General features: G+C 33.4%; 5 protein-coding genes and 1 non-coding gene across 9 annotated transcripts; 4 read left to right on the top strand and 2 right to left on the bottom strand.

Annotated features, from left to right (window-relative positions):
• The first annotated feature begins 1,909 nt into the window (after positions 1–1,909).
• Positions 1,910–8,390, top strand: LOC112775632 (uncharacterized hydrolase YNR064C). 3 transcript variants are annotated; one of them, XM_025819401.3, is made up of 14 exons: positions 1,939–2,254; positions 2,642–2,704; positions 2,865–2,919; positions 3,058–3,113; positions 3,641–3,741; positions 4,179–4,248; positions 5,277–5,346; positions 5,461–5,517; positions 5,682–5,749; positions 5,877–5,957; positions 6,168–6,245; positions 6,651–6,806; positions 7,254–7,406; positions 8,153–8,390. In XM_025819401.3, the coding sequence occupies exons 1-14, from the start codon at positions 2,066–2,068 to the stop codon at positions 8,234–8,236; spliced, it is 1,281 nt and encodes a 426-aa protein (XP_025675186.1). In that variant the 5' UTR covers positions 1,939–2,065; the 3' UTR covers positions 8,237–8,390. The 3 variants fall into 3 exon arrangements, with proteins under 3 accessions (XP_025675187.1, XP_025675189.1, XP_025675186.1); XM_025819402.3 differs by lacking the exon at positions 2,642–2,704 and having other exon boundaries at positions 1,910–2,254; XM_025819404.2 differs by lacking the exon at positions 2,642–2,704 and having other exon boundaries at positions 1,912–2,254; positions 2,860–2,919.
• Positions 8,391–14,609: 6,219 nt separating this feature from the next.
• On the top strand, positions 14,610–16,957 carry LOC112777905 (putative F-box protein At5g55150). 2 transcript variants are annotated; one of them, XR_011877657.1, is made up of 2 exons: positions 14,610–15,377; positions 15,683–16,957. XR_011877657.1 is itself a non-coding variant. In XM_072227774.1 (2 exons), the coding sequence occupies exons 1-2, from the start codon at positions 15,108–15,110 to the stop codon at positions 16,429–16,431; spliced, it is 1,038 nt and encodes a 345-aa protein (XP_072083875.1). In that variant the 5' UTR covers positions 14,619–15,107; the 3' UTR covers positions 16,432–16,957. The 2 variants fall into 2 exon arrangements, 1 of the variants encoding a protein (XP_072083875.1); XM_072227774.1 differs by having other exon boundaries at positions 14,619–15,377; positions 15,664–16,957.
• A 3,519-nt stretch (positions 16,958–20,476) lies between these two features.
• LOC112776720 (2-alkenal reductase (NADP(+)-dependent)) lies at positions 20,477–23,812 on the top strand. Its single transcript, XM_025820954.2, has 5 exons — positions 20,477–20,910; positions 21,509–21,689; positions 22,393–22,559; positions 22,812–22,894; positions 23,188–23,812. The coding sequence occupies exons 1-5, from the start codon at positions 20,677–20,679 to the stop codon at positions 23,564–23,566; spliced, it is 1,044 nt and encodes a 347-aa protein (XP_025676739.1). The 5' UTR covers positions 20,477–20,676; the 3' UTR covers positions 23,567–23,812.
• Positions 23,813–24,987: 1,175 nt separating this feature from the next.
• LOC112777906 (F-box/kelch-repeat protein At1g30090-like) lies at positions 24,988–25,954 on the bottom strand. The gene is made up of 2 exons (XM_025822287.1): positions 25,413–25,954; positions 24,988–25,060 (listed from the first exon to the last, which is right to left on the bottom strand). Exons 1-2 carry the CDS (start codon positions 25,952–25,954, stop codon positions 24,988–24,990), a joined length of 615 nt encoding a protein of 204 aa, XP_025678072.1.
• A 1,294-nt stretch (positions 25,955–27,248) lies between these two features.
• Positions 27,249–30,675, top strand: LOC112776695 (uncharacterized). Its single transcript, XM_025820920.3, has 4 exons — positions 27,249–27,686; positions 28,324–28,509; positions 29,444–29,614; positions 30,352–30,675. Exons 1-4 carry the CDS (start codon positions 27,408–27,410, stop codon positions 30,466–30,468), a joined length of 753 nt encoding a protein of 250 aa, XP_025676705.1. The 5' UTR covers positions 27,249–27,407; the 3' UTR covers positions 30,469–30,675.
• Positions 30,676–50,478: 19,803 nt separating this feature from the next.
• Positions 50,479–50,586, bottom strand: LOC112781624 (small nucleolar RNA R71). The gene has a single exon (XR_003192389.1). It is a non-coding gene; the product is annotated as a small nucleolar RNA R71 (small nucleolar RNA).
• Positions 50,587–72,089: the final 21,503 nt, after the last annotated feature.

Consider the following 72,089-nt stretch of genomic DNA (forward strand, 5'->3'; position numbering starts at 1 on the left):
GAATTATTTTCTTTAGTAATGTCATCAAGATTAAATTCAACTTAAACAAAATATACATCATACTAAAAATTGTCTAAAAATTAATAACGAAAATATAACAGACCTTTAAACAAATAAATAATGAGCAATATTATATAATAAAACACTAATAAATTTTTTTATGTCTGTTATGTTAAGCATTTCAAATATTATATTTGTCTTATTTTAATTTTCTCTCAAATTATTTCACCATGCTAATTACTCATATCATTTCAATTTTGCTGATTCACTTCATTTATCCCACCTTCGTTGTCATGCACTTATGACTTATATTTATGTAATTCACTTCACCTAATAATTATTATTTGTTACTGCCACATTTTCTCTTTCTTTTCTTGTCTTAAAATCTTCAGTATTCTTATATTTTATCCCAATATCTTTGTATCAAATGTTTTATTTTATGAGTTTTATTTCTTAAGTTCCATTACTCCTAAAACATATTTTCTTCAGCATTTAGCCACTTTATTATACTCTTATTGTCAATAAAGATCACAATATCTTTTTTTTGGCCTATAATTTGTTTAATAAAAATTAAATCACTAATTCCATACTTATAATAATAATTTCACCATCAATTTTTTAATAATATTCTATTTCATAAAACATTTGATCATATATCATGAAAATCTTTAAAGTAACCACCAATAATAAATTTGATCATATATCATGAAAATCTTTAAAGTAACCACCAATAATAAAATTATTACAGATAAAAATATATATTTTACATATCCATCAAATTAAAATGACACTCCATTAACTTCCTCCATCTTTTCATAAAATTTAATAATTTATATTTATACTATTGCTTTCACATAACTCATACGTTATAAAACGATCTCAAGATTATTTTTAAATATCCGAGAGTTCTAAACTATATAAAATTAAAAAATAGCCACAAAAATACCATAGGACCAAACTCACTTAAAGGATTTTTTTGCTTCTTATGCTCCACTAGATCACAATCACACAAATAATAATATAGCACTCCTTAATTTTAGTCTTTCATCCTAAGCTTACTATAATATAGTTAAAAAACCAACCTCTTTTATATTATAATAGTACAACACCAATCATTTATTCAAATGGCAGTTGCATAAAAAAATTAAATTACTTTCATACAAAAAAAAAAAAAAAATCACACGCATGCATTATTTCTGGAGACGAGAGAAATGTTTCATGGAAGTATTGTAATAAGAGAGTCCCATCAAGATTTATTATTTTTTTTATTAGTTAGTTATTAATATTTAAAAGTGTGAGATAAAATATATTGTTAGATTATTAGACTAAAAAAATTAAATTAAAAACTTATTTAAAAAGCTAATAATTAGAATTCATTCAAGAATTGAATTTTTTTTCATGTTTTTTTTTTCATGTTGTGAAATATAAAAGTTAATCATTTTAATTCTAACAAAAATTCTAATTCCCATATTTACTCTATTTATAAATCAGATTATTTTTAGTCTGATTTTCAATTCCATTCTCATGATTATAGTTTTAAAAATTGAAAAACTCAGAATATCTTTATAGAAGTATTCAATTTTTTTTAGTTAAAGATAAATTAGTAAAAATCAAAATCAATAAGAATTCAATTCTATTAAAGTTATGTATCATTTTAAATTATGGATTTAAATTAAAAATAGAATTGAATTTTTTTTAACAGAATTAGAATTTTTATTTTAAATTTTCTAAATACACTTTAAAAGAATTGAGTTAATCATGTCCAAAAAAAAAAAAAAAATTGAGTTAATGATTAAATGACAGTAAAAAAAAAATTTTAATGATATTTTAATTGTAATACCGTAATGTTGGCTTAAAAAAAAAGAAAGAAAAAAAAACTATATAATTAAGGCCATAATAACTAATAAGTGTAGAGTAGTGAGAATAACAACCAGAGAATCCCTATCCCCTTATGAAGTGAACTCAACAAAAAAAAAAAAAAAAAAAAGAGTAACTGTCCTTAATTCATTCCGTTAAAGCTGTTTTGTTTCAGTCTCCAACACCAACCACTCCTTCACTTAACGCCATGATCATTCAAACACTTCATTCCAGCCCAACCTTCCATGGCTTTTCTAGCTTCCACTCACACCTTTCTTGCTCTTCATCATCATCCTCACCATTCCTTGCTAAACGCTTTCTCTCCTTCGTTCCATTCCCTTCAAGAAATCCCCTTCTCAAGTTCAATTCCACTTCAAACGACAGCACTCCGGACCAAGTAACGTTCTTACTTTTCAACTTTTGCGGTATCTGTAGTAGCTTCACAAGATATTTTCTTTGTTCAATATATCTGTTCATTCTGATATTTATTACTCTTTATGTTCTCAAATAAATGTTCAATTTTGAATTAGGTTGAAATGTGTTAGGAATCATAAAAGGTTAAAAAATTGCTGTTGTAAAATTACCTTTGACAAAAGAAAAAATATATAATAATAATGTTATAATTATTAGATGGACTCTTATTTGATAACTAGTAAGTATTTTCTGCTTTAATCTCCACTCTCCATGCAATGTCAATGTTAAAGCATAATCATCAATGAGACATTTATAACCAACTTGGATTGGCTGAGTAGTTAGCTCTCTCGTTCGCTTAAGCAAATGTCAGGGTTCGGATTCAGCCTTATGCATGCAGCAATCCGGTCCTTCATCTGTTAGATTGGGAGATACGGTGCGCAACAAAAAAAATCAATGAGACATTTATGTTTTATACTATAGTAGTTATCGTCAAATAAGGATATTTTGGTAAATAATTTCGTGATCAGTTCTTGATTAATTTGTGCACAGATATTAAAATGATTTCCCAATCGTGTGGTTTGGTTGTAGTGCAGGATTATCTCCTTGATGCTCCAGAATCTGTTGGAGATGGCTTCTCTTTTAGTGGAGGTACGTCTGTATATGTTTTTTTTTTTTTTTTAATTTCAATGCATATGTTGGAAAAACAAACAATGCATTTGGGTTTTATGCAACGAAACTATTTGAGAAGTTTGTTGGTGAGTTTTTGTGGTCTCTTGTTTTTGACAGGAAAATATTCAGATGAGCCAAGTCCAAGTGATGAGTGGTTTAAACAAGGGAAAATGGTAACTAATATTTGTTTTTCATCCATTCCTTACATGGACACATAGTTTATGATAGGGGTAGATAAATTAGATTATAGGCTAGTTAGTTATATAGTCTTTAATATCATGTCATGAATCATTCGTTGTCAAATACTAAGCTTCTTGAGTTTTTCGGGTAGAGGTGGATGAATGACTATGTAATATGTATACAGCAGCATTGTTTGATCTAGAAATGAATGCCACCTGGTGAAATAAGATTGATGGCTTTGTTCTTGTTCTTGCTGCTGCTTAATTTTTCCTGTTCCTGTTATCTCTAGAATAGGCTCTTAACTGGGCAATTTTATAATATTCTATAGCAATGTTGTGCCTTTTAGAAAAATATTGTTGAAGTATAGTGCTCATTACTTTAGATATACACTTATTGAAAGAAGGAATATTGGTTGTAAAGTTAAGTACTTGATTTATTTCATTTCCTTGTGTTGCATGCAATATTGTTGTAATTTCAAGTTACATTTGTTGTGGCCTTATCAGTATTCTGATGTTATCAGGTTAAAGCCTATTCAAGTTCTGGCAGTGGCGAAAAGGCAAAAGATCCAATTTTCGGGCTCACTATGGGTGCTGGTTCTCAAGCTAGTAGCGATTTTTTCAGGTAAAAGAAGCTTTAATGTAAAGAGTTTACACTATTATGAAACCACTCATCCCAAAAGTTTAAGCTGATAGAAGAAGGCAACATTAATGGTTATATCTCTAACATAAACGAATATCCGACCAAGTGCTGCCATGTAGGCAAAAGTGGTTAAAATATCATAAAATACTTTTTTGCCGTTGCCAAGGCTTGAATCCATGGTTAAATATATAACCATTCATGTGCCTCTATCTAACAGTTTAAATTATTGGTGTAAGTGGTTTTATGACACCCGGGATCATTGGTTACGAGGACAAAATATTTACCATGTTGACCAATCCAACAGTATAGATAAAAGACTTGATAGAATTTATTGAACTTTGCTTCAAGAAAAAATGCGGAATGGTATTATTTTGAGGGTAACTGATTAAATCATATTTTTGTCAAAATGTATACAATAGATGGTTTTGTGTTGAAGTTGGAAGTGCAGATAATCCATCAGTGATACTAATCCATGGTTTCCCTTCACAGGTCAGCTTTATTTGTCAATAATTTCTAGACTGATCTTCAAAATTATGTTACTGTACAAAACTTTAATGGTTGCTCTCATAATCCTAAATCCACATTGTTGTTTATTATTAGGTAATTTTATCCATCGCAAGCCTGTATCCACAATCATGAATGATCTGATTTGAGTTCATTTGAATTTTCTTTATGCACTATTGAATAGTGGACAGAATGTTAGCATAACAATATAGCTCTTGTTTTTCTTTATAATTAGTCCTTGGTTAGCTCATGTACTCATTCGCTACTGGAATTATCATTGATAGTGGGTAGAAAATTGGGGTAAGTTTGGTTTATATTTTCATTTTCATTTTCATGTTCAGTATTTTTGTTTTTAGATTTTTGTGAAAAAAAAAAAAGCGAAAACAATTAAATACAGTTTCCTACTTTCATGTCCTGTTTTCAAAATCCTTAAAACAAAAAATGCTAAAATTGAAAACACAAGATGGAAACACAAGCCTAATACTAATAGACTATTAACTTGTTAGAGTTATTATCAGAAGGAGATGCCACTCCCAAAATTGATTGTTGATGAGGAAAGGGTGGTGCTGTCCAAGTGATTGTTAGCATAAGAAGAGAAAAGAGAGTAATGACTCACGAGGATAATGAAAGTGTCATAGTCGACTTCTAGATTTTAGGGAAAAAGATAGCAGTGTTTTTACAGGACATACTCTCATAATCTGTTAAAATTATAGGATTAAGGCAGGGAATGAGGGAAAAAGATAGAACAAAGCTAGAATGAAACTTTAGGTTGATGTAATATTGTTTTGTAACTTTGTTAAAACATACTGACTCAATGGTTCTTGAAACCAGTAGTTGGAATAAAGTAATAGTGCAACATTTGGCACATATTGAAGAGACAAGAACACTCCTAAGATTACTTCATCAATAAGATGATTAAATGATTCTGTGATTTTATTTTTAAGATAGTATAAGATATTATTATTATTAGATTCTGAACAGGAAGAACTTCTGGCAAATTTATGCTTCTGCAGGCATATTCATATCGCAAAGTTCTTCCAGTTCTCTCCAAGGACTATCATGCCATAGCTTTTGACTGGTTAGGTAAGATCACAATGTTTTTATTTATAAGTTTATAACATTTTGAATATTTTACTGATTTCACAAATAACCAATGCTGTGCTATCGAAATTCATTCCGTTTAGTCTCCTCTTTCAGGATTTGGGTTCTCTGATAAGCCTCAACCAAGATATGGATTTGACTACACACTGGATGGTAATTCCTTTCAACTTTCTAAGTAATATTAATTTCTTATCTCGATACATCGGTACATCATGCACTATGACAATCTAGGTGGTATAGGCTTCAGTATAATTTTATACTAATAAAGTTTTATTAAATTTACTCCACTAGACTTAGTATTTGCCTTCTATCTTCAGAATATGTGTCATCATTGGAATCGCTTATCGATGAACTTGCTGTTACTAAAGTCTCACTTGTTGTTCAAGTATGTTTGCCTATGCTCTTAAGAAGCTTGGATCCACCAGCTAAACTAAAAATATTTATTCTTTGACAAATGATAGGAAACTCCCTAACCTCTTTCTTCTTTTTCTTTTTCTCTTTTTTCTTTTCAGGGATATTTTGCACCAGTTGTAGTTAAGTATGCCAACTCTAATCAGGAAAAGATCAAGAACTTAATACTCCTTAATCCACCTGTACGTTTATTTCACTCGTCAATATCGAATATTTCTTTCAAAACTTATCCTATTAAGTATTAATAACATCATCAATAATATAAGAGAGCTTCCCTGAATAAGTGCCTGTGCCTTAGCATGGACACCATGTTCTGCATGTAAGTATATTCTTATTTTAATAGTCTTTTTCTTAGCAACTGCTAACTTCAGTTTCTCTTCTCACTTTATAAGCTAACAGCCCAACATGCCAAGCTTCCTCCAACATTATCCATTTTCAGCAACTTTCTGCTAGGTGAAATATTTTCACAGGTATATAGTTTTATGTTCATAATGTCCTGTTCAATCTCAAGTAAAAGATATGGTAGAAACTCAGGTACAGTTAACTTCATGTGAAGTTAATAACTGAGAGTGGTTAAATGATTTGACATATTTGACTAAATGTACATATGAAGTTAATTGCACCTGAGTTTCCACTAAATATACCTTCATCCGTTCACGGGTAGATTACACTAGTCTCCTCTGAGGTTATGATGATATTACACAGATACCCTTACAATAATCTCCATAGTTTCATGTTTACAGAGGAAGTTAGTGTCACATTTTACAAAACAATGTCTATGTAAAATCGTCTAACCTCTAGGGAAATCGGCGTAATGAAATTTATAGTTAGGTTGGTCCCAAGGGTTCTACATACTATGTTTCAATTGTGAATAGGATCCATTAAGAGCCAGTGACAAAGCTCTAACAAGCTGTGGCCCCTATAAAATGAAAGAAGAAGATGCAATGGTTTATAGAAGACCCTATCTCACATCTGGCTCCTCAGGTTTTGCACTAAATGCACTTAGCAGGACCATGAAGAAAGACCTCAAGGTGAACATTGAACAATTCTTTATACTCCCTCCGGTTCAAAATTTCAATTTGTGCATCAAATATCTGCATGTTTCTTATGAATCTCAAATTTTTATCACATATGATGATATTAGACTCTAGGAAGTAGATAAGTTGGTATAACAACCTCGTCATCCACTTTAGATTTGGTTAGAATGGTTCTATGTACACTAAAAATTAACCACTATGTATTTGCGTATATTTATACATATTGATTCACACATTTCTGCAACTAAACAATCAACTACTAGAATAATCAAACCTATCATAATCTTGTTACAGCAGAATAACAAAATTTTTTTATAAGATATCAAACACGTATTTCTATATACAGTGGCTAATTGGTAATTGATTTTTTATGTACACGTAGATTGATTTCATTTTTTGAATTGATAAGATGGTGGTTTGTATGCTTCACTTTTCCTTCAGCGGTATGTGGAGGATATGCAGAGAATACTCAAAGACCAAAGTTGGAAAGTGAAAACAACAATATGCTGGGGACAAAGGGACCGTTGGTTTCGTTATGATGGAGTGGAAAATTTCTGTAAGGATTCCAATCATACACTTATTGAAGTTCCAAAGGTAAAAATAATAAAATACTATTTTAGTTTTGAATCTGAAACTTGTTATGGAAAGCATAAATCTCAGGTTGCATTGTCTCCAAATAATTTTTTGTCATTGAAGTTTACTAAATTTTCAAAATTACCCCTAAATTTTGCTTTGTTACAATTTTGTCTCAAAAATTTTCTATTTGCATCAATATACTCCTAGCGGCTAATTTTCCAAAAAACTTAGGACAAATTCAACAACAATTTCACAAAAACAACTTCAATACAAGCAAGTCAAATATAGTTGGATGTATTATTGCTGGATTGACCCTAAACTTTTTGAAAATTTACCTATCAGGGTATATTTGATGCAAATAAAAAACTTTTAGGATAAAATTAAAACAAAATAAAACTTAAAATTTTTTTAAAAAATTTAGCAGACTTCTAGGACAAAAATTACTCTTTACCCTTTGTTATATAATATGCTCTTTTAAAATTCATCTCTTTAACCAATTATTTTTGGAATAATAATATTATGTCTTTTGCATATTGCAACAATAAAATAATTTTAGATATTCTCTCCCTAACATTAGTTTTTGCGATTCTCTAGAGTTTAGGTAAAAATCTAGAGAATCTTTGGTTGTATTTTTAAAATTTCTTCTTCAAAAAACAGTTATTTTTTTCATAACACAGGTGTTAACTTAAGAATCATAGTTTGTTAAGCACATTTTATGTCCAGAAATGGTGCAATCAAGAATTGACTTTGTTGCCACTTTGCAGGCAGGACATCATGTGCAAGAAGATTGTGGTGAAGAACTTGGACAACTTATTTATAAGACAATAAGAAGAAGGGACTACATATGAGCATATTTCCAAATTTCTAATTAAAAGAAAAAAGAAAATTTGTTTCAGGGTCGCTATTCTTCTAGTGAAACCTTTTGAATTCAATGCCAATCTATTAGCAATGTATCTTATCCAAAAGTAAATATATATACTTACCAAATTTTAATTTTTTTAACTCCGAAAAGTGGAAATTATGATATTTTGGCCTTTGCATTGTTAATGCATAATTTTTGGCCCCTTTCTTTTGCCAACAAATTTGAACATATATTTTTCGGATTCCGCTAACTTGAACCAACTAGTAAAAAAAAACAGGTATGTTATAAAAAAAAAATTCCATTAAAATAAAAAGAGATTGAATTAATTGGCTTATACTAGAGTTGGCTCCTTACTCCTTAGACTTTTTCATATTTTTCTTACGAAAACCTTTATGTGTTCTTGCGATCATGCATTTGTCCATTTATAGTTAAAAAAAATTATCAGCTATGTTCAATGGATATTTACAAATTAAAAATATATTCAAATCACATTTTGATTTGTATTAGGATCACTATTTTTTTAAGTTTTTTTTACTAATTACTAGAAAAGTCATTCTTGATTTATTATTTTATTGCTATAGAATGTAGGAGTGAGCACGAGTAGCGGGTATCCAATTACCCATCCGAATCCGAACTGAATCAATTAAATTGGTTCTGGAACCAACGGGTAATCGGGTTCAACCCGAACCAAACCGATGATCTTTGTTAGTGATTGGTTCGGGTATCGGTTCTGAGGGTGCAGAATCCGAACCAACCCGCGAACCCGATCATATATTAATTAAATAAAAAAAATAAAAAATATATATATGACTTTTCTATTAGACAAAGATTATTCACTATTAATATGTTTGGATTTTAATGAGTTTAGTTTTTTAATGTATTTGGTGTTTAACATGTTTGGATTATTGCTATTGATGTTACATGTTTATTGTACTTGTTGAATTTTTAATATAAAAGTTTGTTTTTTTTTTATAAATTTCAAAGTTATTGGGTACCTAATTACCCGAATCGAACCAATCCGTTCTTAATCGGTTTGTTTGGCTCGAATACATGTAAAAAAAATACAAATCTAAACCAAACCGAACCAATTATATTTTGATCGATTCGGTTCTAATTTTACCGTAAATCCAAACCAAACCAACCCGTGCTCATCCCTAATAGAATGAAGTGTGAATCCCAACTTAAGGGAAATCTATATTTTGAAAAGGTCATATAATAACAAGTGGATAGTAAGTTAAAAAAATGGTAGTCCATATAGCCATAGTTTCTTGGTAAATTGAGTTGACAGCTAGCATAGATTAATTAGGGAAAAAATTCTTTAAAGTGATAATATTAGTAAAGTGATAAAATGATATTTTAATCACCTCTAAATTTATAATATTTATTATTTGTGAGTCCTATTATTTTAACGAGTAATTTGACCCACTTTTAATCTTATCTCTAAAGTTACATTTGGTTCTAAAAATATGATAAGATAAGAAATTTTTTATTTTAATAAATAAATTAATTATAATAATCAATGAAATAAATAATTTAAAAAATATTTACCGAAATAAATACCTCTCTCTTATCTTGTTTACATTGTAAACGAGATAATTTACATTGAAATAAATATCTCTTATCTGGTTTACTGTGTAAACAAGGTATGTGTATTTTTTTAATTTTCATACATCTCGTTTCCAGTATAAATGAGATACATGAAAAATTATCTCATTTACAGTGTAAACGAGATATATGTATTTATAAATAATTAAATATAAATTTTAAAATAATAAAAAATATTAATAATTTAAATTGGACTAAACTATTAAAAATGGAATGTTTCAAATAATAAGAAAGATGTACGATTTTAAATAATAGGGAACAGTCCATTTTAAATAATAGAAAAGATAGACCGTCCATTTAACATGCACATAACGTGTTAAGGTGCTTATTTTGGTAATTATAAAATAAGCACCTTGCACATAACGTGTTAAGGTGCTTATTTTATAATTACCAAAATAAGCACCTTAACACGTTATGTGCATGTTAAATGGACGGTCTATCTTTTCTATTATTTAAAATTGTCAATTTTTTCTATTATTTGAAACATTCCATTTTTAATAGTTTGATACAATTTAAATTATTAATTATTTATAAATATATTTATCTCGTTTACACTGTAAACGAGATATATAAAAATTGAAAAAATACACATATCTCGTTTATATTGTAAACGAGATACATGCAAAACTGTAAACGAAATAAGAAAGGAGTATTTATTATGGTAAATATTTTTTAAATAATTTATTCCAATAATTATTATAATTAATTTATTTATTAAAATAAAAAATCCTAAGATAAAACACTGAGAATAAGACACAAAAGACAGATATACAAAAATTAATGTTCTTGTATCTTATTTGATAATAAATTAGAATAAATTGTGAAAATTTAATTTATTCTTAATAACTCCGCCTATGTTACACTTGCGGTACATAGTCGGTCCCAAGCCCGGATAAAGGAGGAGGGTTGTGTTAGGTCTTCGGCAACCAACATAAAAATATAGCCGAACCCCCATGACATGAATCAAAGACATTATTGCGCTAAAGCTAGGTCGTTGCCCGGAAGCAACGCGCCGTATGGCTCGAGTACGGTGTCGAAGCAAGAGCCGCTGCATCGGTGCCCGGATGTAGTGTTAAATGAGCAAGGGTTCTCGCGTTTTCGTGAACGGACGAGGGTAAATAAGCTAGTTCACAAAGGAAAAGGTAAAGGTCGAAGCGACAGAAGGTTGAGATTTGGGACATGGAACATAGGCACTCTAACAGGAAAGTCCATGGAGGTGGTGGACACCATGACAAGGAGGAAGATTAACATTATGTGCCTACAAGAAACGAAATGGGTTGGTGCAAAGGTTAGAGAGTTGGATACTTCTGGTTTCAAACTTTGGTATACAGGAAAGGTGAAGAATAGGAATGGGGTTGGAATAATTGTGGATAAGCAGTGGAAGAAAGACGTAGTGGATGTCAAGAGGGTGGGAGATCGGATCATCTCTATCAAACTTGTGGTGGAGGGAGGTGCTTTCCATGTGATTAGCGCCTATGCACCGCAAGTGGGTTCGGACGAACAACACAAGATAAGGTTTTGGGAGGATCTAGAGAGTTTGGTTCAAGGCATACCTTTGGGAGATAAGATTTTCTTAGGAGGAGATTTAAATGGCCATGTTGGGAGAGAAGTGACTGGATATGGGAGTATTCACGGAGGCCATGGTTTTGGGGTGATCAATGCCGAGGGTAAAACTATTTTGGACTTTTCCTCAACTTTTGATCTTCTCATCGCAAATACATGTTTTAAAAAGAGAGACGAACATCTTATAACCTATAAGAGTGGCATGACAAGCTCTCAAATCGACTTCTTCTTGTTGAGGAGAGTCGACCGGAAATTTTGCATTAACTGTAAAATTATCCCGGGAGAGAGTTTGACAACACAACATAGGGTGCTCGTCATGGATTTTCGCGTTGAGCAAAAGTTGAGGAAAAGACATCATACGAAGAACTCAATGACGAGGTGGTGGCGGATGAAAGGGGAGGAACAAAGAAGCTTCCTAAGACGGGTAGGAGAAGAGGCAAAGTGGGATGGGAATGGAAGCGCGGAAGAAATGTGGAGGGAGATGGCAGAAGTTATTAGAAGAACAGCAAAAGAAAGTTTTGGTGAATCTAAAGGAATATGACCAAGAGACAAGGAGTCCTGGTGGTGGAATGCGAGTATACAAGAAAAGATAAAGAAAAAAAGGGAATGCTTTAAAGAGTGGTCTTTATGCCGCAATGCAGATAACTGGGAAAAATATAAGGCGGCTAAGAAAGAGACAAAAGTGGCTGTAAGTGAAGCAAGAACAAGAGCATATGAGGGTCTCTACCAGTCTTTGGGCACGAAAGAAGGAGAAAAAGGTATATATAGAATCGCAAAGAGTCGGGAAAGAAGAACGAGAGATTTGGATCAGGTTAAGTGCATAAAGGATAAGGATGGAGAGGTGTTGGCTCAAGAGGAAAAGATTAATGAAAGGTGGAAGAGCTACTTCTACGAGTTATTTAATGAGGGACAGAAGACTCTTCCGAGCCTTGGTCGATTATGCACAAGGGAAGAAGATCAAAACTTTAACTACTATCGAAGGATTCGAGACTTCGAGGTAAAAGAGGCTCTAAAGCAGATGAAAAATGGCAGGGCAGTAGGACCTGATAATATCCCGATTGAGGTTTGGAAGGGTCTTGGAGAAAAAGGCATCAACTGGTTAACCAAGCTTTTTAATGAGATTTTAAGGTCAAAGAAGATGCCTGATGAGTGGAGAAAGAGCACCTTGGTACCTATCTACAAGAATAAGGGGGATATACAAAGTTGCGGAAACTATAGAGGGATTAAGCTTATGAGTCATACTATGAAGTTATGGGAAAGGGTGATAGAACGGAGGTTGAGAAAAGAGACACAAGTAACAGAGAACCAATTTGGATTTATGTCAGGCAGATCTACCACTGAAGCGATATACCTATTAAGAAGGATGATGGAGAGGTATCGTAGTAATAAAAGGGATCTACACATGGTGTTTATTGATTTGGAAAAAGCATATGATAGAGTACCAAGGGAGGTCTTATGGAAGGTTTTAGAAAAGAGGAGAGTAAGGATCGCATATATTCGGGCAATTAAAGACATGTATGATGGGGCCACAACTAGTGTGAAGACTCAAGGTGGTGTGACAGAGGAATTTCCTATTGGTATAGGATTACACCAGGGATCATCCTTAAGTCCATACCTTTTCACATTAGTCTTGGAAGTACTCACAGAGCACATCCAAGAGCCTGTGCCATGGTGCATGCTTTTTGCCGATGATATCGTCCTTATGGGAGAGTCAAGGGAAGACCTATATAAGAAGTTGGAGCTATGGAGAGAAGCTCTAGAAGTGTATGGTCTGCGCATAAGCCGTAGCAAGACGGAATATATGGAATGTAAGTTCAGTCTGAGAAGGGAAAACTCCAATATAGAGGTGAAGATTGGAGAAAACATCCTGCGAAAAGTTAAAAGTTTTAAGTATCTTGGGTGCATCATACAGGATAATGGAGAGATTGAACAGGATGTAAATCATAGGATCCAAGCAGGTTGGTCAAAATGGCGGAGTGCATCTGGTTTTATATGCGACAAAAAAGTGCCTTTAAAACTTAAAGGTAAATTCTATCGCACCGCTATAAGACCGGCTATGCTGTATGGTACGGAGTGTTGGGCGGCTAAAGGGGAGCACGAACATAAGTTGAGTGTGGCAGAGATGAAGATGTTGAGATGGATGAGTGGTCATACGCGATTGGATAAAATAAGGAATGAAGATATAAGGGAGAGAGTTGGAGTAGCACCCATTGTGGAAAAGATGGTTGAATCGCGTCTCAGGTGGTTTGGACATGTGGGAAGAAGACCGATAGAACATCCAGTCAGGAGGGTGGATGAGATGGAAGATGGACAAAGGGCGAAAGGCAGAGGAAGACCTAAGAAGACCATCCATGAGGTGGTCAAACGAGATCTACATGTAAACGGTCTCTCTGTAGACATGATACATGACAGAGCACAATGGCGTCGTTTGATTCATGTAGCCGACCCCACTTAGTGGGACAAGGCTTTGTTGTTGTTGTTGTTGTAATTTATTCTTATTTTTTTATTCAATAAATTTGAAAAAAATCTAATTATAAAAAATTTACAAGAATAATAAAAGAAAAATAAAAAATAAATTGTATCTCTTATTAATATTTTTGTGTTCGTTCTGTTATGATAAACACAAAATACTGAACACATTCATATCTCATTTATCAAAGACAATTTTATATTTCTATATTACAATTTTAGTCTCTCATCTCTATAAACAAACACGGTCTAATATATAAAATCTACAAAAAAAACATTTATTACATAAACCCCTCAAAATATATAAGTCTACCTCAAAAGATATGAAGATTTAGTGCAAACACATCACAAGCAAAAAACATATCATCATATAATTAACTTTCAAATCAACAGATGCATTTTAGCTCAAAAATTTAAGATAATAAACCATAATTTCTACCTCAATTCAAAGAATGAAGTAAAATTATAACTTATAAAATTATAAGACATAATGTAAACATGACTCGTATATTTTAAAAAAAATATTTAAAAATTTTGATAACATAAAAATTAGTTTATAAAAAATTTAGCTAATCAAAGTTACAAGTTACAAACGCAACTTCAAAAGAAAACATTAAATTAAATCCAATGATTCAAGAATAGCAAAAGCAATTAAGCAAAGATTTCATAACATAACAAAAATTAATTCAAAAATAACAAAAGCAAATGAGCAGAGATTTTAGAATATAACAAAATTCAATAATTCACCAACAATTATTATCTTGATATACATATACTCTCTAAAAACTTAGAAGAGAGTGGCAATTTGCTAGAGTTAGAAATGTTTAGTTTTTGTTCGTTTTTGGGCTTTAAGCCCCTTTTGACTATCAAAGAAAATATAAAAACTTAGAAGAAACCAACAGAAGAGGAGAGGAGGGAGGCAAGTCATGCGAAGTCGCTGGCGGTGGAGGCGCCGAGACCGATCCACGGAGAGAGCCAGAGTCAGACAGATCGCTGCGGGAGGGAGTGGAGCTTCGAGTCTGCAGCCGTAGGGAGGCAAAGCATCATTCACCAATGGAAGTCTTTGCTCAGGCGCTGGTAGGGGAGGGAAGTGCTGTTTGAATCGCAGCCTGAAGCCGGGTCAGGTGGAGCTTCTGTGTTGGTTGGGTCTGGGCCAGGTTGTTGGCCCGTTGCCCTGAAAGAAAAAAAAAAAAAAAGAAAGCTCGAAGTGTTTGAAGGCAATGGTGGATATTTACGGTCTCATCCTTGGCGTCAACCCTTTGAAGATGAAGAAATTGCAGCAGTCATGGAGGCAGCGCAGGGAGTTGAAGTGGAAGCTCGAAATACGTTTGTTATTGCCGTTTCTCCTTTTCCTTATTTCCTTGTGTCCAGCTGTTCCTCTGTGTTGTGAGTTGGGCAGGGGCCTAGCCCATGACAACGACAAAAAAAAAAAAAAAAAAAAAGAAGAAACCAACAGAAACAAGAATTGCATAATCGTACGATTTTGCGAGGTATGTTGCCATTTTGACTCCCTTGCTATAATGTTAGCATGTTAGTTAAGTGTCAGGCCGCTGAGGAGTTGAGGTTGTTAAGATTGACAATTTTTTTTTACCGGATCTTTTTTAATCTTTTTCAACAATATTTTATCTTATAATGATATTTTAATCAGATTTAAGATTTAATCTTTTTTTAAGATTTTTAATCTTTTTAATCTTTTAAGATTTAATCAGATTTTAGTTTCCTATTTTAATGTAGATATCTTAGTCTATTTAAAGTCTTAACTCTTAATCCTCAAAGTTCTCTTCCATAAAATTAGAGTGTCGAAAAAGAAGGGTGAAAAACTATACTCACACTTCAATGGCTTCTCCTTCTCTCTCGGTTCCCTACGCTCTTCTTCCAAGCCTTCAACAAACACACCTCATTGATGATGATGATGATCCTATAACTGTTGATCGAAGCATCTTCAGCTTATCAGAGAAAAAGCTTTATGAATGGAAGAACATATTGAAGGGTCATGTTGGAGCATGGTGTATCGGTTCTTCTCATGGTTGGATTGTACTTTTGGATCAGAATGGAGTTCCATTTCTTCTAAACTCTTCTTCTTCCACTACCATTAACGTACCACCTATTCCCCTTTCATTCTTGCACCCTGTCACATATTCTTACTTCACTGAATACTTAAGGAAAACCTTCATAGTCAAAGCAATCTTGATGTGTTGTGCCTCTCCTTCAAGCTACATTCTGGCTATCATATATGGTTCCAACTACAAGATTGCTTATTGCAATTCTGCAACTTGGGTTGAGCTCTCTCATGATAAGCAATCTTATTGTGACATTGTGTTCAGCAACAATTATCTTTATGCCTTGACACAAGATGGTTTTGTTGAAGTTTGGAATATTTGTGGACAAATTCCTAAAAGATTGATTCTTTTAACCCCAACTGTGGAGGCGAATTATGAGGAGGAAAAATCATATTTAGAAGATAATTTCTCAAGAAATTTATACTTAGTGGTATGCAGAAGAAATCTTACTGGTGACAAGATTTATTGGGAATTTTGTGAATGATGACGGGTTGACAATAGAAGAAGGAGATCTTTTATCATCTGAGGATACACAACCATTGATTTGTCCTTATAGAACAAAGTATTTTAGTGTTTATAAACTTGATATTGAAGACAAGAGATGGAAAAAGATGAGATCTTTACATGATAAAGTTCTGTTCTTGGGTGCTAATGAGTCTGTATCAATGGATGCTAAAGCTTGCTTGGGGTGTGAAGCAAACTCAATCTATTTCACAGATGATAGGTGGGAAGAGATGACTTTGGACTACATGTATGGTGGACATGATTGGGGTGTTTTCAATCTTCAAGACAAATGTGTTAAGAGCCTCATGCAATGTGCAAATAGGATTGACCCTCCACCAATTTGGGTAGTTCCATAGTAATTTAGGGTTTGCCATTTAGTAGAATGATATGGTTCTTTTGTAATTGATTTTTTTTTTTTGTTTCTTCTCTATTTGACAATTCAAAAAATCATGTAAAGAACTTAAGATTCACCGACTTTTTTTAAGTACATATGACACATTCCAATATATCTTTTTCTTTCCTCCTAGTAATCTATTCTGGTCTCTTTTTGGTAGAAACCTGGGTATTATGTGGTACCGTAATCACCTTTTCTTTTTTACTTATAATTTAAAGAACATCATAAGCAAATTGAATTGAACAGTGTTAAGCATTGTGTGTCTCTTATTATTCATGCTTACAATAAATGAAGAAAACATTTGGTTTCTATATATCGGAATGGGAAAGGAAAAACTATTGTTGTTTCTTGACTAAGGTCAACGTATTATTGTTGTACTTGTATATGCAGTAATGGCAGTTGCTGATATGGTGTTCTGTTTTAACTCATCACCTTATTCGGTTATTCCACTTATATTTGGTTTTGTGTTTATGTTTTGCTGCTTTACACGGTCATGGAGTTCTATTCTTGCTACTCCTGAGAGTGTAGAGGTGAAGTTATGATTGGATAACTAAAATTACTACATAAAATATTTTTGCACTTGACAGTAGTTAAAAAAGAAAAAAAAAATATTAAATCTATATTTTTTTAATTATATTTTGAATAATTTCTAGAGGTTCTTGTTATGGTGAACTGCTCTTTAGTGGATGATGTTGGATTGTGGTATCCAAAGAGTTTTTAGGGTAAAAGGAGTTTGATATTAGAAAGGAACAAAGTGTAAACCTTTTAAGTTATTGATAGCTTGGATTGGGAGCTATGTTCAAAGTAGCTTTGTTATCACATTATTGTTTGTGAAATCCCTCCAAATTGAATTGCCAATTTTGCTCTGAATCAAAGCTGCACTACATTATACCAAGCTAGGTTTGACAGGAACATTTGAGACCATATAGAACTTTGGATTTCAATGAAGTTGTAAGCCAAAAACCACTAGCATTTATGTTGATATTTACTGTATTGCTTTATTGCTGCTTTGATTTTATTTTTATTGCTTTAGTGCTGGAATTGGGGTTCTCAATGCTGCAAGAAAAACAATGGCAAGGATGTTGGGGAATAATGAGATTGCTTATGAGAGTGCAAAGAGTCAATTTTGGGTCGTTGACGCAAAGGTATTGTATTTCCTGGTACTCGTAGTTTAATTCTTGTCTTCCCTATTGGTATAAATAGTGTCGGATCTAAAAAATTTTGATAGTGAGGCAAAATATATATATATAATAATTTTTATAATAAAAAAAATTATATATACATAAAAATTAATTATCAAATTATTTATTAATTATTATGTATTTGTATATAAATATATATATTATTTAATTTATTTTTAATGTGTATTTTTTATTTTAATATATATACACAAGTAGTTATTTTTGAGGTAAATATAACATGATTAGTTTTTATAATATCTAATTTTACAAATTAAAACACTAAAATAATCATTTATAAATAGGATAAAGTATATTTTCTTATAACTATGTTGTACGGGTAAATATTTCTGTTTATCCATTGCAGATAGTAGCATGTTATCAGGGACGGATCTAGAAATATTATTAAGGGGGCTAATGATATATATAATATTAAAAAATTATGCAAAAAATTATATAATGTAACATGTATTACAAAAATATACCGATAGAGAATATATTTTAAAGTGCAAAAAATATGTGTGTACTTTTTACTAATGAATTACTCGATTCTTGGCATTATAAAATTCATCGAAAATAGAATCTGTGTCAAATTTTTCAACAATTTTTTCAATATAATTAAAAGACAATTAACAAGAAATTTATCTTTTATTTTGTTTCTGAGTCATTCTTCAAAATATTCATAACTAAAAAAGATCTTTGTAGTAGTTGAAACAGAGAGAATTAATACCAAATGAATAAAAAAAGACGATCACAAGAAAAAAAAAAGAATCTACTTTATCAGGTTTGAAAAATTTTATTTAATTAAAAAATATTAGTAATAATATATTTTTTTATATTTTTTAAATATTGTTACTTACTTTTTAGATATTAGAAATCATTAATATTTAGGTTGGACTAGACTATTATTTATAGGATAAAGTATGTTTTTTGTTCCTGAAGTTTAACAAAAATTTCAAAAATACCCCTAAGTTTTATTTTGTTTCAATGTTGAAACAGAAGTTTTCAATTTGCATCAATATATCCTCGACGGCTAAATTTTCAAAAAATTTAAGACCAATCTAACAATAATGCATGAAAATTATGTTTGATTTTTTGTGTTGATGGATTGTTCTTATAAAATTGTTGTTGAACCGGTTTTAAATTTTTTGAAAAATTAGCTGTCAGAGAGATTTTTTATACAAATCGAAAATTTTTGGGACAAAATTAAAACAAAATAAAATTTAGAGGTATTTTTAAAATTTTTGTCAAACTTCAAGAACAAAAAATATACTTTACTTTTATTTATATTAAAGTAAATATTAAATAAATTTAAAAAAAAATTAAATCATATTTAATAATTTATTACTATTAATTTTTTTTAAAAAAAATTGGCGAAACTTCCCATCGCTCTCCGTATGTCGGTTATGGTGCCTTCATATCATCGTAAGTGAAAAGTTAGAAGAATAAGTTTTGTGATTATTGGATCAAAATAAGTGGTTAAGACTTAAGATCATATGAGGAATTAAAATAGTCACACAAAAAAAAATATGAGGAATTAAAAAGAGTCACGTGACATACACAATGACGTTAACACATTAATACGCCATACCCATAACCTAAAATCACCCATGCGCCCACCCTGTTCTGTCTTCCGAAACCAAGTTGGATTGCCCCAAAAGAGATGACAAAAAACAAAAAAAGAGAGAGAAAAAACATGAAAGAGCAATTATATATATTATCAACTAGTGAAAAGGAAATTAAAAAATAAAGAAAGTTAGAGCATCAATAGAATTTATTATTTTTTATTAGTAGTTAGTTAATAATATTTAAAAATATAAATAAAAAATATATTATTATATTATTAAACTAAATTAATTAGATTAATGACTAAAAGTATTAATAAAAAATAATAAATTTTATTGATTTTTGAGTTTTTTTCATTATATATATATATATATATATATATATATATATATATTGAAATTTTAAATGTTATAAATATATTTTGGACAAATTTAATTTGTCTTTGACAAAAGTATTTAACAAATTAATTTTTTGGTCTTTTAGAATATTAGACAAATTAATTTTTAAAAAATAAATAAAAAAGTTATTCCTTTATTTTTTAAAAAAAGTTTAGAAGTATAAATTTTCAATCATGTGTTTTAGAAATCAAAGTCTAACTTGTTACTCTTTTATAAATGTTAAAGACTAATTATTGTTTTATTTTATTGAAAACTAATTTATTTATTATTTAAAAAATTAAAGACTAACGTTATCAATTTTTTGTTAAAAATTAATTTATTTCATATAAAAAGAAATGTATTAATATGTATTTTAAAAATATATTTTAAGAATATTAAAGAATATTTTATTAAAATTACTATAATTTTTAAATATTTTTAATATATTAAATATATTAAAAATTTTAAAATTTCTATTATTATATTTTTAAAATATACCTTTATGACACCATATAAATTCTTTTTCAAAAGCAATGACACAAATTGAAAGAAAGAAAATGAGGTCCCACGCATGCAACTCCATTATCAGCTTAATACATGTCATCTAATAATCTTTCTTCAAATCCTCATCGTAATCTCATCACTTCTTTCCATTTCTATAAAAATCTCTCATATTTTGAAGAACTGAACCAAACTTAACTAACATAAACATGGCTGAAGTAGTGAGGAACAAGAGGGTTGTTCTGAGGAACTATGTCACTGGTTTCCCCAAAGAATCAGACATGGAAATTGTGGAAGGAACCATAACTTTGAAGGTTCCAGAAGGTTCCAAGGAGGTGCTGCTCAAGAACCTCTACTTGTCATGTGATCCTTTCATGAGGAATCTCATGAACAAGCCCCAAGGCACTGAGACCAGCAGTGGCCTTAACTATACTTCTGGATCTGTAAGTAGAAATGAACTTCTGAAATTTTTAATGTATTAAATGGATTGAGAACTTCAAAATTTACTCATCAATAATGCTAGATGAACAATCCTTTTTGTGCAACTAAAGCTTGGGAGGTTCACATTTAATCATTTTGTGTTGCTATTGCAAATATGAAAACTTCTTTTAAGTTTTGTACAATGATTGTGCATAGAGAGTTGTTTATCCAAAATTATTCTTGATCGATTTTAAAACCTTAATAAATATGTTTAGGGAACTGGTTAATATTTTAAAAAATATGGGTTTTAATTTGCTATCAAAAGTGTGAAAGTGTATTTGCTACACACCTAACAAAAAAAAAAAAAACTCATGAATGAAGGTACTTAAGCATTGAAAATACTATATTCAGTTATGAAAATACTATATGCACACCAAATTAGTCACTATGTATTTGTGTATAAATACATGAATTGTCTAACTCATTTTCAATGTTTATTTTGTATTTCAATGTGTATTCTATAAAGGTGGCTGATTCACTGACCGATTTTTTGTGTACACGTAGTATGGTTGATTCTGCTATTACTATCAGTTGCAATGTTGATGTGTGTGCAATTTGCAGGCAATAGGTGGGTTTGGTGTGTCCAAGGTGATAGATTCTGGAAGCCCAGATTATAAGTATGGGGATTTAGTATGGGGGCTTACTAAATGGGAGGAGTACAGCTTGGTCCCTTCATCTCAAATAATCTCCAAAATTCAGCACACTGATGGTGTTCCACTTTCTTACTATACTGGAATTCTTGGTATGTATTGAAAAATTCAATCTAACTTTGATTTTGAATGAATCATATGCTTGATTACTGACATGAACTGAAGCTTGAAACTTATGAAATTTTCGTCCGTTATTAAAATAATCTATTGTCTTGGTGGCTGTTTGTAGTCCATTCATATTCCAATCACAATTTTGGTTAAGGTGAAGGCAATAACACTTTAAGTAGTTTTCCTTCTTTCTTCTTTCCTTTTTCTTTTTGGCACTTCATTTTGGAGGTGAACATATATTATATAACATTTTGAGTTGAGTTAGATTCACTCAATTATCGTATAATTGAAATCTTACTGCTTTTATATGTCTATTTAGTACTATTTATGATTTATGATAGTGTACATATATTTTAATTTTTTTGGCCAGAGATTTGGTTTCGTCAGATTGAATGTTGAGAAATCATGAATGCAATCTTCTGTGTTTGTTGTGAAGTGATTATTTCTCAACTATGAAGTTTTCACATGATTATAAATTTGCTTTTGACAATCATGTATCATTAACATTCTATTATTTATAGAAAAATTATGTTCTGCAAGAGGCTGTTACTGGTAGCTAAATTCTCTTATATGTCTATTGCTGCCACCTTTTTTCTTTTTCATTTTCTTCTTCATAAAAATCATTGCTTTGTGGTTTTAATATTAGAGTATTAGACACCTTCATTGTTTTACAATGATTTAATGCAGGCATGCCAGGAGTGACTGCTTATGCAGGTCTCTTTGAAGTAGGCTCTCTCCAAAAAGGGGAGAGAGTTTTCGTTTCGGCTGCTTCCGGCGCAGTCGGCCAACTTGTCGGACAATTCGCTAAACTTACAGATTGTTATGTTGTGGGAAGTGCTGGAAGTAAAGACAAGGTATTGCTTTAATTATTGCATTTATATCTGATTAAAGGAAAAATTGAGACTCAAAATATCAATTAAGTATGGTTTTGTCTTGATATATGTCAATTAGGAATAAGCTAAGGTTCTGTCATGATAAATGATTTGGATAACTAGCCTAAATTGTAAGGAGTTTTAGTTTTTAATGTAACACATCCTGTTTCATTTGTTTACCTAGTAAAAGTAAACTTCCCCCTCAAATTTATGTCTGTTACTAATTGATATCAGGTGGATCTGTTAAAGAATAAATTTGGATTTGATGAAGGTTTTAACTATAAAGAAGAGCCTGACCTCAATGCAGCTTTGAAGAGGTGAGTTCATAACAACTTTAGAAAGTTAAATTTTAGTTTAATTATATTTAAAACCATGGAAAGGGAGTTTTAGACCGTGTAACCTCAACATCATGGGTTCAAGCCGTGAAAAGGTAGAGAAAAGTAAATTAAGTACATAAAACATGAAATCGTAATAAGATTTAAATCGTAAAATTGTCAGACTTAGTACAAATCTTATAAAATCTATTGACTCATTTAAAATCGTAATATTAAAAGATTTTAAGAGTTAAATCGATATTCTAGTTACTAAGCTGATACAATTATGGGGTCAGGTATTTTCCGGAAGGCATTGATGTTTACTTTGAGAATGTGGGAGGAAAGACGCTTGATGCCGTGCTCCTCAACATGAGAGTCCAGGGTCGCATACCGGCTTGTGGAATGATATCGCAGTATAATCTAACTCAACCGGAAGGTGTAACGAATTTGGCTAACATTGTATATAAGAAGATTCGTATGCAGGGTTTTCATTTCTTCGATTATGTTAACCTGTATCCAAAATTCTTGGAGTTTGTCCTCTCTCATCTCAAAGAAGGGAAGATTGTTTATGTGGAAGACATAGCTGAAGGTCTTGAGAACGGCCCTGCAGCCTTGGTTGGCCTTTTTAGCGGTCGCAATTTCGGAAAACAAGTGCTTCTTGTTGCTCCTGAATAAAAACATATGCTTAACACACATGGTTTAAATATAAATGCTTTAAAGACATAGATGCTTGTTTTTAAGTATTTTTCTCTTTTTGGTGGATGATGGAGTGTAACAAAATGTGTATTGCATTTGCACTCATCCTCCTCAGCTATGTAGTAATGTACTGTGAATTGTGTGGACTACTGTACAACCGTAGTAATAATGTATATACAAAGGGGATCCTCCCATAAAGACACAAAAAATGTCTTTTTTTTTTAAGATGTTTTTTAATAATTAAAATTTAATACATATAATCGTTTAAATTATGTTATTTTTGTCAAAATTAGGTCAGACAAATTAATTTGACCGAAAAATAGTGAATCAAATTTTGAATTTGTCTAAATTAATATTATTTTTTATAAAAAATGACTACAATATCCCTATTTTATACAAAATGACTAAAATACTCTTATAATATATATTAATTTTGAGAATTTTAAATTCTAGCCATTTTCTTCTCTATCGTTATAGGGTTAGAATTTAAAGTTTTCAAAATTAATATATATATATATGATAGGGATATTTTAGTTGTATTTTATAATAGAGATATTGTAGTAATTTTTTATAAAAAATATTAATTTATATCGATTTAAAAATTTAATTTATTAATTTTTTTGTTAAACTGATTTATCCAGTCTAATTTTAATAAAAATAATACAATTTTATTGATTATATGTGTTAAATTTTAATTTTTAAAAAATATCTTTAAAAAAAATATTTTTGACATCTTTATCTAAGTGACTCCCATATAGTAATGTGCTTGTGCTATGTTATGGTTAAAAATTTTTTACTTTTGGACAGGGAGTTAACTACTTTACCAATTCAAATTAATTGTTTTGGTTATTGTATTGTGAAGAGTGGAATTATATTCTTTTTTATATTTAGTGTATACCTGCAAAATAAATTATCTATATATAATCAATATATTATTCTACTTTTTGGCTCTTATTTAAAATTTATATTTTTTAATAGAATTAATTTTATTACGTTAAAACCATGGTTCTGTATTATTTTTTTAATTTTATAGAATATAAAATTATATATTTATAATTAATATATTATCTATTAGAGTAAAGGACAAATCCGTCCCTAACTTTTTTTTTCGCGGACATTTTCGTCCCCGAGGTTTGGAAAATACTTTAATGTCCCTGACCCTCCGAAAAAGTGGACATATTTATCCCTCCATTAGAGTCGCTCCGTTTGCCCTTACGGAAAACGGTGACATGGCTTCCGTGGCGCTGACCTGGCCGTTACGAGCTGTCACGTGGGATGGACTTTTGAAAAGAGGACGTATTAGTCATTTCACACCAAAACGTGTAGCGTTTCAAAACAGGACATATTAGTCCTCTCACCCCAAAACGACGCCGTTTCTCCCCCACCCCTCCAAACACACTTTAATCCCCTTCTGCATTTCCAATCAACAATACTTCACCAAATCCAGAAGCAGCAAATTCAGCACTTCCAGTTCTGCAATTCCAGAATCATCAGCAATGCATCCAAAACACATAAACAAAGAATCAACAGAGTAACAAATCGCAGCAACATCAGCGAAATTTCAAGAAAAACGAGAGGCATGAGTCTAAGCAATTTCAGATTCAACAAACAATTCAGCGACATATTCACCAACAACAGAGCACAAATTCAATTTCACAGGCTCAGTTCACAATTTAAACAGTCCAGATTGTGCAATTTATGAAGAACATGTAAGAACTTCTTATAATTCTGGAAAAATTGCTACACTCTCAAATAGAATCAGCAACTTACCAGAAATTGCATATGGAGAAAACGGATCTGAGAGAATAAGAAAAATTATGCAAACATCACCTGAGAGCTTGAAGGAGTGAGAACAGATAAACTCTCCGGTGCATCGATTACATGCCATCGAACACTGAAGCTCCATTTTTCGTCAGAATTTTCGTCTGGAAGCAGTCTAGAGATATGACCAACAGCAACATGAAGATTTCGGCCCACGACATAAATATGGCAATCGCAAGCATTGACAGCAAAAGGCTTGCATATTTGCTCAGGCAAAGGGGGGCCATTTATGGCATCCCAGGAGTCTGTTTCCGTGTCATAGACCTTTAGCTTCAATCTTTCGAGCTCAGAGACAACAAACAAGTGGCCATAAACAACGACACTTGAACCGGTCCAGCCTTTTCTAAGTCCAACAGCCATGTTTTCCCAATTATCTGTTCTGGGATCATAGACTTGTCCCCTTGGAGAGACATAAAAGGGCCATAACCAGCCTTCCTTGACGAGAAGCTTCCCGTTGAGAACTGCTGCATCATAAGATGCCATATTGGTTCCCATGCTGGCCATAGAGCGCCAATTTCCAGTGAGAGGATCCAATACCTTTCTCATCTAAATACACACCTCACCTAAACCCTCCCTTTCACAACTAAACTTGATTTCATTCCCCCCAAAATCCAAATCCTCCTCAACAAACACAAAATTCCCTGACTTTATGAAAGCAACTTCACCACAAAGCCAGTAACTTTACCATCAACTGGAAAGAATTTAACTTTGGAGCACAGAAATACCAATTTACAAAAAGACAAAAGCTTAGAAGCAGCACATAGAAAAAATCTCAGCTTTATCTGAAATAGCAATCACTAAGGACCCCACGGCGGGCCCCACGGAGACGTCGTCGTCCTTGGCGAAAGCATCATCGTCAGTGCGTATGCACTTGTCAAGTATGAAGGGAGTGGGAGCGAGCAAGGGCTTGTGGTCGAGCGAAGACGATGCGGAGGTTGAGGAAGGAGAAGAGAGAGAGCCAGCACCGCCGTGTACAGAGACGGAAACGGAGGAGAAGCTGGCGGGAGTGGAGTGGTTCCGATTCCGGTGGCGGCGATGATTGAGGGCTCGGCCTGGCGGAGGAGCCACTCGATGGTCTAGCCGTTGGACTTGTGGCCGAGCTCCGTCGGATGCCATGGGTTGGAATGCTCCCTTTCTTCCTTCACCCGCTTCACCTTCACACTGCATTCGAAGGATTAGGGCTCAAGGATTTCATAGATTGGGGATGGGGGAGAAACGGCGACGTTTTGGTTCCTGGGAACTAATACGTCCTCTTTTCAAAAGTCCATCCTACGTGGCAGCTCGTAACGGCCAGGTCAGCGCCACGGAGCCACGTCACTGTTTTCCGTCAGGGCAAACGGAGCGACTCTAATGGAGGGGTAAATATGTCCACTTTTTCGGAGGGTCAGAGACATTAAAGTATTTTCCAAACCTCGGGGACGAAAATGTTCGCGAAAAAAAAGGTCAGGGATGGATTTGTCCTTTACTCTATCTATTATCTAGTATATATATAATGGAAATTAGAAGAAATTTAGTATAAAAAATTTATTTTCTAAAATATTTTTGCATCATATACAGTTGTTTTTTTAAAAAAATATTTTTCTATTTTTTAAATTTAAACCTAAAAATTTTTAGTTTACATTTAAATTATTTATCCTCTAAACTAACCTCATATTTATTATTATTTTATATATTCAATAAATAAAAAATAAATTAATACTACTATCTATTTCACAATTAATGCTTAAGATTAAAGTAGACAAAAATAAAATTTTATGTAAATTAAAAAAAATTAATTAAATACATAAAATATTAGAATAAGATTTAAAGTATAAAATTTTCAAACCTAATATAAATTTTTAAATGATAATATAAAAAAATTGTAAGGAATAAATAGAGAATTTAGCTACTATCTATTTCACTGTGCAATGTGCATAACATAACATTATCCCAATTCCAAGTCGCTGAAGCGGATAGAATTGATAGTGAAGAGGAGCATACGGCTTTAAGCGAGGTAAGCATGGCTCTGGTGTGTGGTTCCGCGTCGGTGACGTTCCCTTCATCTTCTTTCCCACGTCACAGCCACAGGAATACCTCTTCCTCTTCCTCTTCCTCATTGGTTGGGTTACAATTTCCATTTCACAAGCTGGTATCCTTATCATTATCTCCCTCTTCTTCTTCCAACACCAATGCAAGGACCCTCCGTATCCATTCTCAGCAGCAAGATTCTTCAATCCTTCCTCCAGAACAAGATCCACGCTTCCTCTGCGTCGAACCCGAACCCCGATTCAAAGGCCCGGTGCCACTTCTTTCTCTACTCTTTTGTTTTAGCTTCTTAGTAGGTTTCTATGGAATAAGCTTTCTCAATGTTGTGCACAAACTCCAATGAGTTGTTAGTAAAAGCACTGGTTAGTAACAGGTTTTGTGAATTAAGACTTGATTTGTCACACTGTATATTGTTTGGATAGTTTTAGTGAAATTCATTGCTGGAATCCAAAACCTGCAAAAAAGAGCCGAAAAGTTAGTGTGGAAGTTTCCAATTTTTGTGTTTTTAAAATTGTGCTTTGTGATAACCTAATCAGCTTGTAATTGAAGGACAATACCCTATAGAACTGCAGATATAATTGTAATTTAGCCTATCTTTACTTTGTCATAACCTAATCAGCTTCAAATTGTATTCGTAATTTCTTCTTCATCTCTGTCTTTAGTTGTTATACTTGTGGTTTGTGTTATATCAGCCCTATATTATCACTGAAAATTCAAAAAACTTAGTAAACTGAGTAAGTGATGATCCGGTGTCTGTTAAAAGATGCATGCATTTTCTACTCTTTTTTTTTTTTTTTTTTTTTTTTTTTCATTTGAGTAAAGCTGTTGCTGTCTGTAGAGTCTTTTCGTAATGAAGTTTAAACGGTTCTAATATGTAAAGAAAATTGCAGGACATTTGGAACAAGACCTGGTATCCAAAAGCTGCCGATCATGTTAATACGGAGAAAACATGGTATGTTGTTGATGCTACAGACAAAGTTCTTGGCAGACTGGCGTCAACGATTGCTATTCATATCCGAGGGAAAAATCTAGAAACCTATACTCCCAGCGTGGACATGGGTGCATTTGTAATTGTGGTATGTATTGCAGCATAAATTTTTTTGCTATTTGCAGTAGAAGCTCTCAGTCCAAGATTTTAATACGTATGCTAAAATAACCTTGTTGGTTTTGAAAACTTTTTATCTGTTCCTCTTTTATTTTTGGGGTTGAAGTTACAATGAGAATGAAGTAGTAGCTGAGAATGAATATTCTACTTCCCTAAACATTTCTCATGTCATTTATAAATGAACCTTGGATTACCTTGACATTTCTTTTTTCATGCCAATGTATGGTTTTAAGTCATGATTGGAAATCTCTTAATTAAGCCCTGAATATAGTTATGTATATTGTTTTGGATAGTTTTGGTTGCTGCAATATCCTCCTTGGTATGCAATATGTAAATCTGAAGATAGGAACTCTTCTACATTTTCTTTCTTCCTGTATATATATATTCTGAGAAATTTTTTGTATGCATTTTAAGTTTGACACACATTATTACTTATTAGGTATGAGGATGACTTGTGGTGCAATGATATTTTCCAATATTTCAATAATCCTTACTTATTATAAGAAAGGGAAAAAAGAGGAAACATGCTCTTCTTCATAATCATAGGGAACCCCTGTATTGTGGTTATACTCTCTTACATTGACCCTCCGTTTATATTTATTGCAAGGAAATTTTTATGCATTTGAATTTTTGCTTAAATTATAGTTACTAGTACATGATTTATGAGCCAATGGTATTTTCCAATGTTTCAATAACCTGTAATGGAAATAGCTTTTGCTTCATGGGGAATCCTTTATATTGTGGCCATACTCACTTATAATATAATTATCCATTTTACCACCCTGACCCCCCTTCTTGAAGTTTTGGTCTATGGAATTTCTACTTGAATCGTATTTTCTTTTATTTTAATTGACGTAAACAAGCTAAGGTCTGAATCTCTTCTATTTTGATTTGGGATTCAAAAGGTGAATGCTGAAAAGGTTGCTGTATCTGGGAAAAAGAGAACCCAAAAGCTTTACAGGAGGCACTCTGGTAGACCTGGTGGTATGAAAGTAGAGACATTTGCTCAACTGCAGAACAGAATTCCTGAAAGAATTATCGAACATGCTGTTCGTGGCATGCTTCCGAAGGGGAGGGTAGGTCACATACACATACTATGCTATTGTTGATATAATTCTAAAATATGTGATTAACTTTCACAACATATCTCATGCAAGATATGTCACCATAACCGAAAAGGTTCACTAATTGACTTAGGAATCTAAGTTTTGGTTTGAATTTTGAAAGCCAGGCTCAGATCTTTGAAGAAAATACCTTCATGGTCATACTTTGGGGTTGGATAATCTTTTCGGGTCCATTGAGTATTTGTTTTAGGACAAAAACACACAGATTCTGAGAAACAAAATTGTTTGGAGGACATAAATACAGAAACAGCCAAAAGTATTTTTAGTTGAATTTAATTTTCATGTCCTGTTAGTGTAAAATAATTTTACACAGACAACCAATCTTGTATTGTCACTTCAACAAAAGTAACTAATTTTCAAACCCACATCCCACTACTTAAAAGATCATCTAAATGCATGAATTTGATTGGATGATTGTAAATTTACACGGTTAGAACATCAAAATTGAACTTTTTTTAATTTGGGATAAAGTATCTTTGATTTTCTGTCCACAAAAAACTGGAGACACAACTTTTCTGTAGTGTCTCTGTTTCTATATTTTCTCTCTTAATAAACTTACTAAATGCAGCCTTGTAAGTGGTTTAGTAGGACAGGAGAACTCTTGTGTTGGAGAAATATTCAATTTTTCTTAGACAAAAGATTATTTCTCTTTAATAAAATGTACAATAATGAAGGTTTTGTGTATGCAGCTTGGGAGGAGGCTATTCACCCACCTGAAGGTTTATGAGGGTCCAGATCATCCTCATGCTGCGCAGAAGCCCATCGAACTGCCAATTCAGGATAAGAGAATATATTTACAGAGATAGAGAAACAGAAAGAAATGCATTTATAAGAGTTTATTTCGTAGATCATTGAGTTACTGGCCTCATGTCTTTCATTTAATGTTTATATTGTCTGTAGATGTATTCGATTATGGTGTTGTTTTTGCTAAAGGTCCGTGGTTTGACTCTTAGAGATATGTAATTTGTGTTTTTCTAATTTGATTCCAGTTAATGGCAACGTATTACATTTTTTATTTTTCTTTTTTAATTTTTTTGAAGAAAGCGTTTTCCTTTTTCTGTCCTTAACGGTTTGCTATGGACAAATTATATTTATTGGTGGAAATTCAGATTTAGTTAACTTTATGTAAAATTAATAGTTGAAAACTGGTAAATAACAAATTATTTAACAACTGTTAATTATTAACTTTATATGAATTTTTACTTTTATTAAAAATTATATATTAGGTACAAGTACAACAAAGCATCAATGACTTAGGAAGAGAAAATCGAGGTGGTGTTATCTTCCTCAACCATGGCCTTGCCAATACTATAACAAGATACTCTTTCACAATCCAACAAACTTATTGTTCTTTTAAGTTGTAACAACTCTTTGAAATAAGAGAGTTCTTCATTGTTAATACTTAACCATGACAAATTCAATACAAACAATATAGGTCATATCCTAATCCATCTAAGTTCATATGCTGAATCTTACATAACACTGAGACAACTTCAGTAGCATCCTTTGAAACCCTCCCACAATTGCTCAAACCTTTCATCTTCAAGTTGGGGCAACTAAAGCAAGCTTAGTGACAACCAAATGAGAATTTATAACCAAACAATCCTCTTCCATCTTCTACTTCCTAATTACAAAATTAAAAACAGCCTAATAATATATATATATATTTAATAAAATTATAAAAACTAATAGAATAATTAAATCTATTAAAAATAAATTAAATTATATATATTTATACCTAAATATAACACATATATAATAATTAATTTAGTGATTAATTTTTGACGTATACATAGCATTTTTTATTCTAATTATTATCATATTTAATTATATATGTAGGGTAAATATTCCAGTGGACCATAAAACTTGCCAATTGGGTATAGCCTTTTTCTTAATATCATGTTTCCTCCTATAACGTCCTGCAAGGCTAATGTTAATGCAGATGAACAAATAAATAAATTTTGGCCGTTATAAATTGGGTAGAAATTAAGCACATTGTGTGATAATTTCGAACCTAATCTTGCATTAACAACGGCTTTTCGTTTTTGGAAATAACAAATTAACCTCTTCCTCCTTAAGTATATTAGTATTTTTAAAATTAAGTACAAAGATACTTGAATCTTTTTAAGATCAAATTCAAAGTTTAATTTTTAACACCATTAAACAACAATAATAATCCAAGCCAACTTTCAAATCGTAATATTTGATTTATGTATTAAAATATTTATCTGAATTCTATTAAAAGATATTTAATTAAATTAAGATAAAGATGTATCGGAAATACCAATCAATAACAAATCAGAACCAAATTTAAAACTATCTTATGGTTTAGATAAAGATTGGATCAGTTAACAAAAGATTTTTTCCTTGTAAGACTCTATAAAAAGCTACACAGCCATAGAGTAATACAATTAAACCAGCTATCGGAAATCAAGATCTTTCACTACCTTGCAATGGAATTCACCTCTTTTTCATGGGAAATCAATTCCATTGAATACCCACCCATACCACAAGAATGCTTTTTCCATGATTTCTTCTCCATCATCTTCAGTTTCACCAAAGAATTGATCCAAATTACCCAGCCCGCAGACCAAACCTCTGACTTTGACTTTTCGTCTTCTACAACTACGACTGCCAATGAAGCTTTCTTGGTTCCCTTCCATGTCCTGTGTAATCGTAACGGTGAAAACACCGCATTTTTACATGAAATCTTCTCTTCGGTGCCTATATCCTCTCAGTTATTGGACCAAATTTTACCTGACATGGGTGAAACCGCAAGAACAATTCTAAGTCGTGAAGGGCGTGAATCCGGCATGCCAGAGATTACTGTGAACCTTTATGTTACGACGCACATTGTTGTGGAAGATTCTGATTTCTACAATGATGATCTCCGTCAAGATGTTCCTGAACTAGCCCGACTCGTGAATCTGTTGGAGAGACCCAAAATTGATAAGCGAGATGATGATGCTGAAGAATGCAGTATTTGCTTGGAAGAGTTTGGACATGGTATTGAAGATTCGAGTGTAGAAGTTGTTCGCACAAGTTGCTCGCATGTTTTTCACGAACGCTGCATGTTCCGTTGGCTCCGACGTTGTGCCGACCATCAATCGCCGTATTCTTGCCCATTGTGCCGCTGCATCATATTTCCAACTTCACAGAGAGATGAATAGGTTCTTTGAAGGAACTCTTCTTTTTTTAGTTTTTAGTGTTCTGTTAGGGTTCTTTAATTTGTTTTTCACTAAGATTTATGTTCTGCTTATGTAGCATTATTATTCAGATAGGATAAATCTCCAACCTTAAAGTATAATTTTAAGAGTTGTTTTGTTAAATATTTGAGAATTATTTTAATACAGTGGAAGTTTTATCGGAGAAATCTTCCCACCTTATACTCCTAGTACACATAACCAGCATCCATTTTGGGAAGCCTAACCACAAGAGTTCGCAAGTTTATGCAGAAGAATTAGCTTTATATATGTTGTAACATTGCATGTGTTAAATACCCTTTTATATAGTATCATTTCAAACAACTTGAGTAAGACAATTTGAATATAACTCAATAATACACTTTTATTATTCTCTTAGTGTCTTGTTTCTGACAGCATGCATCCCTGGCTTTTGAAATCACAACTCAACTTGTCTAAAATCTAAATGGTACTTAAATACTTAATAAGATTTAAACTCGTGTTTTACTGATTTACGAGAAGCTAAAAATCACACACAGACGTAAAAGGTTAAGGTAGCTACTCCAATGAAGATTTTATCATTATTATTGTGCAAAAATACTTTATTTTGACCATTGAATGAAAAATTGGATGGTTTGATTTTTATAAAAGTGTTACTTTTATATAAAGTGTGGTCAAACAAATAAGTTACACATTTTAAACAAAGATCATCATAAAAATATGTTTTTGGCATCTTCATTTAAATAGTTGTCAAAAAGTTAATAGTTAAAAATCGATGGATGACAATTTAATTAGATATATTAAATTACCTAGTGATTTTTAACTATCAACTTACGCAAAACTAAAATAAATTAATTTTTATATATAAAAAAATATTTCATAAAAAGCTTTAAAAATTAATGTTAAATTTAAATAAATTAAAATTCTAAAGATATTATATATTTTAATATTGGTTTAATTATTCTGTTAGTCTTTATAGTTTTATAAAATTTGTAATTAAGTTCCTATATTTTTTTTTAATTTGATCCTTACACCATTTTTTTTAATTAGGTCTCTCTTGACAGTAATTAGTTTAATTGTATAGGGACCCAATTAAAAAAAATTGGTACAAAAAGCCAAATAAAATGAAAAAAAGTATAGGAATCCAATTTAAAATAAAAATTTGGTACAAGGACTCAATTAAAAGAAAAAAAAGTATAGTGATCTAATTAAAAATTTTGCGAAACTATAGGGACCAACAGAGTAATTAAACCTTTAATAATATTTAAAAAAAAATTATTAGCTAATATATATGTTTAACAAATTTAAATGGGTTAATAGTCGTCAAATTAGTCCCTAAAAGATAAGACATTCTTCAAATTCATCTCTCAAAGATTTTTTCAATCAAATTGGTCCTTTAAAGATTACAAATTAATCATATTTGTCTTCCAGTCACTTCATTAACAATTTTTTTCAAAAATTGATGTTGTAAAACGCACGTTATATATATATATATATATATATATATATAATACTTAATATGTCTAATTGGATATTGACCAAATATGTTTATGAAAATTTATTAATTTAGTCATTTTTTTTAGTCAACGTCTAACTGAAACATGTTATATGTCATGTATGCTATATATCAGTTAACATTTCACATCATTAATTGTTGACGAAAATTGTGAGTGGAATAACTGAAAGACAGATATGATTAACGTAATTTTAGGGACGAATTTAAAAAATATTTTATCTTTCAGAGACTAATTTGACTATTAATCCAAATTTAAATACTGCAATATAAGAATGCAATTATTAGATGTAATATAAATATGAATGTAATATTTTAATAATTAAAAATAATATTATTTTTTCATAAATTATGATATTATGTTTTTTTAACATTATTATTATAATTAAATAATATTAAAAAATTAAATTATTAAAAAAAACAATATGCAAATGACAAAGGTAATATGTAACTAAGAAACATAATCATATCAAAAATTAAAAAATTTAAAATATTATAAGAATATAATTAAAAAACATAATCATATGAAAAATTAAAAAATTTAAAATATTATAAAAATATCATATATTATAGTATTTTAGGATTAGAGTTCATCACTCAGCATATAGTGAACAAATTGTTCAGCAAACTAAAATAAAGAATCATGGTCATTAACTAAATTTTTTAAATAATTGTGAAAAACATTAGCAAAAGAAAGAGGATAAAAAATGAAATGCATGAGATTATGTAAGGGGAGATAAAAAAGATGTTGAAGTGAATATTAATTTATATAATAGATATGAATATAGATGATGGTAAAAAAAGAGAATAAATTATATTTTATTAAAATAAAGCTCTACATCTAAGAAAAATTCTTATCAAAATTTATCCAAGTTGTTGTAACAACTTTTTAAATCACGCGCTCCTTCTCCTTCTCCTTCTCCATTTCTTTCTCTTTCTCCTTCTCATCCTTCTCGTATTTCTTCTTCTTTTTCTAAATTTGCGCAGGTTCTTCTTCTTCTCTTCTTCTTCTCTTTCTCTTTCTTCTTCTTCTTTCAACGAAGCACACGCAGACTTCTTCTTTCAAATTTGCACACGCGCAGATTTTTCTTCTTTTCTTCTTCTTCTCCTCCTCTATCAAATTCAAAATTGATTTCTGTATAATGAACCGAATACGTTATTAAGGTGAAACAATTGTATAGTACTAAATGAACGGAACATCATCTATTATATAAAATCAAATTCAAAACAGCTTTCTACATAATGAAGCGAACAAGTTATTAAGGTGAAACATTTGTATAGTACTAAATGAACGGAACATTATCCATTATATAAAATCAAATTCAAAACACTTGTGTCTACAATTTAGAGATTATCAGTTCAATTCAATTCATAATGAACCGAACATGTTATTATGGTGAAACAATTGTATAGTACTAAATGAATGGAACATTATCCATTGTATAAGTTCAAATTCGAACAGCTTTATGCATAATGAACCGAACACGTTATTATAGTGAAACAATTGTATAGTACTTGATCCGTCACCTTATAACTCGGTCTTTATTGTGCATTATGAGTTATAACTCGGCATTAATTATCATTTATTCTTTGCTTGTAACCGACACCTTCATTACCGACTTAATGATCATCATTTCAATCTTGATGACCAAACGGTCATAACATGAATATCATTCATCAATTCTATGCCTATAAAAGGAACCTTCTATATCTAATCTCAAGAGGCAACATGATAAGTTCTATAAGTTCCATATCATGTCTTACATTCTATATTCATAGAATTATTACACACAACACATGATAACTTCTATTTCATGTCTTACATTCTATATTCATAGAATTATTCATATACCTCTTAAACACTTACTGACTTGAGCGTCGGAGTGTCTTTTGCAGGTACCCACCCCTTGTTCTCTCCTTGCCGACGTATAACTCATCCCGACGAGAAGCTTGAAGACATACATCGACGGACGAGCTATACACTGGCCAAACTCAGCAAGAACAGTACTAAATTAACGGAACATTATCCATTATATAAAATCAAATTCAAAATAGCTTTCTGCATGATGAACCGAACACGTTATTAAGGTGAAATAATTGTATAGTACTAAATGAACGGAACATTATCCATTATATAAAATCAAATTTTCAAAAAGCACATGTGTCTATAATTTAGATATTATCAATTCAATTCAGAACATCTGCGTCCATTCAATTCAATTCAATTTAGCAATTGCATTCTATTCAATTTGATTGAAAAAATAATCTATTAGCAAAATATTGGTGTTGTTGGTGATGGCGATAACGAAAGAGGAGAAGAAGAAGTAGAGGAGGAGGAGGAGGAGGAGAAGAAGATTCTGCGTGCGCGAAGAATAAGGAAGAGGAGGAGGAGGAGGAAGAGGAGATATGCGTGAATTTAAAAGAAGAAGAATATGACGTATGCGTGTATTTAGAAGAAGAAGAAGCGCGAGGAAGGAGAAGAAGATAAAACGTGTGTAATAACGTTCTTTTAATGAGAATGGTTTTTGTTGATGTTGGACCTACTTGGATGAAAAAAATACTTAGATGTGTAGCATAACTGCATAATCCATTTTATTAATTAATTTATATCTATTAAAAAAAATAATATTATTAAAAATATATTGAGTAACTTACATAGGAATAAAAAATAAAAAAATAAAAAATAATACTAAACATTATATAAAAAGAATAAAAGGTGATATGATAATAAAAAATTATAAAATAACAATTTTACTAAAATATTTATATAATAATATTAAAAATTGTCTAATATATAAAGAGTTTATTGTATTGTTATTTAATAATTTTACTAAAATATTTATGTGAGCTGAAATGCATGTTGTTCTAAATTAACTTTTCTTAATTAGCTTTTATAATGGTTGATACTCTCAATAATTTTAGTTGGGTGAAAGGTACGTGAATACGTGATAAAAATATCGGAGACTTTATTTTAATGAAAATTTTTTATTTATATAAATTTTAATGTAGAACATAAATTTTAAAAAATATTTGATGTGTTCTAAAACTTTATAGCATTTTGCTTTAAATGAAAATGTCTTAGGGTATTGACCTGCAGTACAAAAAGACTGAGCTTTCAAGTTTCAAGCAAGGAAGAACTTTTAAGGGTGGAATTAATGCTGGAACTTATAATGATCCATATCTCACTGCATTTATAATTAATAACGCCTCTTGCCTTTCCATATTAAATTATTAATGTATTTTTAAAAAAAATTAATAATAATATACTTTTATTTTCATTGTGTATAAATATATTAAATGATGAAAATTTAACTTCATATAAAATTGATAATTGAGAGTTATTAAATAAAAATTTAGTCAAATCTATTAAATCATTCCACAGATATCATATTGGCATGAAATTAACACCTGAATTTTTTACTTTATTCATTTTTCTTAAATTATGGTGTTACTGCATTGTTCCCATCTAATTTTCAAGTTGATATTTATCTCACTTCTTTTAGCAAAATTTTCAAATATAAGTGAACTATCAATTCGATCCAAAAGTATCAATCAATAACAAATCAGACCCAAATTAAAAACTACCTATGGTTGAGAACTTGAGATAAAGATTGGATCAGTTAATAAGAGATTTTTTCCTTGTAAGACTATAAAAAGCTACACAGCCTTAGAGTAATACAATTGAACCACCTATCGGAAATCAAGATCTTTCACTGCCTTGCAATGGAATTCACCTCTTTTTCATGGGAAATCAATTCCATTGAATACCCAACCATACCACAAGAATGCTTTTTCCATGATTTCTTCTCCATCATCTTCAGTTTCACCAAAGAATTGATCCGAATTACCCAGCCCACAAACCAAACCTCTGACTTTGACTTTTCTTCTTCTTCAACTACTACTGTCAATGAAGCGTTCTTGGTTCCCTTCGATGTCCTGTGTAATCGTAACGGTGAAAACACCGCATTTTTACATGAAATCTTCTCTTCGGTGCCTATATCCTCTCAGTTATTGGACCAAATTTTACCTGACATGGGTGAAACCGCAAGAACAATTCTAAGTCGTGAAGGGCGTGAATCCGGCATGCCAGAGATTACTGTGAACCTTTATGTTACGACGCACATTGTTGTGGAAGATTCTGATTTCTACAATGATGATCTCCGTCAAGATGTTCCTGAACTAGCCCGACTCGTGAATCTGTTGGAGAGACCCAAAATTGATAAGCGAGATGATGATGCTGAAGAATGCAGTATTTGCTTGGAAGAGTTTGGACATGGTATTGAAGATTCGAGTGTAGAAGTTGTTCGCACAAGTTGCTCGCATGTTTTTCACGAACGCTGCATGTTCCGTTGGCTCCGACGTTGTGCCGACCATCAATCGCCGTATTCTTGCCCATTGTGCCGCTGCATCATATTTCCAACTTCACAGAGAGATGAATAGGTTCTTTGAAGGAACTCTTCTTTTTTTAGTTTTTAATGTTCTGTTAGGGTTCTTTAATTTGTTTTTCACTAAGATTTATGTTCTGCTTATGTAGCATTATTATTCAGATAGGATAAATCTCCAACCTTAAAGTATAATTTTAAGAGTTGTTTTGTTAAATATTTGAGAATTATTTTAATACAGTGGAAGTTTTATCGGATAAGTCTTCCCACCTTGTACTCCTCGTACACATAACCAGCATCCATTTTGGGAAGCTTAACCACAAAAGTTCACAAATTTATGCAGAAGAATTAGCTTTATATACGTTGAAACATTGCGTGCATCGTTGGCTTTTGAAATCACAATTCAACGAGTCTAAATTGTACTTAAATACTTAATAAGATTTAAACTCGTGTTTTACGAGAAGCTAAAGACTTACAGATGTATGTGAAAGTTAATAGTTAAAAACTGTTAGATAACAACTTAGTTAAATTATATTAAATTATTTAACGATTTTTAATGAGATAACATTTAATTTAATCTCTAAAATTGTATACGAACTTTAATTTAATTTCTAAAGTTTCAATTGTTTTTATTTAGTTCTTAAATTTTGCGAATACGACTCATGTTAATCTTTGAAATAATTTTCAATGTATAAACATTAATAAAATGCTTTTAATCTATTATAGACAGGCGCATGCTATGCTAGACTCTGTAAATGATGTCGTTTTGGTTTTAACACTCAAATAATCCAAAAACAACATCATAAATGGTGTTTATTGAAATTTTACCTAACAAAGCAAGTAATACGACGTCATTTTTAAACTATTTAAATGCCAAAACTAAAACAGCACCATTTTACAGGTTTCAGTGTGACATTTGATTATCCATTTCAATGCTTTATTAATGGTTTTTACTAAAAATCATCTTACGGACTAATGTGAGACACGTTTATAAAATTTAAGGGCTAAATAGAGGTATTTAAAATTTCAGGGATTAAATTGAGACTCGCATGCAAGTTCAGAGACTAAATTGAGTATTAACTCGATTTTTAACTATTAACTTTATATGAAGATAACTGCATGTGAGTCTTCACCTTACGTGAAATTAAAATAAATCAATTTTTATATATAAAAAAATATTTAATAAAAAACTTTAAAAATTAATGTTAAATTTAAATAAATTAAAATTCTAAAGATATTATATATTTTAATATTTAAAAAATTTATTAGCTAATTGTGAGTAAATTGTTTAACAAACTAAAATAAAGAGTTATAGTCATCAACTAAATTTTTTAAATAATTGTAAAAAATATTAGCAAGAAAAGAGGATAAAAAATGAAATGCATAAAATTATGTGAGAAGAGATAAAAAGGATGTCGAAGTGGATATTAATTTATATAGTAGATATGAATATAGGTGAGAATAAAAAGAAGAATAAATTATATTTTATTAACTAATTTATATTTATTAAAAAAATTATTACTATTAAAAATATATTGAGTAACTTACATAGGAATAAAGAGTAAAAAAATTAAAAATAACGCTAAATACTAAAAGTGATATGATAATAAAAAATTATAAAATAATAATTTTATTAAAATATTTATGTAATAATATTAAAAGTTGTCTAAAATATCAAGAGTTTATTGTATTATTATTTGATAATTTTATTAAAATATTTATGTGAGCTGAAGTGCATGTTGTTCTAAATTAACTTTTCTTAGCTTTTATGATGGTTGATATTCTGAATAATTTTAGTTGGAATTCCGCTAGAAAGTTAATGGGATATTTATACAATGTGTACAATGAGCTGTTTATTTGGTTCAATATGAGTTAAAAAAGAAAATCAACCCACTTTTACCCTAATTCTAAAATTGTTGTTCAGTTTTGTGTTAATAGTAACCACATAATCCCTAATTCAAAATTTTTCTAATTCCCTTTTTTGGCACCGACGGCAACCTTGCCCTCCAACCCCTGCACAGTCGCTCCTGACCATTCCACCGCTGGGGCGCCATTTGACCTGGAACTTGCATTAGCGTCGACGAGACCTGCATCGTCCAACCTCGTTCGCGCGCGTCTTTTGTTCGTTGGCAGCAGCTACTTCGGTCGGCCCCTCACCTGCACCGCTCACCATTCTGCGCCGTCGTCCTCCGTCATTGTCTTGTCTCAGCGTGGTTAACCTGCAATTTGTGCGGGCCCTAAGTCTGCCTGTGTCCTGCGACCTTCCTTCTGCGTCGGCCAGTTGAAGCCGTGACCGTTGGAGGGTCCCGGTCTCATTGCTGTTACGACCCTGAAACACGCACCATCGTCGACGATCTACGGTTAGTGGGTTAAGTTCTAATTTTCATGATTATTGTTTCTATTGCTTCTAGTTGTAGATACAGTTTATCTTGCTGAGATGTTTGATTGTTCATAGTGAACAACTCCATTGTTGTAATTTCAGTATATTAGAACATGTAGAATAAGTTGTTGGTGTAGATGGTTGCAATTGATTTAATGTTAGCGCGGAAAGAGTCGCTAAAATTTTGTTTGAATAGAACCCATTAACCCATTAACCCCAGAATCCTCCCATCAGCGGAATTCTCCACCAGTGTTGTTTCATCCAAAGGTTAGTTGATGACTATAGTTTTACTCGTAACTAGATGTTCATACAATAAATTTTGCTGAGTTACATGATTGTTCTGCATATGCACACTATGGTTGGAATTTGAATGTATTAAAACGAATTGTACAAGTTGTTGCTGTTTATGGTTGCATTGGTTTTTATTCTAGCACGCAAAATTTTGCAGAAGTTTGGTTTAATTAGTATTGTATCCAAGACTTCTTGATGCACTAGGTAAGACATTTTTTAAAGAAAATAAAAGGAATACATTACACCATTTAGGAGTATAACTGTGACAAACCTTAAAAGTATTTTTGTGCTTATTATGTTTAATTCTATCTATTTGACATTTGGTTAAATTTGTGCAATGTTACAGTGGTTGAGAATAGAGAAAATTGGAGCGTTGGACAAATGCATTGAGAATAGAAGAATTTTGGTTCTAGATGAAGCAACAACATCCACTGACACTACAACACAATTTAATTCACAAGACTATTAGAAATGAAACTAGTGAATGATTTTGGTTACTCACAAATTAACTATACATTTGTTACTTATTGCAGTGTCTCTTATATTCATGAATGTTCTTAAAATGGAAATGCTCCTGTTGAGAGAAAACATATGCCACAATTATTCTAAGTCTATGAATGAGAAATTTAATGAACATATTAGAAATTGTGGTCAATTCATAATATGCTAGAAGTTCATTTTATTAGATATACGAATGCTTATTTTCATTATTAAGTGGATGTTTAGTTGATTGAATTGAATTTTAAGTAAATACAATTAAAATATTTTAGATGTTTAATTTAGTAGGTATAAAGATGGTTATTTTTTTCTTAAGTGGATGTTTATTTGATTGGATTGGATTTAAGTAAATACAATTAAAATACCCCGGATGTTTAATTCGCTAGGTATACGTATGGTTATTTTTTACGTTAAAGTAGATGTTTTTTTATTAGACGGGATCTAACAAGAGAAGTGATGTTTATTTTAATTATAACATTGGTATTTTGCTTGAGTTGCTAGATTCTGCATCCATTTCTCATATGAAATAATCATCCGCATACATAGTAAAATGAACATCTTAAGAGGATGGAAAATAGGTTTATGAATTGAAGTTAGTATAAAATACTAGGATTATAAGAAAACTTAGAAAAGGAGAGGGAGATTCGGTTGGTGCTACTGTATATTGTAGTACTGAGAAAGTAAGGAAAATAGTAGCATCATGACCAAATAAATAAATAAATTTACAAAAAAAATAGGAGAATAGTAGAACTTCCTCTGATTCACCGATCATTGGCTCTTAGAAATTCTGTATCCTGCAGTACCACCTAATTTTCGGTCCCACCAAGTCTCATTTTTTTGTTTCACTGATTATGCCATAATAATTAGAGTAATTAATTAATTATTGAACTGAATACTATATAATTTGATTATAGGATTACTAAGTACTAACATCAGCTCTTTCACATTGACTCCTACATCTATAACCCGCTTATAATGTACTTTACAAGTTACAACAATGGGGTAGGAAATGGATCATCTCCAGTTTTTTCAACACTTGACAAAATACAGTGCAATCTCTCACCTTTGATTTTAATAGTGAGACCAGAAATAAATAAGAGAGAGAATGTGGTGAATGGTTAGATTAAACACTGCACACCATCCAGTTTTTTATTCACTGGAGAGGATCCACTCCCGTAATATGTCACGTCCCCTCTCACAGTGTACTTCACATGACACTTCAAAATCATGTCACTAATGCATGCACTTAAGATAAAATAATTCACAATAATCTTTCAAAAATTCTGATCATATTTGATGGTAATCAGTGGCTAAGAGAAGGGGGTTGAATCTTAGCTTCCCTTTTCGTAGAGTATTATTTTTACTTTTCCAATGAATTTCTAGAGATATTTTCAATTTTTGACTCATAACAAGTTAAGAGAAATTTTTGTTTTGTCTCGTAACAAGTTGAGAGACATTTTTCATTTTGTCTCCTGCGAACCAGAAACTGAGAAGAAGCAGAGAAGGGAGAATCACACCAAGATGTATCCTGCTTTAGCTGCTAAGTGCAATGCAGCCTACATCCAGTCTCCATCACAACAGTGACGGAATTTCACTATCTTTAATAGATTACAAACACCAATTCTTTCCCTAAGATCTACCCAATCCTATTTGGGACAAATCCAAATTCTAACCCCAATCTGAATTTGACTTGGACTGAAACCAAGCTTTCAACAGCAAAGTGCTAACCCAACTTGCAAGAAAATCTCCACAGGATCATGAAACACAACAGAAAGATGTACAAAGAAACTCTGAGAAATCTCTGGCTTTTTCTCTAATTTGATCACTGTCTTTTTTCTCTCACTGGCATTTTCTTACAAACCTCATCATATTTGCCTTTTTCAACATGAGACTCAAACAGACAAATACTAAGAAAAAGAAAAAAATGAATACCATTGAAGGAGAAGAACCCAGGAAGCTCGAGTAGCTGTGAGAACTCTATGCTTTCACTTTCTCTCCTTGATCTCAACCATTGGCCATTCACCCTTAATATAGAAGGGGAAGCTTTCAAGGTTGAAACCCTAACCCAGCAACTTCTTCTCCTAGCAAAGAGTAGCAGCGGCTTCAAACAGAGAGGGTTGAGAAAACCGAGGCTTCTGCATGCAAGTTTACCTCATCACTCTCACTCTTTTTCTTCAAGCTTCTTCCATCTTGGCCATTGATCTTGACTATGGCCCCAAAAATGGATTCTGAGCATTGATGTAGTTCTGACCCAAGCTGGCTTCAAGCTTTCCATTTTTTCTTCTTCCTCTCTAGAGACTCAGAGGCTATCTTCTTCTTCGTGGAACAAAAACGGAAATAAACTTTTTACTAAGGTAGATTTTCTTCCTACCCGAAGCCGATCTCTTCCTTTCTTGACAAAGAAAATCTTGAAGTCTTTCTACAAATCTTTCCTTCTGTAGCAAATATCTTCCTTAGCCTTTTCTTCTTCATAGGCTTTTTTTTCTGATATCTTCTTCTATCTTCTTCTCTGATGATTGAAGTGACTGAAAGCAAGAGAGAAGAGAGAGAAAACTTTCGAAGGAAGCATTGATTGGAATTAAACTAAATTGAATTTTTATTTCCATTACCCAAGACATAAAGTAACGTGTGAAGCTTTCAAAACACATTAAACTCAATTGAATTTTAACTTTCAGTTACCAAAGCATTAAATCAATTTGAATTAAAACTTGGAAAACGTCTTACTAGCACCAAAGGAGGTAGGTAGCCGAAGCTTGCTTTGTGAACCTTGGTTCCATTCTTTGATCCATCAATTTTGGTTTATGGGCTTGTGATATGGGCTGTTTTCCTTTTCAATATTCAGCCACTCATGTTTAAATTAATTTTGCACAAGACTTAATTAATTCAATTAACAAGTTGGGCTCACATAGCTTTTGGCCCATTAGTTTTCTTTCCTGCACACTAACAAAAATATCAAACAAACTATTGGAAGTAATTTAAACAAATAACTATTTAATAATTTCTTAATTAATATTTTAATAATGTTTGATTATCATCGGAGTTTTTCAAACTCAACAATATTAAAATATAACTTCCATGGTTTATTACAAATTTACTATTATAAACTCATAGAAATAAATTAAATTTTTACACATCAAATTCTATACTAGATGCAAATCTTTCTACTCAATCAAGAACTACTCCTAAAAATTCTTGACATTATCAATCTCAGAACTCCTCGTGCAGCTTTCTAACAAACATATATATGTAATCTTGTAAGCATTTTCAGGCTAGTTGAATGATTTGATACCAAATAATGTTGCTGAGTATTTACAAGGAAGGCACAGAATTCATCTTCCCAAACCTACAACAGTATTTGTTTTGACATTTGATTATGCAGCTGGTCTTGGTACTTTCATGATGAATCCATGCTTCATTTTTTCAACTCTATAAAAAAAATTGTAGTGTAAACAATGATATAAGGAGTCAGGTACTAAGACAATTTGAACAATAAGCAAACAAAACTAAAAACACAAATGCGTTTGAACCTTTAACCTTTTTTCTTTTAGCAGATTCGGGTACACCCCCACCTTTGATCATAGAGACCGTATTCTCCACAGGCTCATTACTGAGATCAACATTGAAATACTCAAAAACACATGTCAAAAACATGTCATAAGGCAGATTGTATTTTTTGTCACTTCGAACACAATCCCACATGTGCCTAATCATGAGATATGCAAAGGATGTAGGAACAGAATTCAGAATTGCATACAGCACAAGAGTATCACAAACTGTCACCCTTTGATAGGAGCCACTTTGTGGCATGATTATGTGGGTGATGATTCGGTGTAACAGAGCCTGAATAGGTCCGAGGGCTTTGTGGGTGAGATTAGTTCCATCCAAAGTAGAGAAATTTTCACAGTCACAAGCCAGGGCTTCTTGATGGGAGATACCAACCTAGTTATCCCATTTTCCAGTCATGAAGGCCCCGACCCCCACATCTTCATAACCTAAGGCAGCACAGATGGTTTCATTGCTCAGAGAAAAATGAGTATTTTTAACATAGGAATGAAGTTCACCCTCATAAAAGATCATGTTTGCATAAAACTCACGTACTAGATTAGGATAATCTAGTTTTCTGATTTTAAAAATGGGGGATCATTTTAAATCATGAAAACAAGATTGAAAATCAATTCCTTTTTCATCAAGTGCTTCAAGATCAACAATAAAGGAATGACACAACTTTCGATTTACCAAAATATGAGAGTGAAACTCATGGGCTACAAAGGATATGAAGCGGAAGGGATCATAGTGAGAGTGATTTTTACCAAATTTGTTTTTGAAATCCAGAGAGTCAAGATTTGGAGGCTCTCGGGTAGGATGAAGAGAAGAGCGCTGATGAGCGGATAATTTATACGCTTTTTGGCATTGTTTTTAGTATGTTTTTAGTAGGATCTAGTCACTTTTAGGGATGTTTTCATTAGTTTTTGTGTTAAATTCACATTTCTGGACTTTACTATGAGTTTGTGTGTTTTTCTGTGATTTCAAGTATTTTCTGGCTGAAATTGAGGGACTTGAGCAGAAATCAGATTCAGAGGTTGAAAAAGGACTGCTGATGCTGTTGGATTCTGACCTCCCTGCACTTAAAGTGGATTTTCTGGAGCTACAGAACTTGAAATGGTACGCTTCCAATTGCGTTGGAAAGTAGACATCCAGGGCTTTCCAGCAATATATAATAGTCCATACTTTGGCCAAGAATTGACGACGTAAACTGGCGTTCAACGCCAGCCTTCTGCCCAAATCTGGCGTCCAGCGCCAGAAAAGGATCCAAAACCAGAGTTGAACGCCCAAACTGGCACAGAAACTGGCGTTCAACTCCACAAATGGCCTCTGCACGTGCAACACTCAGGCTCAACCCAAACATACACCAAGTGGGCCCAGGAAGTGGATTTATGCATCAATTACTTACTCATGTAAACCCTAGTGACTAGTTTATTATAAATAGGACCTCTTACTATTGTATTAGGAATCTTTGGACGTCTGGTTCTTAGATCAGAGGGGCTGGCCATCTCGGCCATGCCTGGACTTTCACTTATGTATTTTCAACGGTAGAGTTTCTACACTCCATAGATTAAGGTGTGGAGCTCTGCTGTTCCTCAAAGATTAATGCAAAGTACTACTGTTTTCTATTCAATTCTTCTTATTTCTCTTCTAAGATATCCATTCGCACCCAAGAACGTGATGAAGGTGATGATTATGTGTGACGCTCATCATCCTTCTCCCTTATGAACGCGTGCCTGACAAACACTTCTGTTCTACATGAATTAAGCTAGAATGAGTATCTCTTAGATCTCCTAACCAGAATCTTCGTGGCGTAAGCTAGAATGATGGCGGCATTCAAGAGAATCCGGAAGGTCTAAACCTTGTCTGTGGTATTCCGAGTAGGATTCAATGATTGAATGACTGTGACGAGCTCCTAACTCACGATTGCAGGGCGTTAGTGACAGACGCAAAAGGATAGTAAATCCTATTCCAGCATGATCGAGAACCGACAGATGGATAGCCGTGCCGTGACAGGGTGCGTGAGCATATTATTCACTGAGAGGATAAGATGAAGCCATTGACAAGGGTGATGCCTCCAGACGATTAGCCGTGCCGTGACAGGGCATTGGATCATTTTTCCGTGAGATGACCGAAAGTAGCCGTTGACAGTGGTGATGTATCACATAAAGCCAGCCATGGAAAGGAGTAAGACTGATTGGATGAAGATAGCAGGAAAGCAGAGGTTCAGAGGGACGAAAAGCATCTCCATTCGCTTATCTAAAATTCCTACCAATGAATTACATAAGTATCTCTATCCCTTTTATTGTTTATTTTAATCTAATAAAATATCATGTTTAAATCCGCCTGACTGAGATTTGCAAGGTGACCATAGCTTGCTTCATACCAACAATCTCCGTGGGATTCGACCCTTACTCACGTAAGGTATTACTTGGACGACCCAGTGCACTTGCTGGTTAGTTGTATCGAAGTTGTGACAATCATGAATTAAGATCAGAGCACCAAGCTTTGGAGCCATTACCAGGATTTGTTCGAGCCTGGAGATCACAATTTCGTGCACTAAGTTTTTGGCGCCGTTGCCGGGGATTGTTTGAGTTTGGACAACTGACGGTTCATCTTGTTGCTCAGATTGGGTAACTTTCTTTTCGTTTTCTTTTCAAAAATCTTTCAAAAATATTTTCAAAAAAAAAAATTTCTCTTTTGTTTTCGAAAAAAAATAAAAATGTTTTCAAAAATTTATTCAAAATTTTTAAGAATGAACTCTAGTGTTTCATGAAGCATGTGAAGCCTGGCTGGCTGTAAAGCCATGTCTAAATTCATTTGGACTGAGGCTTGCAATTTATTATCAAGAGCAACTTAGTTGTTGCTCATCCACCCGCTGCTGATCCATGATCACCTGCTGAAGCTTGGCTGGCCATTGGCCATGTCTAGTGTTTTGGACTGGAGCTTTCTTTGAAAGCTTGGCTGGCTAGTGAGCCATGTCTAATTCCTAGACTGAAGCTTTAGACTAACATAGCAAGATTCCTGGAATTCATATTAAAAATTTTGGAATCCTTATTTTTCTTTTTCATATTAATTTTCGAAAAAATACAAAAAAAATCAGAAAATCATAAAAATCAAAAATATTTTTCTGTTTCTTGTTTGAGTCTTGAGTCACATTATAAGTTTGGTGTCACCTGCATATGCATCTTGCATTTTTCGAAAATTTCATGCATTCATAGTGTTCTTCATGATCTTCAAGTTGTTCTTGGTAAGTCTTCTTGTTTGATCTTGATGATTTTTTTGTTTTGTGTCTTTTCATGTTTATCATATGCATTCTTGAATTCTTAGTGTCTAAGCATTAAAGAATTCTAAGTTTGGTGTCTTGCATGTTTTCTTTGCATTAAAAATTTTTCAAAATTGTGTCTATGATGTTCATCATGATCTTCATAGTGTTCTTGGTGTTCATCTTGACATTCATAGCATTCTTGCATGCATCACATGTTTTGATCTAAAAATTTCATGCATTGCATTTTTTTTTGTGTTTTTCTCTCTCATCATAAAAATTCAAAAATAAAAAAAAATATCTTTCCCTTTTTCTCTCATCAAATTCGAAAATTTGGATTGACTTTTTCAAAAATTTTTAAAATCAAATTGTTTCTCATGAGTCAAATCAAATTTTCAATTTGAAAATCTTATCTTTTTCAAAATCTTTTTCAAAAATCAAATCTTTTTTCAAAATTCTTAGTTATTTTCGAAAATTCCAAAAATATTTTTCAAAAATCTTTTTCTTATTTTTATACCATATTTTCGAAAATAACAATAACAATTAATGTTTTGATTCAAAAATTTGAAGTTTGTTACTTGCTTGTTAAGAAAGATTCAAACTTTAAGTTCTAGAATCATATCTTGTGATTTCTTATGAATCAAGTCATTAATTGAGATTTTAAAAATTCAAATCTTTTTCAAAAACTAACTTCTATCATATCTTTTCAAAAATATCTTCTTATCTTATCTTTTTCAAAAATATCTTTTCAAAATATCTTTTCTAACTTCCTAACTTCTTATCTTTTCAAAATTTGTTTCAACTAACTAACTAACTCTTTGTTTGTTTCTTAACTTTTTCAAAACTACCTAACTAACTCTCTCTCTCTAATTTTCGAAAATATCTCCCCTCTTTTTCAAAAATTTCTTTTTTATTAACTAACTATTTTTATTTTTTAAAAAAATTTTTTCGAAAATTTCCAACATTTTTCAAAAACCATTTTTCAAAAATCACTAACTCTTTTTCAAAATAATTTTCGAAAATTATCCCTCCCCCATCCTATTCTATTTATTCATTCATATCCTAACATCTCATCTCACATCTCTTCCATCCGTACAGTTGTGTTTCTTCCTTTACATCACATTCTTTGTCTCCCCCTCTTTTCTTCCACTCACAAAGGGATCCCTATACTGTGGTATAAATGATCTCTATTATTATTATTATTTTTCTGTGCCTTCTTCTTTGTCATATGAGCAGGAGCAAGGATAAGAACATTCTTGTGGAAGCAGATCCAGAACCTGAAAGGACTCTGAAGAGAATATTAAGAAAAGCTAAAATACAACAATCCAGAGATAACCTTTCAGAAATTTTCGAACAGGCAGAGGAGATGGCAGCCGAAAATAATAATAATGTAAGGAAGATGCTTGGTGACTTTACTGCACCTAATTCCAATTTACATGGAAGAAGCATCTCCATTCCTGCCATTGGAGCAAACAACTTTGAGCTGAAACCTCAATTAGTTTCTCTGATGCAGCAGAACTGCAAGTTTCATGGACTTCCATCTGAAGATCCTTTTCAGTTCTTAACTGAATTCTTGCAGATATGTGATACTGTAAAGACTAATGGAGTAGATCCTGAAATCTACAGGCTCATGCTTTTCCCTTTTGCTGTAAGAGACAGAGCTAGATTATGGTTGGATTCTCAACCCAAAGACAGCCTGAACTCCTGGGATAAGCTGGTCACGGCTTTCTTAGCCAAGTACTTTCCTCCTCAAAAGCTGAGCAAGCTTAGAGCTGATGTTCAAACCTTCAGACAGAAAGAAGGTGAATCTCTCTATGAAGCTTGGGAAAGATACAAACAGTTGACCAAAAAGTGTCCTTCTGACATGCTTTCAGAATGGACCATCCTGGATATATTCTATGATGGTTTATCTGAGCTATCAAAGATGTCACTGGACACTTCTGCAGGTGGATCCATTCACCTAAAGAAAACGCCTGCAGAAGCTCAAGAACTCATTGACATGGTTGCTAATAACCAGTTCATGTACACTTCTGAAAGGAATCCTGTGAATAATGGGACGCCTATGAAGAAGGGAGTTCTTGAGGTTGATACTCTGAATGCCATATTGGCTCAGAATAAAATATTGACTCAGCAAGTCAATATGATCTCTCAGAGTCTGCATGGAATGCAAGCTGCATCCAACAGTACTCAAGAGGCTTCTCCTGAAGAAGAAGCTTATGATCCTGAGAACCCTGCAATAGCAGAGGTAAATTACTTAGGTGAACCTTATGGAAACACCTATAACTCAACATGGAGAAATCATCCAAATTTCTCATGGAAGGATCAAAAGCCTCAACAAGGCTTTAATAATGGTGGAAGAAACAGGTTTAGCAATAGCAAGCCTTTTCCATCATCAACTCATCAACAGACAGAGAACTCTGAACAAAATGCTTCTAATTTAGCAAATCTAGTCTCTGATCTATCTAAGGCCACTGTAAGTTTCATGAATGAAACAAGGTCTTCCATTAGAAATCTGGAAGCAAAAGTGGGCCAGCTGAGTAAAAGGATCACTGAAATCCCTCCTAGTACTCTCCCAAGCAATACAGAAGAGAACCCAAAAGGAGAGTGCAAGGCCATTGACATAAGCGCCATGGCCGAACCTCTGAGGAGAGGAGATGACGTGAATCCCAAGGAGGAGGACCTCCTAGGACGTCCAGTGATCAATAAGGAGCTTCCCTCTGAGGAACCAAAGGACTCTGAGGCTCATCTAGAGACTATAGAGATCCCATTGAACCTCCTTATGCCCTTCATGAGCTCTGATGAGTATTCCTCTTCTGAAGAGAATGAGGATGTTACTGAAGAGCAAACTGCCAAGTTTCTTGGTGCAATCATGAAGCTGAATGCCAAATTGTTTGGCATTGATGCTTGGGAAGTTGAACCTCCCTTGTTCATCAATGAACTAAGTGATCTGGATCAACTGACATTGCCTCAGAAGAGACAGGATCCTGGAAAGTTCATAATACCCTGTACCATAGGCACCATGCTCTTTAAGGCTCTGTGTGACCTTGGTTCAGGAATAAACCTCATGCCCCTCTCTGTAATAGAGAAACTGGGAATCTATGGGGTACAAGCTGCTAAAATCTCACTAGAGATGGCAGACAGCTCAAGAAGACAGGCGTATGGACAAGTAGAAGATGTATTAGTAAAGGTTGAGGGCCTTTACATACCTACTGATTTCATAGTCCTGGATACTGGAAAGGAAGAGGATGAATCCATCATCCTAGGAAGACCTTTCCTGGCCACAGCAAGAGCTGTGATTGATGTTGACAGAGGTGAAATAGTCCTTCAATGGAATGAGAACTTCCTTGTATTCAAAACTCAAGGATCTCCCTCTGCAACCATGGAGAGGAAGCTTGAAAAGCTTCTCTCAAAGCAGAGTCAACCAGAGCCCCCACCGTCAAACTCTAAGTTTGGTGTTGGAGAGTCTCAACAAAGCTCTGCACATCTGTGAGGCTCCATGAGAGCCCACTGTCAAGCTATTGACATTAAAGAAGCGCTTGTTGGGAGGCAACCCAATGTTTATCTAATTCTTATTTTTATTGTTTTTTTTTTCATGTTTTCTTAGGGTCATGATCATGTGGAGTCACAAAATAAAAATAAAAATTGAAAACGGAATCAAAAATAGCAGAAGAAAAATCACACCCTGGAGGAGCATCTGTCTGGCGTTCAGCGCCAGAACAGAGCATGCTTCTGGCGCTGAACGCCCAAAATGGGCAGCTTCTGGGCGCTGAACGCCAGAATAGGCATGGTTCTGGCGTTCAACGCCAGAAATGGCACACAAATGGGCGTTGAACGCCCAAAATGGCCACCAACCTGGCGCTGAACGCCCAGAGTTGGATACAAAGGCATTTTTATATGCCTAATGGGTGCAGGGATGTAAATCCTTGAACACCTCAGGATCTGTGGACCCCACAGGATCCACTCAGGATCTGTGGACCCCACAGGATCCACTCAGGATCTGTGGACCCCACAGGATCCCCACCTACCTCCACTCACTTCTTCTCACCACTCTCTTTCACACAACCCCATAAACACTCTTCCCTAAAAACCCCTCACCAATCACCTCAATCTCTCTTCCCCACTAAACCTTCACCACTCACATCCACCCACTCTTCCCAATAAACCTACCTCATAAACTCCATCTACCTTCAAAATTCAAAACCAATTTCCCACCCAAACCCACCCATATGGCCGAAACCTTTCCCCCCTTCCCTTCCCTATATAAAGCCCTCCATTCTTCATCAAATTCACACAACACACCCCTCTACACTCTCCTTGGCCGAAACCACATCTCCCTCTCCCTCTCCATTTCTTCTTCTTCTTCATCTATTCTTTTGTTTATTGCTCGAGGGCGAGCAATATTCTAAGTTTGGTGTGGTAAAAGCATAGCTTTTTTGTTTTTCCATTACCATTGATGGCACCCAAGACCGGAGAATCCTCTAGAAGAGGGAAAGGGAAGACAAAAGCTTCCACATCCGAGTCATGGGAGATGGAAAGATTCATCTCTAAAGCCCATCAAAACCACTTCTATGATGTTGTGGCCAAGAAGAAGGTGATCCCTGAGGTCCCTTTTAAACTCAAAAGAAATGAGTATCCGGAGATCCGACATGAAATTCAAAGAAGAGGTTGGGAAGTTCTAACAAATCCCATCCAACAAGTCGGCATCCTAATGGTTCAAGAGTTCTATGCCAAAGCATGGATCACCAAGAACCATGATCAAAGTAAGAACCCGGATCCAAAGAACTATGTTACAATGGTTCGGGGGAAATACTTAGATTTTAGTCCGGAGAATGTGAGGTTGGCGTTCAACTTGCCATACATGGAAGAAAACGCACGCCCCTACACAAGGAGAGTCAACTTTGATAAAAGGTTGGACCAAGTCCTTATGGACATATGTGTAGAAGGAGCTCAATGGAAGATTGACTCCAAAGGCAAGCCGGTTCAACTAAGAAGATTGGACCTCAAGCCTATAGCTAGAGGATGGTTGGAGTTTATTCAATGCTCAATCATTCCCACTAGCAACCGGTCTGAAGTCACTATAGACCGGGCCATCATGATCCATAGCATCATGATTGGAGAAGAGGTGGAAGTTCATGAGATTATACCTCAAGAACTCTACAAGGTGGCTGACAAGTCCTCCACCATGGCAAGGATAGCCTTTCCTCACCTCATTTGCCACCTATGCAATTCAGCTGGAATTGACATAGAGGGAGATATCCTCATTAAAGAGGACAAGCCCATCACTAAGAAAAAGATGGAGCAAGCAAGAGAGCCCAATCATGGAGCTCAAGAGGCGCAAGAAGCTCATTTCCATGAGATCCCGGAGATGCCTCAAATGCACTTTCCTCCACAAAATTATTGGGAGCAAATCAACACCTCCCTAGGAGAATTGAGTTCCAATATGGAACAACTAAGGGTGGAACATCAAGAGCACTCCATCATGCTTCATGAAATAAGAGAAGATCAAAAAGCAATGAGGGAGGAGCAACAAAGACAAGGAAGAGACATAGAAGAGCTCAAGGACATCATTGGTTCCTCAAGAAGGAAACGCCACCATCACTAAGGTGGATTCATTCCTTGTTCTTGCTTTCTCTGTTTTTCGTTTTCTGTATTATGTGCTTATCTATGTTTGTGCCTTCATTACATGATCATTAGTAGTTAGTAACTTTGTCTTAAAGATATGAATGTCCTATGAATCCATCACCTCTCTTAAATGAAAAATGTTTTAATTCAAAAGAACAAGAAGTACATGAGTTTCGAATTTATCCTTGAACTTAGTTTAATTATATTGATGTGGTGACAATGCTTCTTGTTTTCTGAATGTATGCTTGAACAGTGCATATGTCTTTTGAAGTTGTTGTTTAAGAATGTTAAATATGTTGGCTCTTGAAAGAATGATGACTAGGAGACATGTTATTTGATAATCTGAAAAATCATAAAAATGATTCTTGAAGCAAGAAAAAGCAGCAAAAAACAAAAAAAAACAAAGCTTGCAGAAAAAAAAAAGAGAAAAAAATAGGCGAAAAAAAAATATAGAAAGAAAAAGAAAAAGCAAGCAGAAAAAGCCAATAACCCTTAAAACCAAAAGGCAAGGGCAAATAAAAAGGATCCCAAGGCTTTGAGCATCAGTGGATAGGAGGGCCTAAAGGAATAAAATCCTGGTCTAAGCGGCTAAACCAAGCTGTCCCTAACCATGTGCTTGTGGCGTGTAGGTGTCAAGTGAAAACTTGAGACTGAGCGGTTAAAGTCAAGGTCCAAAGCAAAAAAAGAGTGTGCTTAAGAACCCTGGACACCTCTAATTGGGGACTTTAGCAAAGCTGAGTCACAATCTGAAAAGGTTCACCCAGTTATGTGTCTGTGGCATTTATGTATCCGGTGGTAACACTGGAAAACAAAGTGCTTAGGGCCACGGCCAAGACTCATAAGGAAGCTGTGTTCAAGAATCATCATACTGAACTAGGAGAATCAATAACACTATCTGAACTCTGAGTTCCTATAGATGCCAATCATTCTGAACCTCAATGGATAAAGTGAGATGCCAAAACTATTTAAGAGGCAAAAAGCTATAAGTCCCGCTCATATGATTGGAGCTATGTTTCATTGATAGTTTGGAATTTATAGTATATTCTCTTCTTTTTATCCTATTTGATTTTCAGTTGCTTGGAGACAAGCAACAATTTAAGTTTGGTGTTGTGATGAGCGGATAATTTATACGCTTTTTGGCATTGTTTTTAGTATGTTTTTAGTAGGATCTAGTCACTTTTAGGGATGTTTTCATTAGTTTTTGTGTTAAATTCACATTTCTGGACTTTACTATGAGTTTGTGTGTTTTTCTATGATTTCAGGTATTTTCTGGCTGAAATTGAGGGACTTGAGCAGAAATCAGATTCAGAGGTTGAAAAAGGACTGCTGATGCTGTTGGATTCTGACCTCCCTGCACTTAAAGTGGATTTTCTGGAGCTACAGAACTCGAAATGGCGCGCTTCTAATTGCGTTGGAAAGTAGACATCCAGGGCTTTCCAGCAATATATAATAGTCCATACTTTGGCCAAGAATTGACGACGTAAACTGGCGTTCAACGCCAGCCTTCTGCCCAAATCTGGCGTCCAGCGCCAGAAAAGGATCCAAAACCAGAGTTGAACGCCCAAACTGGCACAGAAACTGGCGTTCAACTCCACAAATGGCCTCTGCACATGCAACACTCAGGCTCAGCCCAAACATACACCAAGTGGGCCCAGGAAGTGGATTTATGCATCAATTACTTACTCATGTAAACCCTAGTGACTAGTTTATTATAAATAGGACCTCTTACTATTGTATTAGGAATCTTTGGACGTCTGGTTCTTAGATCAGAGGGGCTGGCCATCTCGGCCATGCCTGGACTTTCACTTATGTATTTTCAACGGTAGAGTTTCTACACTCCATAGATTAAGGTGTGGAGCTCTGCTGTTCCTCAAAGATTAATGCAAAGTACTACTGTTTTCTATTCAATTCTTCTTATTTCTCTTCTAAGATATCCATTCGCACCCAAGAACGTGATGAAGGTGATGATTATGTGTGACACTCATCATCCTTCTCCCTTATGAACGCGTGCCTGACAAACACTTCTGTTCTACATGAATTAAGCTAGAATGAGTATCTCTTAGATCTCCTAACCAAAATCTTCGTGGCGTAAGCTAGAATGATGGCGGCATTCAAGAGAATCCGGAAGGTCTAAACCTTGTCTGTGGTATTCCGAGTAGGATTCAATGATTGAATGACTGTGACGAGCTCCTAACTCACGATTGCAGGGCGTTAGTGACAGACGCAAAAGGATAGTAAATCCTATTCCAGCATGATCGAGAACCGACAGATGGATAGCCGTGCCGTGACAGGGTGCGTGAGCATATTATTCACTGAGAGGATAAGATGAAGCCATTGACAAGGGTGATGCCTCCAGACGATTAGCCGTGCCGTGACAGGGCATTGGATCATTTTCCCGTGAGATGACCGAAAGTAGCCGTTGACAGTGGTGATGTATCACATAAAGCCAGCCATGGAAAGGAGTAAGACTGATTGGATGAAGATAGCAGGAAAGCAGAGGTTCAGAGGGACGAAAAGCATCTCCATTCGCTTATCTGAAATTCCTACCAATGAATTACATAAGTATCTCTATCCCTTTTATTGTTTATTTTAATCTAATAAAATATCATGTTTAAATCCGCCTGACTGAGATTTGCAAGGTGACCATAGCTTGCTTCATACCAACAATCTCCGTGGGATTCGACCCTTACTCACGTAAGGTATTACTTGGACGACCCAGTGCACTTGCTGGTTAGTTGTATCGAAGTTGTGACAATCATGAATTAAGATCAGAGCACCAAGCTTTGGAGCCATTACCAGGATTTGTTCGAGCCTGGAGATCACAATTTCGTGCACCAAGCACCTAGCACGTTGAGAGGGGGCAGAGTGTCCCGAGGGATGTGGAGTGGAGCGCCGTGGAGGTGGATAATGGCGAGAAGGTGGAGATGGAAAGTCATCTTCTTCATTCATGGGCTCCTTACCCTTTGATCATTTCCTTTGAGATGATGCCCCTTCCTTTAGGATGAATCACCTTACGTGCCATGGACTCAAAGAACTATGATGTGGGTGAAGAGGAGGAGTGTGAGTGTATGTGAATGTGAGTATGAGTTTGAGTTTGTTTGGAGGAAGGAGGATTTTTGGGAGGGATTGGTGTTCAGTTACTCTTTCTTGTGGGAAGTTTCTTTCTCATCTTGAAAGAAAAGAAATAGAAACAGAGAGGATGAAGGGAATGGCGAAGAGTAAGAAAAGTGGTGAGAGAGGTTATGAGTAAATGACCACCATTAATGCATAGTGAAAACTTCTTCTTTTAAAAACAAATGCCTTTAATGAAAACGGTTTTCAAAAATTAATTTAAAATTAGAAGCATGACAACCGAAAAGACTTTTTTATGAAAAGAGGGAAGAAGTTGATTTTGACAAGACTTTTAAAAGATATCATTTGAGAGCTTTCTTTTAAAATTAAAAAATAAAGATATTTGAAACCAAAATTAATGAGCCCGTATCATAGAATAGGCCAAGGGGTGGTTGAACTGGCTTAGGTCCAAAGTGTAGAACCTATGCACAATTACTCAAGAGGGGGGGTGAATTGAGTATTGCAACAACAATGAATCTTTTTGTGAAAGTTAAAGACAATATACAAAAGTGTTATTGTACTAGTATTTTTCCAAGAGCTTAACTCAATTGCTAAGCATTTATAAGGAGCTTTTACTTTCCAATAGACACCAACTCAAATAAATTGATCAAGCTTTTCACCAATCGGACTTAAGCTATTCCTTAAGTACTTACGAAGCTACTTTTCGATCACAATTTATTTGCTCAAAGGTTGAAGAGATGAGTTTGGAGAGATGCAAACGCTATTTAGAGTGGTTCGGCACAATCCTTGTCCTACGTCCACTTTCTTTCTCAATCGCTATTGAGAAGTTCCACTATTGCCAAGCTTCAAGGTGCTCGCGCAAAACCTTTTACAATCCGAGTCCTTAGTTTCTAACACCTCACGGTATATGATCACCACTCGTATACTAACCTACTCCACTTAGAGATACCTTCTCTAAGATTTGCCTTGAGTACTTAGTATACTTCTTTGGTATCCTCACCGACTATAGTGTTTATAACTCTTGACTCAACCTTGGAGATCACACTCCAATTTACAAAGTGTACAAGAAAACAATTCTCAAAGAATTGTTGAGATGAAATGAGTACTCTCTAGAAGAGTGTATGATTACAAGTTTAGCACTATTGAACCAATTGATATTGCTCTCTCAAATTGTGTATTATAACACCTTAAAAATGTGTAGAATGAAAGAATATGAACAAGATAGTTTGCAAATACTCACATGTTTGAAATAAGGCTTCAATCCATCAATTTATAGACTTCCCAAACCTTAGAAACGTTGGGGAGTTAATGGGATGGAGCCGTTTTGTTAAAACTAGCCGTTTTTTATGTTTTTGAATCATTTGCATCGATGCATAACACTTTGCATCGATGCAAATGTGTCTTTGAAGCTGAAATTTGAATTTTCAGCTAGGTTGCATCGATGCAAACATCTTTGCATCGATGCAACAAGTCGTTGCATGTTTTGCATCGATGCAAGATGAGTGTGCATCGATGCAAACCTTAAAGAATGGCTTAAAATCACTTCAAAATGCTTAGGATTGGTCTCAAACTTGTTGGAGTCAATTCCTATGCTTTTGTACCTTTGAAAACAAGTTTTTAAACCATTTGGCTAGCATCGAATTGCAAGATGTGCATCAAAACATTTTGTGAGTGTGTGTTGAGAGATTTAGCAATTGGTTCTTAACAAGAAGTTACCTAAGTCCTAAGACACTATACTTGTCTTCAAATATTGTGGACTTGAGTTTCTTGTTGTTGTTGTGTTGCTTTCAACTCTTCATTCCTCAACGTTGAATGTTGGTTGATCTTTCAACATGCTTGTTCATTCAAGTTGTTTGTTGGTTTGTCTTTCATGTCGTTTGTTGGTTTGTCATTCATCAAAACCTACGAATACAAACTTCGCATACAAGCAACATGATTTACAATTTCCCCCTTTTTGATAATGACAAACCAATTTTGAGGATATGCATTTATAAATGATTTTGAAAGCAACAATAATGCACTTTGTTTTATAGAAAACTTTGGAGAAGACTTCTTTCAAAAATTTTTCAAGAGTTCCCCCTAAATATGTGCATTTGTTCCCTTAAAGGGCGTTTTTCAAAGAAAACGATTTAGATATCAAAAGTTTTTTTGCTTAGCGGAAGTCTTTTTGAAATCATTGTTTCGCAAACTTATTTTTTTCAAATCCTCAAACTTCTTCTTTTTCAAAAGTTCAAAACTTCAAATATCCTCAAACTTTTCTTCCCCCTTTTGACATTATCAAAAAGAAAGGAGTTTGAAATGTGTCATAGAAGCATACATAAAACAATGAATTTTTTTAAGTTCAATTTCTCTATTAATTTCAAGGATGAGATATTCCCCCTTTCAAAAAGAATTTGATTTCCTCTTTTTATATATATAAAAAACATGCATAATTCCCCCTAAATAAGTGAAATATATTAAAGCATGCACATTAACTTAAAATAGGGGTACCAATCCTATTTTGAGTTATTCACCAAATAAGCATACAAGCATTAATCATTAAACAAATTTATGAAGGAAATATCAAAGTATTTAAACCATAATAGAAATCCTTAGCTTACTAGGAGTTAGTTTAACAATTCATATAATCAAATAAACATAAAGCAATAAAAAGTGACTTGATGAAGAGGAGACAATCAATCTTGGTCTTCATCATTATCAGTGTCCTCTTCATATGGTAGGTGGATCCCGAAATGCTCATATAAGTCATCAATACGACGATCCAAGCGACCCGTGCGATGATCTCGGAGGAATTTCCTTTCTTCCGGCGAGCCTTGCCTCATAGAATTGAAGATCTTCATTAGAAGCAAAGTACCTTGCCAAAGGATGATTATTTGGAGGTGGAACCACACTTGAAGAGCCTTTTGACTTCTTGACGGTTCTCTTGATTCTAGGCATTGTGGATGATTTTGTTTTATGGGTTTTGTAGAGGAGAATGTGGGGACTTCAAATATGTAATTTGTTTGTAGTGGGTATCTAAGTTTTGTGAGTTGTATGAAGCTATATGTGAGCTTGTTTTGGAGGTTATGGAGGTTATGGAGGTTTGAAGGTGGGGATATGAGTTGTGAGGTTGAAGATGATGAAAAAGTGGGGTTTTGTTGCTCAAAAATGCCAAATTCACGTGTTTTTGTGCAATTTGGTCGTGTTTGCATCGATGCAATAGGCTTTGCATCGATGCAACATGCATCATTTTGCCCAAAATCACCAAATTTTCATCCTTTGGTGGTTCTTTCTTCAATCCTTTGAGTTCCATCATGTATATACTCATTTAAACCATTATAAACTTCAATTTGTTGATCCTCCATTGTTTATAATCTTCAAATTCTTCAATCTACCTCAAGATTAATCATTCATTCATCAACTCATAAACCTACAAAACAATGGCTAATTGGATATCTCCAATGCTTAAGTTAGTAAGAGATACAAAAATAGCAATATAAATACAATGAATTCAAACAAATCATATTAGATTAGAATCCAAGATACCAAGTTTCATCATTTTTACTAACAAGGCATTTCACATCATTTGAGGAAACTTCATCTAGATTAATCATGTATACATTGTCAACACGGTGCCCAATTAGCACAATTTCATTAGTGTCTTGCCTTTTTATCAAACAACATTTTGAATCAAAGGTGACTAAGTTTTCTTTGTCACAAAGTTGACTAACACTAATGAGATTATGTTTGAGACCTTTGACAAGTACAACATTATCTATGGAGGTAGAAGAATTTTTACCAACTTTTCCAACGCCGATTACTTTGCCGGTGTTGTTGTCTCCATAGATCACGTTTCCTCCGTTTGTAGGCTCTATTGCGGTGAACTTTGATTCATCGCCGGTCATGTGTTTGGAGCATCCACTATCAACATACCAATTTGTATCCTTAGCTCCAACACGTACCTACAAAACAATTAAAATTGGGATTTAGGTACCCAAGTGAATTTGGGTCCTTGATGGTTAGTATGAGCATAATGCCCATAAGGTGCCCATCTCGTATCTTGACTACGAAAGTTTATATGTTTAATTCTAGTAAAGCATACGGGTGCTATATGACCTACTTTATTACAATAATGACATATGACATTTGGATTATGCATCCTATGCATGTTTCTAAATGATTGCCTAGGTTGTTTTCTAAATGCAACATCTTTTGATCTATATGCATTGTGATTATAATTTCTAAATGAAGCATGTTGAGGAGGATGTTTAAAGGCTTCATTCCTTTTAGGCATGCTTGCCTTTTGGGCTTGCGGTTGCCTAATAGGAGTTTTAGTATTTTTAAATTTTCCTTTTTCAAAACCTAAACCTTCCTTATTATGAACATGCTTTTGGTTTTTCAACATTTTATCTAAGTTCTTTGAAGATTCATTGAACTTAGCTAAAGTGTTCTTAAGATTTGTAATTTCATTTTCATGCATTTTACAAGATTTGTATGGATCACTACTTGTGCTACACTTATCTTTTCCAAGATTGATATTCTCGTTTTTCAACATCTCATTTTGTTTTAAAAGATCCATATTCTTTTTCTTTAGGAGAGAATAATCTTGGGTAAGTTTTGTGTACACCTCAAGTAAGGCATCATATTCATCTTGTAAATTAAAAGAAGTGGAGTTGTCATCACTAACCTTTTCTTCGCTTGCCATTAAGCAAAGATTTGCAACCTCGTCGTCATCGGAGTCGGATTCATCCTCGTTCTCCCATGATATGTATGCTTTCTCCTTCTTCTTAAATTTCTTGTTTTTGTCCTCCTTTTGAAGTTTTGGACAATTGGGTTTAATGTGTCCAACTTCTCCACACTCATAGCATTTTGGTACCTTTGTTTTGCTCTTGAAGTTTTTCTTCATTGCAAACTTATTGAATCTTTTTAATAAGAGTGCAAATTCTTCATCTCCTTCTTCTTCATTATCATCACTCTCTTCTTGTAGTGATGTTGTTTTAAGGGCGAGACTTTTCTTCTTGCTTTCTTCACCTTTTTGTCTATTTAGCATAGTCATTTCATAGGTGAGAAGATTACCTCGTAGTTGATCAAATGTAAGTTGATCATAGAGCCTTCCTTCCACAATGGCGTTCACTTTGGAGTTCCATTTTGGTGTAAGGCTTGTAAGCACCTTGGTCACAATTTGTTTATCATTGTATTTTGTGCCAAGCATGCTTAGGTTGTTGAAGATCTTTGAGAGTCTTTCAAGAGCTTCTTCAATGCTCTCTTCATCTTTCATTTTAAAATTTTCCCATTCATGAACCAACATAAATACCTTTGATTCTTTAACGTGGTCGGTTCCTTCGTAAGTGATTTGGAGTTTATCCCAAATCTCTTTAGCGGTTTCACATGTAGAGATCTTCATATAATCATGCTCGTTAAGTGTACAATGAATGAAGTTGATGGCTTTATCATTCATTGCCACTTTCTTCCAATCATCGTCACTATATTCATTTTCTCCTTTCGGTACTTGCTTTAAGACGGAGACTTCTCCTTCTTTAGCGCTTGTTGTCTTTGTTGGAATGTGATTTCCATTCTCAATCACTTTCCAAATTCTCACATCTTGAGAACGGATCCAAATTCTCATCTTATTTTTCCAATAAGAGTAATTTGTTCCGCTAAAAAGAGGAGGTCTAGCGGTTGAGTTACCTTCACTAGTGTTGTTGTTGTTAAAGCTTGTGCTTGCCATGATCTTTTCCCTTAAACGGTTAAGTCTTTCAAAGGGTTAAGCTCTGATGCCACTTGTAGAACCTATGCACAATTACTCAAGAGGGGGGGTGAATTGAGTATTGCAACAACAATGAATCTTTTTGCGAAAGTTAAAGACAATATACAAAAGTGTTATTGTACTAGTATTTTTCCAAGAGCTTAACTCAATTGCTAAGCATTTATAAGGAGCTTTTACTTTCCAATAGACACCAACTCAAATAAATTGATCAAGCTTTTCACCAATCGGACTTAAGCTATTCCTTAAGTACTTACGAAGCTACTTTTCGATCACAATTTATTTGCTCAAAGGTTGAAGAGATGAGTTTGGAGAGATGCAAACGCTATTTAGAGTGGTTCGGCACAATCCTTGTCCTACGTCCACTTTCTTTCTCAATCGCTATTGAGAAGTTCCACTATTGCCAAGCTTCAAGGTGCTCGCGCAAAACCTTTTACAATCCGAGTCCTTAGTTTCTAACACCTCACGGTATATGATCACCACTCGTATACTAACCTACTCCACTTAGAGATACCTTCTCTAAGATTTGCCTTGAGTACTTAGTATACTTCTTTGGTATCCTCACTGACTATAGTGTTTATAACTCTTGACTCAACCTTGGAGATCACACTCCAATTTACAAAGTGTACAAGAAAACAATTCTCAAAGAATTGTTGAGATGAAATGAGTACTCTCTAGAAGAGTGTATGATTACAAGTTTAGCACTATTGAACCAATTGATATTGCTCTCTCAAATTGTGTATTATAACACCTTAAAAATGTGTAGAATGAAAGAATATGAACAAGATAGTTTGCAAATACTCACATGTTTGAAATAAGGCTTCAATCCATCAATTTATAGACTTCCCAAACCTTAGAAACGTTGGGGAGTTAATGGGATGGAGCCGTTTTGTTAAAACTAGCCGTTTTTTATGTTTTTGAATCATTTGCATCGATGCATAACACTTTGCATCGATGCAAATGTGTCTTTGAAGCTGAAATTTGAATTTTCAGCTAGGTTGCATCGATGCAAACATCTTTGCATCGATGCAACAAGTCGTTGCATGTTTTGCATCGATGCAAGATGAGTGTGCATCGATGCAAACCTTAAAGAATGGCTTAAAATCACTTCAAAATGCTTAGGATTGGTCTCAAACTTGTTGGAGTCAATTCCTATGCTTTTGTACCTTTGAAAACAAGTTTTTAAACCATTTGGCTAGCATCGAATTGCAAGATGTGCATCAAAACATTTTGTGAGTGTGTGTTGAGAGATTTAGCAATTGGTTCTTAACAAGAAGTTACCTAAGTCCTAAGACACTATACTTGTCTTCAAATATTGTGGACTTGAGTTTCTTGTTGTTGTTGTGTTGCTTTCAACTCTTCATTCCTCAACGTTGAATGTTGGTTGATCTTTCAACATGCTTGTTCATTCAAGTTGTTTGTTGGTTTGTCTTTCATGTCGTTTGTTGGTTTGTCATTCATCAAAACCTACGAATACAAACTTCGCATACAAGCAACATGATTTACACAAAGTACCAGATTTCTTGTCTTTCCCTCTTTATGAAATATTCATCACTTGCTTAGAAATGTCTCCCTGCTGTCTACGAGACAAAAACACACAGAAACATGAAAACACATCATTCATTCAACATAATTTAAATTTATCATCCCTAGATTGGTTCTCAGGAAACAGAATCTGTCTTCACACAGTAGTTTAGTAAAGATGTCAGCCAGTTGTTCTTCCGATTTGAATATCAATAGTACCTTTTTGCACATGTTCTCGAATAAAATAATATTTTACTTCAATGTGTTTAGTTCTAGAGTGTAAAACATGATTTTTTTTAAATGTTTATTGCACTCATGTTGTCACAAAACTAGGGTATACTATCAATATTTAGTTTGTAATCCTCTAATTGAGTTTTTAACCAAATTAATTGTGAGCAACAAGCGGCCGCGGATATATATTCAGCTTCAGCCGTGAATAGTGCAATAGTGGCTTGCTTCTTGCTTGACCACATGTTTAGTGAACTTCCAAGGAAGCAACATATTCTGGAAGTGCTTCTTCTATCCACTCGGTCTCCCACATAATCTGCATCACAATATCCTACTGTACTAAAACTCATTAGATTTTGGATACCATAAGCCAAGATCACAAGTGCCTTTAATGTATCTAATGATTCTCTTAACGGCTGAAAGATGTGACTCTTTTAGGGTGAGATTGAAATCTAGAGCATACACCCACACTTTGAACAATATCCGATCTAGAGGATGTAACATACATGAGAGATCCTATCATTTCTCTATACTTTGTTTCATCAATATCTTTGCCATTTTCATCCTTGTCAAGTTTAGTGTTTGGATGCATGGGGGTTCCCATTGGTTTGACATTTTCTAAACCAAATTTTTTAATCAATTCTTTGGCATACTTTTCTTGGTGAACAAAAATACTACTAGGAGTTTGTTTGATTTGAAGACTAAGAAAGAAAGTTAATTCTCCCATCAAGCTCATTTCAAACTCATTAGTCATTAGTTTTCCAAACTCTTCACACAAGGATTCATTTGCCGAACCAAACACTATGTCATCCACATAAACTTGGACAAGTAAGATGTCATCATTAGATTCCTTTACAAATAAAGTAGTATCCGTAGTACCCCTTTGAAATTTATTTTCCAATAAGAAAGCACTAAGCCTTTCATACCAAGCTCTTGGAGCTTGTCTAAGGCCATAAAGAGCCTTAGAGAATTTAAAAACATGATTTGAAAAATCTTTGCTTTCAAAACTGGGGGGTTGAGCCACAAATACTTTTTTATCAATAAATCCATTTAAAAAGGCACATTTAACATCCATTTGAAATATTTTAAAACCCTTATATTCAGCATAGGCAAGAAGCAACCTAATTGTTTCCATTCTTGCTACCGGGGCAAATGACTCATCAAAGTCAATGCCTTCCTCTTGATCGTAACCTTAGGCTACTAGTCTAGCCTTATTACGAACAACACTTCCATCCTCACCCAATTTATTTTTGAATATCCATTTTGTACCGGTTACCTTTTTACCATTTGAATTCGGTACAAGGGTCCAAACCTCATTCTTTTCAAATTGTGATAGCTCTTCTTCCATGGCTTTAACCCATGAGGGGTCTTCTAGAGCTTGCTTCATATTGAGAGGTTCCATTTGGGACAAGAAGGCAATGTTGCTTGCATTTGCTTGCTTCTTTCTTGATGATCTTGTGGTTATGCCTTGTGAAGGATCACCAATGATGAATTCATGAGGGTAATCCTTCAAAAATTTTCATTCACGAGGCTTTTGAGAGGAGGCTTTTCCTTGACAAGTTTCAAATGAGCTCTCTATTCTGGATTCTCTGGCTTTGTCAGAAGACAAAATGGAAATATCTCCTCCGTTCTGAGAAGAAGTTTCTAGACTGACAGTTTCAATATTTGGGACAGATTTGGAATTTGTTTGATCTTGAGGTCTTGCTTCAGGTTCACTTCATGCATTATCATCTAAGATAACACTAGGTATAGAGTTAGTATCACAAAAAGATACATGTATGGACTCCTCAATAGTTCTATGTTCTTTAAGGTAAACTCTATATGCCTTGCTAGTAGTTGAGTACCCTACAAACATCCCTTCATATGATTTTGGATCAAATTTACCAAGATTTTCTTTGTTGTTAAGAACAAAATATTTGCATCTAAAAACATGAAAATACTTGACATTAGGAGGAGTTCCTTTCCAAAGCTCATATGGGGTTTTCTTCAAGCCTTTTCTAATGATGGTTCTATTTAGGATATAACAAGCTGTATTTACAGCTTCGACCCACAGAAATTTTGGAACATCATTTTCACAAAGCATTGCCCTTGTCATTTCTTGAAGGTTTCTATTCCTTCTTTCAACAACCCCATTTTGTTGAGGTGTTCTAGGGCATGAGAAGTTATGAGCTATTCCAAAATCATCACAAAAGCTTTCAAAATTTTTATTTTCAAATTCTTTTCCATGATCACTTCTAATGTGGGCAATTTTCAAATCCTTTTCGTTTTGATTTTTTTTTTTACAAAGTGAAGAAAAGGCATGAAAGGCATAATTTTTATGAGCCAAGAAAATAACCCAACCATATCTTGAAAAATCATCAACCACTACCAAACCATAGTGTTTACCTCCCAAACTTTGAGTTCTAGTGAGACCGAAAAGATCAATATGCAACATCTCTAATGGCCTTTTAGTAGAAATTCCATCTTTGGGTTAAAAAGAAGATTTTACTTGTTTGCCTAATTGACAAGCTTCACAAATAATATCTTTATCAAATTTAATATTTGGAATTCCTCTAATCAAATTTTTCTTAACAAGCTTAGAAATTTGGTACATGCTTGCATGTCCCAATTTCTTATGCCAAAGTCATTTTTCAGATTCAATAGAGGTAAAACATATTATTTTTTGATCTTTTAAATCCTCTAGAGTAAATCCATATACATTGTTGCATCTTTTTGTATCAAACAAAACATCACCAGATTTTTCACAAACAACTAAGCAATCCAATTTTCTAAAAATAACTAAATATCCAAGATCACAAAGTTGGCTAATGCTTAGAAGATTATGCTTCAAACCATCAACAAGCAAGACATCATTTATAAAAGAAGAAAAGTTCTTACCCACTTTATCTATGGCAACAATTTTTCTTTTTCCATTGTCACCGAAAGTAACAAAGCCTCCATCATATTCATCAAGCTAGATGAAGAATATTGACTTTTCAGTCATATGCCTAGAGCATCCACTATCCATATACCACATGTTGTCTTTTCTCTTGGATGTTAGGAAAACCTACAAAAAGCTTAAGTGACCTTAGGTATCCAAATCTTTTTGGATCCTTTTATGTCAAACCATCTTCTTTGCCCCAAGCCATCATAGTTACCAACAATCTTATAAATTTTATCACCAATCATTCTTTCACTTATGAAGCATTGAATGGGAAAGTGACCATCCCAATTGCATAACCTACAAAACCTTTTAGGCTGTTGTTTTTTTAGATTGGTTGGGTTTTGAAATCTCATGTCATCCGAAGTGGAAGTCATATTAGCAAAAGAAGATTTTTCAAAAATAGTTTTTGAATTTTTATGAAAACCTAAACCAGCTTTGTCATAGAGAGGTTTTTAACTAGCTAAGAGTTGATTCAAATTTTTAGAACTTTGAGCAAAGTTAGCTAGGTCTTTTTTTAGTCTTTTTACCTCTTTATAAAGCCTTTCATTTTTCTCAAAAAAATTTAGATTTGCAATCACAGAATGATGATATTCACAGCCCTTAATTTCAGCCTTTAACTGCTTGTTTTTTTCAACAAAATCAACAGCAGTTTCGGCTTCCCTTAATTTGACTTTGAGAAAATCATTTTCTGATTTTAGAATGGTAACTTGAGATTCAAGTTCATAGTTTTCATTTAAGAAGCATATGATTTTTTCATTGAGATGATCTATCATAAGATGAAAGTCTTCAGTAGTAGGTTCAATGAGACGTACCTCATAAGTTTGATTGGCCATGAGACAGATTTGAGATTTGCTGCCCAATTCTTCCTCATCCTCAGATTCATTTTCCAAGTCTTCCCAAGATGTCATGAGTCCCTTCTTCTTTTCTCTTTTCGGCTTGTCCTCTTTCTTCAGATTTGGGCAGTCAAACTTGTAATGCCCAGCTTCTCTGTAGTTGTGGCAGATGACCTTGCTTAAATCCCTCTTAAGTTTCCTTAAACTTCCTCCTTTGTTTCGTTCCTTTTGCTTCATCATTCTCCTGAATTTCTTAGCAAACAAAACAAAATCATAGTTAGATGAATCATCGCTGGATTCATCTTTCAGGGATTCAGTGACAGATTTGAGAGCAACTCCTTTCTTTTTAGTATCTTTTTTCAAATAGGTATTTTCAAAAGCAAGTAGGTTTTCTCTCAGATCATCATAGGTCATTTCATCAATGTCACTACTCTCAACTATTACAATAGCTTTGGTTTCCTACTCTTTAGTGAGACATCTCAATATTTTCCTCAAAAGCACAGATTCTGAATGTCTGATTCTCATAGCATCCAAGCCAGTGATGATAATGTTGAATCTTTCAAACATTTCATCAATTGTTTCTCCTTTCTTCATAGAGAATATTTCATATTCTCTGTTTAGCATGTCTATTCTGAATCTTTTGACTTGGGTTGTGCCTTCATGAGTAACTTGGAGCTTGTCCCAGATTTACTTTGCTGTTGTGCATCTTGATACCCATCGATATTCCTCGAAGCTGACAGCACAATTTAGCAGATTGATAGCTTTGGCATTGAGCTCTATTTTCTTCCTATCATCGTCATTCTAGTCTGTCTCAGTCTTGGGAACAACCACACCATCAGCTCTTGTTGTGGTTGGAAATTGTGGACCCTCTAGGATTATCTTGCAAAGTCTGTAATCTACAGATTGAACAAAAATCTTCATTCTTTCTTAATATAGAAGGGGAAGCTTCCAAGGTTGAAATCCTAACCCAACAACTTCTTCTCCTAGCAAAGAGTAGCAGCAGCTTCAAACAGAGAGGGTTGAGAAAACCGAGGCTTCTGCATGCAAGCTTACCTTATCAATCTCACTCTTTTTCTTCAAGCTTCTTCTATCTTAGCCATTGATCTTGACTATGGCCCTAAGAATAGATTCTGAGTGTTGATGTGGTTCTGACCCAAGCTGGCTTCAAGCTTTTCATTTTTTCTTCTTCCCCTCTACAGACTCAGAGGCTATATTCTTCTTCGTGGAACAAAAACGGAAATAAACTTTTTACCAAGGTAGATTTGCTTCCTACCCGAAGCCGATCTCTTCCTTTCTTGACAAAGAAAATCTTGAAGTCTTTCTACAAATCTTTCCTTCTGTAGCAAATATCTTCCTTAGCCTTTTCTTCTTCATAGGCTTTTTCTTCTGATATCTTCTTCTATCTTCTTCTCTGATGATTGAAGTGACTGAAAGCAAGAGAGAGGAGAGAGAAGAGAGAGAAAACTTTCAAAGGAAGCATTGATTGGAATTAAACTAAATTGAATTTTTATTTCCATTACCCAAGACATAAAGTAACGTGTGAAGCTTTCAAAGTACATTAAACTCAATTGAATTTTAACTTTCAGTTACCAAGGCATTAAATCAATTTGAATTAAAACTTGGAATACATGTTACTAGCACCAAAGGAGGTAGGTAACCGAAGCTTGCTTTGTGAACCTTGGGTTCCATTCTTTGATCCATCAATTTTGGTTTATGGGCTTGTGATATGAGCCGTTTTCCTTTTCAATATTCAACTACTCATGTTTAAATTAATTTTGCACAAGGCTTAATTAATTCAATTAACAAGTTGGGCTCACATAGCTTTTGGCCTATTAGTTTCCTTTGCTGCACACTAACAAAAACATCAAACAAACTATTGGAAGCAATTTAAACAAATATCCATTTAATAATTTTCTAATTAATATTTTAATAATATTTGATCATCGTCTCAATTCTTCAAACTTAACAATACTAAAATATAACTTCCATAGTTTATTACAAATTTACTATTATAAACTCAGAAATAAATTAAATTTTTACACATCAAATTCTACACTAGATGTAAATCTTTCTACTCAATCAAGAACTATTTCTAAAACTTCTTGACATTATCAATCTCAGAACTCCTCGTGCAGCTTTCTAACAAACATATATGTGTAATCTTGTAAGTATTTCCAGGCTAGTTGAATAATTTGATACCAAATAATGTTGCTGAGTATTTATAAAGAAGGCATAGAATTCATCTTTTCAAACCTACAACAGCATTTGTTTTTACATTTGATTATGCAGCTGGTTTAGGTACTTTCATGCTGAATCCATGCTTTATTTTGTTAACTCTATAAAAAAAATTGTCGTGTAAACAATGATATAAAGAGTCAAATACTAAGACAATTTGAACAATAAACAAATAAAACTGAAACTAAGCACTTTTTTAATTAAAAAAAAGAAATAAGACTTAATTTTGGTGAAGAATGAAGATAGATAAATTTTTTTTATTATTTTTAAATAGTAATCAAACTTAAAATTTGATAAATAAAATAGTAAAGAGAAAAAACTAAAAGATTTTTTAGTAAAATAAGCATTGCACAATATCCTATAATAATCTACAATAATTTGAAAACAAAAATCTTTAATGTGTAATATTATGAACAAATCTTTAATTGGATTTACGAGGTGAAGTTGAGCGTGATGTAAGGTTTGAACAAATTCCATCAAATCTTGAATGCAAATATGCAATAGTATAATTAGATACACATATGCACACAAATAAATAGAATGCTTTATTTTAACGGCATAATCGGAAAATAAACATGGTACGTACTTATGGTGATTTTATTTGACAAATTAAGGGATTATTGTACTGATACAATAATTTAAAAAGAAAAACACGCATGGGGATGCAGGAGATACAAGTTGCAGGGTTTGATGATACACTAGTACGGATCAGTAGTGTTGTTGATCAATAGCAGTTGGCGTAAATTGGTGAGGAGATCATGGAGTGTCAGTGTACACATCTGCATACATGGAAAAATAAATATTTTCATTGGTTTTTCGTTAGCAACTAATAAATGGACTAAAATACCATCTGTATACTATGTTTAAATGGCTTAATTCTGATCTAAGTTCAATTCAACTAAAATTAAACAAAATTTAAATTTAAATCACATAATAAAAAAAATGCAGAACATGTATGCACAATTCAACAAATTAAGTAACAAATCAATGGCATAAATCCAATTAAGAGGTTACGGGTTCGAGTCTCCTATCTTTTCAAATTTTGTCAATGAGTAATAGCTTAAATGGTATAGACTCTCCATACTCAATTAAGAGGTTGCGGGTTCGAGTCTCCTATCTTTCCAAATTTTAAATGAGTAATAGCTCAAAGGGCATAGACTCCTCATAGTCAATTAAGAGGTTGCGGATTCGAG

Source organism: Arachis hypogaea, chromosome 19 (genome assembly GCF_003086295.3).
Source record: "Arachis hypogaea cultivar Tifrunner chromosome 19, arahy.Tifrunner.gnm2.J5K5, whole genome shotgun sequence".
In the NCBI taxonomy this organism is placed as follows: Eukaryota; Viridiplantae; Streptophyta; class Magnoliopsida; order Fabales; family Fabaceae; genus Arachis; species Arachis hypogaea.

Excerpts from the sequence above, each read along its gene's own strand:
- LOC112775632 (XM_025819401.3), top strand. The coding sequence starts at position 2,066 with ATGATCATTCAAACACTTCATTCCAGCCCAACCTTCCATGGCTTTTCT. Across the intron at positions 2,255-2,641 it reads ACGACAGCACTCCGGACCAA|GGTTCGGATTCAGCCTTATG; the intron begins GTAACGTTCTTA and ends AGCAAATGTCAG. Across the intron at positions 6,246-6,650 it reads TAGGTGAAATATTTTCACAG|GATCCATTAAGAGCCAGTGA; the intron begins GTATATAGTTTT and ends AATTGTGAATAG.
- LOC112777905 (XM_072227774.1), top strand. The coding sequence starts at position 15,108 with ATGGTGGATATTTACGGTCTCATCCTTGGCGTCAACCCTTTGAAGATG. Across the intron at positions 15,378-15,663 it reads TAATCGTACGATTTTGCGAG|TTCTCTTCCATAAAATTAGA; the intron begins GTATGTTGCCAT and ends TAATCCTCAAAG.
- LOC112776720 (XM_025820954.2), top strand. The coding sequence starts at position 20,677 with ATGGCTGAAGTAGTGAGGAACAAGAGGGTTGTTCTGAGGAACTATGTC. Across the intron at positions 20,911-21,508 it reads TTAACTATACTTCTGGATCT|GCAATAGGTGGGTTTGGTGT; the intron begins GTAAGTAGAAAT and ends TGCAATTTGCAG. Across the intron at positions 22,560-22,811 it reads GTGCTGGAAGTAAAGACAAG|GTGGATCTGTTAAAGAATAA; the intron begins GTATTGCTTTAA and ends AATTGATATCAG.
- LOC112777906 (XM_025822287.1), bottom strand. The coding sequence starts at position 25,954 with ATGAGAAAGGTATTGGATCCTCTCACTGGAAATTGGCGCTCTATGGCC. Across the intron at positions 25,061-25,412 it reads CCTTCAAGCTCTCAGGTGAT|AACTGGAAGTGCTGAATTTG; the intron begins GTTTGCATAATT and ends CTGGAATTGCAG.
- LOC112776695 (XM_025820920.3), top strand. The coding sequence starts at position 27,408 with ATGGCTCTGGTGTGTGGTTCCGCGTCGGTGACGTTCCCTTCATCTTCT. Across the intron at positions 27,687-28,323 it reads AACCCCGATTCAAAGGCCCG|GACATTTGGAACAAGACCTG; the intron begins GTGCCACTTCTT and ends AGAAAATTGCAG. Across the intron at positions 29,615-30,351 it reads GCATGCTTCCGAAGGGGAGG|CTTGGGAGGAGGCTATTCAC; the intron begins GTAGGTCACATA and ends TTGTGTATGCAG.